Source organism: Adiantum capillus-veneris, chromosome 26 (genome assembly GCF_014529385.1).
Source record: "Adiantum capillus-veneris isolate H3 chromosome 26, ASM1452938v2, whole genome shotgun sequence".
NCBI lineage: Eukaryota > Viridiplantae > Streptophyta > Polypodiopsida > Polypodiales > Pteridaceae > Adiantum > Adiantum capillus-veneris.
Window position 1 is genome coordinate 34,661,104 of NC_140956.1, and position 62,066 is coordinate 34,723,169.

At 42.9% G+C, this 62,066-nt stretch overlaps 1 protein-coding gene and 1 pseudogene across 1 annotated transcript; both read left to right on the top strand.

Annotated features, from left to right (window-relative positions):
- Positions 1 to 4,826: 4,826 nt before the first annotated feature.
- On the top strand, positions 4,827 to 12,949 carry LOC147423239 (uncharacterized). Its single transcript, XM_086501462.1, has 3 exons — positions 4,827 to 6,344; positions 6,390 to 6,476; positions 10,945 to 12,949. The coding sequence occupies exons 1-3, from the start codon at positions 5,176 to 5,178 to the stop codon at positions 12,251 to 12,253; spliced, it is 2,565 nt and encodes an 854-aa protein (XP_086357588.1). The 5' UTR covers positions 4,827 to 5,175; the 3' UTR covers positions 12,254 to 12,949.
- A 15,982-nt stretch (positions 12,950 to 28,931) lies between these two features.
- On the top strand, positions 28,932 to 29,663 carry LOC147423240 (uncharacterized; annotated as a pseudogene).
- The last annotated feature ends 32,403 nt before the right edge of the window (positions 29,664 to 62,066 follow it).

Consider the following 62,066-nt stretch of genomic DNA (forward strand, 5'->3'; position numbering starts at 1 on the left):
TGCTATGCTGTTGGCCAAGATATTGGATCCACAGGTTCCTATTAACCTTTGTCAAATTCTCTCGCACAATGTACTCCAGCAAACTGCCAAGCTCAAATCTCAAACTGTTTTCAAAGCTTGGTATGTTTGGCAATTCCTGTATTGGGCTACTGCTACAGATGTTAATGAGAAGGTAAAGAAGGCTTGGAGTGAGAAGCCAATTTTTGAGCCGAAGAACATTGAGTTGTCCTCAGACAATGAAGAAACGGAAAGTCAAACTATTTCAATAGACCTAAAAAGGAAAGCAACTGCAGAACAGGCTGGCAATTCAAAGAAGCCAAAGACTACACTGACAAAGAGCAGTGAGTTTTTGAAGCAGATAGAAAGCCAGGTCAAGACAATAAACACTGAGGAAGCTGTAGTGTGCCAGACAGAGTAGCAATCTGCTCAGAAGACTGTGCCTAACCAGTCAGTAGCAAACAGTGCAGTTGCTACTGGTTCTGGAAAGGATCAGGCCCAGCCAGCTACTTTTGAGAAGATAGCAGACCAGTCAGGGACAAGGGCAAGATTCAACTGGACAAAGGGAAAGGTCCAAATTCCTCGACTCTGCCAGGTGGAGTTCCTACTCCAAATACTGGAAACATTCTGCAACTGGTAAAACGAGACAAGTTGCAGCAAATGCAGCCTAAACAATTGAAAGGACATCTTCTGCTAAGCAAAGCTAATTATACAACTTTACCCTACATAACTCCAGTGGCAATATATGAGCCTACTGATTCTGATCCAACCACAGTCAAAGACAGATGTTCAGTCCTCATACAGTCTTCTTGGAATACCATTGTCAGTTGTATGGGACAACTGATGGAGGCTGCTGGATCAGAAGATGAAGTCAAAAAACTTAAAGCTGACTTGATGGAGGCACAAGATCAAATTGAAGCACGGGAAGAGCAGAACATACAACACAAGGTACTGGAAGCTCATTCAGAAAAGACTAATGAGTTGAAATAATGATCATCAAGAATCAACGAAATGAAGCACTCAGAGCTGCAAAGCGAGCTGAAACAATGCTCAGGATGAAGCGGGCGGAATTCAAAAACCTGTTAATGCGCCATACAGCTCTGAAGGCCTCTCTGACTGAAAGATACATCTATAGCAGCTTGTCTAAAATTTTAAATCCATATGGCAATGCTATTTTCAATCTAGAGAATTTAAAGTCCTTGATGGAAAGTATGCAGAGTGATTTGCAGGACAAGGTGACTGAGTATAATAATGCTCTGATGAATCAAGCTATATTAGATTATATTGAGCAGAAGACTTCTCCGGATGAGGAAGAAGAAGACTAGGAAGATGAAGCTGATCAGGAGGAGGATGATCATGAAGCAGGGCATACAAAGGATGATGATGATGCCCCACCACCATCTCCACCTCCAGGACCTGGTTCTGGTGGGACAGGGCCAAATGAAGAAGGCTAGTCACAGCCAGGTCAGAATGAGGGCCAGCAAGAAGGACAGGAGGAAGGACACCAGTCGGGTAATCAGCAGACTGAAGAGCAGCAGTCCAGTCAGACTGGGAATCAACCAGCAAATCAGTCCCAACTCAGCAAGGATGCTAAAGGGAAAATGAAGGTGCAGGATGAGGGACCAGTTGTTGATCATCAACATTCACTGCAGCTCATTACCCTGAATAGGCAATTGAGACATCAACAGGCCTCCATAACCAGATAGTATCTGGAGGATGATGATCTCTTGACTGATTTGGAAAGATTTCAAAGGCTATATGTTGGAGCCAGGGAAATGGTAGAACATTGGAAATCAGCAGCTTTCCATGATAAAGAAGCTTGTTGTTTACCTGCGCATCCCAGTACAGTCCAGCTGCTGGAACGAGTTCCTGAATGGATACTCAATGCTGATGAGAGAGTGAAAAACCTGCACTTGCAAAGGCAGTCTACTGCAGATTGTCGCTCCCTTGCCCTGGAACTCGAACTTCTGCTGGGTAACAAACCAACTTACCGATGTATGAAGGATGTTAGGGTACAACTCAAGGAAGTTTTGGTGCAAATGAAAACTGCTAGAGGTGTTTTGGATCAGAGAGTCAAAGACATTCTTGAGGACCAGACAGCCACTAGCAAAGGACCTCAGACAAGAATGTCAGTCGGAGCATAGGCAACTGCTCTCCGGACATTGTTCCAGCTAGTGAGAATCACTAGAAAGATGATGCAGCAAGAGAACCAGGCTGTTCTCAATTTCTTAGAATTTGTGCCTGATTCTCCAGTTCTCTAGTATGTTGTTCCAGCAAGAGAAATAGAGCTGCCAAGATTCTTTCCAGCGTTGTATCCTCAACATCCAGAACCAGTTGATCGCCTCACATACTTCAAAATCACTGATGAGCTTCAGGATTGGTATGAGCGATCAACTGTGGAATGGAAGACTTGGCATACGTTGTTCAATGATGCTCTCCAGATCAATGATATTCAGGCACTAAAAGAGGAGATGCATAGGATCCAGCTGTGTATGGGCCAGTGGAAGATTCAAGTCAGAGGACTGACCAGGATTACTAATCAGTTGCTACAACTTACGATTGAATCTTCTAAATTGCCTGAAAAATACATTGTAGCAAAGCCGGGTCTAGCACCACACTACAGGGAGATGGCTGAGATTCTTTTCGAAGCTCGAGTCAAAACTAATCAGCCTCTTCCAGAAGGATGGATCCATACTGCTTCGCATTGTCATAAGCTGGCGAGAACCAGACTTAGCAAAGGCAGGCGTACACTCTATGATCCTGACACCAAAACCTATCATTCCCTCACGCCTTATGAAGTAGAGATGACCACCGACCGACGGGATCAGCTTGAGCAGGAGGCCATTTACCGACTGATTCAGAAGGAGAATGCTGGTACTGGGACTTCTCAGGCACCGTCCATGTCAAAGGGCAAACGGAAGATGGTCCAATGGAAGGATACTGCGTAGTTCTATTTCAGAATTCAATGGCGAATTTTCTCCTCAACAGGCAGGTGGAGATGACATCTCTACCTTGGCCTGATAACAGCTTCACCTTGGCCTTTTCAGCTGCCTCTCGTAATCCTTGGCCTTTTCAGCTGCCTACTCGCAATTTTTGTATGGCCATTCTGTCAGTGGTCAAGCCGGATTCCCAACATCAGAACCAGACGATGGATTTTTCAGTCTCACATCAGAATCAGAGAGGGGAATTTTTCAGAAATTTTGGACTCTTGCCAAAATTCAAGAAAGAAGGGAAGGATGTAGACAGCTGCATAGTTCACTATGTGGGAACGTCTTCTTAGAAGATGGACATCGAATTACTTAGTAATTACTATGGTAATTACTACAGTAAACCCGATGTGTATAAATAGGGCCCATTACATTGTAATCGGGTTGGCAATTATTATCATTTGGGTTAGCGCCTTGATTATACTTGTACTTGAGAGTCATTGGCAGTATTGTCGGTTGTACTTTCTCTCTGTAAATCATATTCGCTGTAATCTTGATCTGTAATCCCAATCATGGAATATATTTCAGTTATACTTACTTCTCGTCCAATCTTCTGAATCTGAACCTTATTTCCAGTACATAATTTTGATTCTTATTTCAGTATCCACATTCCAATCTAGTCTCTGATTCCTGTCCAGTCTGCTGTTTGAAATCTTCCTACACTAATAGCTGAAATCTTCCAACACCGGAATTAGCTCTCTCTCTCTCTCTCTCTCTCTCTCTCTCTCTCTCTCTCTCTCTCTCTCTCCACTTGATTTTCTTGATTATAAATTTCTCCAAAAGCAATGAATATAACGTTGCCAAGTGACACATTTGTTAAGCGAGCATTGAAATAAATGCTTACTGACTTGCAACTTGCAAGATTTGTTTGTGGGTCCCCTCTTAGTTTTGAAAACTTTATAGGGATTGCAACACATTGTAGGCCCCATTAAGATTGTGGTCGCACAACACAAGTTATCAATAATATATAACTATGCAAAAGTAATTGATAACGATGACCGCATGACCACTTCCTAAGTCGTAAGAATCCTCTAAGGGCTAGGTTGCCTGCAGACTACGCTCCCGCAAACTTGCATAGCAAGCTGATTACTGACTAGTGGCCTTGACGCCATGATGGCAGTCAAAATGCAGGTCAAACGCTCCAAAAACAAAGCATGAAATGGGTGCAGCGTTAAGAGCCGGGCGACTCCCATGCTTTACTTGCGAACAACAACCCAGGCACGTCTTTCAATAGTATTTGTGAGCATTTAACTCTGAAATGATAGCAAGTGCCGGTGAAGGCTACTGGGCAAAACGCAAGAGAGAGTCTACACTCGACCTAGCCCTAATCAAGTGTGACCACGACACTTTCATAACCAGTTATTTTTTCAAACTTTTACACTATTGTTCCATATTTTGGGGTGGAATTTCTCCTTTTGCGCTTGCCTTCATCCCGCATTTTTGAAATCGAAATCGAAAACGGCATGATATTTAGCTGATACACATTTTTCCCGAACACTGCCTTGGAGCCATTGAGCGGGCTGCAGGTCTCGTATGGGGTTCGAATTTTTTGCGTATGAACTTTTCAAGCGGTCCTTGAGTAAACGTAAACTCTCCATAGCAATGATAGCATAGTCATACGAATTTCAAATTTGCAAGGTCTCAAAGCGAAATGACTCATCATCTCTCTCTCTCTCTCTCTCTCTCTCTCTCTCTCGTGCTCGTTGAACTCGTTCCACTTGGTCGGATCACAGTGTGCGACCCGTCACTAGGGCGCTGATACGCAAGATCATACGTATTTTAGGTAAATTTCCTCGTGGCCTTCCAGGCTTCCAGCCTCCAGGCTTTCCTCTTTGACCGAACGGTGTATGCTGAAGTCAGCAGTGCACACTCCATGAAATCAGCATTCAGCAGAGCAGAGCACTGTTGGAACTTGGGGCGGTAAAGCGGAGCCGGCTGCTGATGATTGGGCAGGCGCAGCAGCAATTCCCGATTCCCGAATCCGATTCTCAAGTCTTTTCGCCTTTGTGTCCGAATGGCCGTCCCTCCTACACGGCGCTACAGGTACACTGGTACAGGCACTACAGGGCCGCAGCATCCTCCACGTGGAGCGATATGAAAGGATACGGAAAATCAAAGCTTGGGTCAATTTTTATGATATCGGGAAAATATAATTATAACCCCCTGCGTGGTTACTGTGTCAGTCAGCGCCATGATGACTTCCCCTGCCATCCATAGCTGGCTCCCCTGCAACCCCGTCGGCTCTGGCTCCTCTGCTCTCGTCTCCCTCGCTCTCTCCCTGCCCCTCGGCCTCCCCTTCGCCCTTATATCCCCTCTCTCCCCCTCCTCATCTCCCTCCCTCCTCCTCCTCCTCCTCCTCCTCCCCCTTTCCTCCCCTTTCATCATCCGCTGCTTCGGCGCCGACCTTGGCGCCGCCAATTACCGCACCCCCCGCCATCTCTTCCTGGAATTAATGGATGGCGGCAGCCTCTCTAGCCTCCTCAAACGCTCTGGAGGTCACCTCGAAGAGCCGCTTGTTCGCCGCTACACCCGCTCCATCGTACAGGGCCTCGAGTACTTGCATCTCAATGGGATTGTGCACTGTGACATCAAGGCACAGAACATCCTGATCGGTTCCTCCGGAGTCAAGATCGCTGACTTCGGGGCTGCCAAGCGAATAGGCTCAGATCATGAAGAAGGATCAGCCAGCGAATCAGAGTTGAAGGGCACTCCCTTATGGATGGCCCCAGAGGTAGTTCAAGGTGTTGAGCAAAGGTTTCCATCAGAGATATGGTCTCTTGGATGCACTGTGGTGGAATTGTTGCTAGGATGCCCACCTTGGGGTCACATGTCTGACATCGCCGCAGCACTCTACAAGCTCGGATGCTCAGAGGAAGACCCACCTTTACCGGAAGATACCTCTGATGGTGATTTTGTACTCCATTGCTTGCAAAGAGATCCCAAGGCTAGATGGACTGCATCAGAGCTTCTACAACATCCATTTCTCTCAGACATCGGAGCTGAGGACGACATCAAGCATGAGCAATTATCTCCCCGAAGCACCCTCGACTTCTTTCAGAGTGAAGCAAGCGATTTCGAGGATACAAGCGACTCCAGCAGTTTGTGCTTCCTGCAATATTCCGCGGAGGCTGAACGTCCGCGAGAAGTCACACCGACTTCAACCGTCCCATCAATGAAGAGGCCTTTCCTAGATGAATTCGACTGTGAGGAGCGTGAATGGATCACAGTGAAAAGGGCTGCAAGATTGCAGAGACAGAGAAAAACAATGCCTTTTATGAAGTCCGGGTATGTGCATGTGAGAAAGGGTTGTAATGTGAACTTAGACTCAGCGGAGTTTCTGAAAAACAGGAAAGCAGTGGGGTGATGAAGAACTAAGATGCTAGTGTCTTAATCATGACTGGGCAGGAGGGCTCAAGTCGTAAAACGCTGTGTGGGGGCTTTCATGCGCGAGCTGTCGGCATCGGTGGAGATGGATGTGGACAAACAATTCCAGTTTTGACTTTGCAATTGCCTGTACAAATTTGTGCATATGCAATGGGGCAGCACCCAAGCGAAGCATTCCTCACGAAGGCTGATCAGCTAAAAGGGCTATATATATGTATAATAATACCCTTTGAGCAAGAATTCCAATCCTCTAGTCCTGAGCTCGATTTTGTTTGCGTTGAGGGGGTCAGGCAAGAGCGATTCTAGTTTTGTACACACAACGGATTTTCCATTTGCAAATGCAATACAGTTTTGAACCCATTTCTTTTCCTGGTTTTTTTTTTTTTTTTTCCCGTTCTGGTAGCCGTCTTCAATTTATCGCGCAAACTCTTTCAGGAGTAACTAGTAGTAATAAGTATGTGACCCGCGCTTTGCCGCAGCAGAGACGAAGTTACACCTCAAAAAACGTAGTCCTCAATTATGGCAACTTCTTTCCACTTCATTCCACAATGACATGTAAATGCATGTGAGGCTCTTTGATACATATATCGTGGGTTAATCATTGCTCTTGTTACTTAATTGATGGCAAGCCTCAGCACAATCTAACACAGGGTCTTAATGAAGCCCGGCCGGTGGGATTGACGACAGAGCTTGTTGCACAAAAATCTCGAGACGAAAGAACGGTTTTAAAAAAGTCGACGCCACAGATAACAACCCGACATTTGAACCAACCACTTTACGGATGGAATCTTGAAGAGCTAGCCACACAAACACGTGTGGGTAGTTCCGTTCTTTTAAAAAGTCGACGCCACGGATAACAACCCAAGATTTGAACCCACCACCTCACGGATGGAAGCTTCAAGAGCTAGCCACACGAGCACGTGTGGGTAGTTGAAACCTATGTGAATGCCCTTTATAATAAAGCTAGCTTATGTCTACTCCCTCCTCATTGCCTTTGTTTACTTTTCAACATCAGACGTTCGCGCACGCATTTGGTTTTGTGCTGGCACTTCCCCATCGTCGATCCCACTGCCTTAGCTTCATTTAAGACCCCCGTGTTAGATAGTGCTGAGGGATGGGAAGGAGTAACAACTCATAAGCTGTAATGAAACCAAGTGAAAATCTATCATTTGGATTAGTACTGTGTCTCCTTTTCAGCGGCAAGGTCCAACAACCATGAGGTGTAACTACTCTCCACATGCTCGTTGATCGACCAAGAGAAAGACATCCTTTGTGGCTTCGATGGTAGATATCCGCTTTTCCATGCCAAGCTCCAATACGCTCTCCCCAATTAGAGCGCATTCGCATGGTAGAGTTTAACTCTACCAGTTGAGCTCAACAACAAGCTTGAATGAAGCTTTTGCTTTCTAATTTGGCCAAAATTGGCAAAGTTGCCTCAACGAAGCCATTCTCTCTCACTACTGCTACATGACAACCTCTCTCTCCTCGAACTGCAGTTGTTCGTGGGCATTGAGGTGGAAATCCGACGTGTACTTCAACTATGTCTTCCTCCTATGTGGAACATATTTTAGGGAATGGCCATTTGCTTCAAATGGGAGAACAAGAAAAGAAGAATTTGTAACAGTGTAAGAGTAGGCCAAGAGACTTCAAGATAAAAAAGAAACTTCTTGAATGGGGTGTATGTGCGCTCTCTATCTCACACACACAAATGCCATGAGAGCCGTGTGCCATCAGAGGGCACCATTCTCTCTCTTCGTGTGTGTGTGTGTGTGTGTGTGTGTGTGTGTGGAGCTCCCCAACATGGTGACACGTGGGAGCCTCAAGCACTCAAGCGTTTCTCAAGCTATTCAATCACTTTTTGTGATTGTGTGTGCACATCACACTTGACATAATCTCACTGTGCATGTGATCATCCTTGTTAGCTTATCGTGTAATACCCTAGGCCTTCAAGGTGCAAGCCAAGGTGCTCAAATTTGTAGAGAGGCCCTCACTTTGCATCCAACAAAAACAACCTAAAGCTTTTGCGTCCCACCCATGTTGAATATACCCATTCTTAGAACTGCACCACACTTGGTTATATACATTCTAACCAACATGTTCCCGACGTATTTGTCTCTCAGCTAACCCCTCTAGTGGTTTCAACAGGGTTTCAGTCATGCCCACTTCTTGTCTGACGCCATCTCTGATGCCAGCTCATCATGAATTTGTTTACCTATGTCATCCTCTTGCAGAATGACAACTTTCAAGATGGAAGCACATGTAAAAACTTCTTGTGCTTGCAAAAGCACAATAGAATTGGCGTACATGTTGACCAAAGCTCCATAGGCAAGAAGTCATTTCCAACCACGCTTATCATACACTTCCTCTACATGTTTCACTTGTCTAGCCAAGGCTCCATAGGCAAGAAATCATTTCCAACAACCTCATATCTCAAATGTATCTTACTACATATGTCTTAGAAGAATATTGCTCACTAAAAACAACCCAGACCTTCCTCCCCTTATGGCTGAATTTTGGGACTGCCAAGAGACTCTCTATGGCTAGAAATCAACACTGCATCCAAGCCAATCCGAGTGCATTAGAATTGTCATAATGTGCCAATTTACCTACAACCTTTATGTGGTAGCATGGAGCAGACTACTTTTACATGTGACAGTGAAGCCCAAAGTCCTTTTTCTAGCCATGTTAGACATAACCTGCAACGAGTGAGGTCCAAGAGACAACACCTTGATTGAAAATTGATGCAGGCAGGGAGTCCATGATACATTGCTGAATATCAACACGTACCTTCCTACAAACAAACCAATGCCGAGCTTGACTTCTTCTTGCAAGAGGCCTAGGTATAGCTCATCTAGCAAGCCTGAATGCTAGATGAACGCCCCCCCCCCCCCCCCCCCCTGCCCAATGTATGATGTATCCTTCGTGGATGGGAGAGATAGGTCCAAATTATAGTCCTGCATTTTTGGACCCACCAAATACCGAATAGATGGGTTACACTCACGCCTCAGAAGGTAGGCTTGAATCTTGTTGCACAATTTGGGAGGTAGATTAGGTGGTGGTCATGCGAGGCTTAATTATCAGTAACTCATGCAAATAATTCAGCTCGCAATGTGGTCACGTATATCGTATTGAGCCAGCTCAGTACTACCAAGCATACCCTTTTGCAACTATGCCGATTTTGCCATAGTTGCACTAGGGGGCGACTTTGAAAGGAATCAACATTCTCTCTTTAGATCCTCTCTCTTCTCTACCTGCTAGCGAAGGTAATACCTCCATGTAGCTTTTGTTGAGTGCCACATGCAGGTAATCATTGATAATTGGGCTCGCACGAGACTGTGACCATGGCTCACTTACACTCATTCGCTGCGTAGGAGGCTTAGTAGCCTCAATTACTCAAACGGATACCGAGTCCTCGCGTGACCGTAGCCTTACTCAGCCACAAATTCTGAACCCATCTGATGAGAATGCATCGTCAATTGTTCGTTTTTCAATATGTTGAGGCAATGTGAATGGAAGGAGGGAACATTTTGTGGACTCTAGAGACTCTATGCCATATGTAGAGTCCGAATGTACTCACATGGAGCTACGGCTCACAATTGGTTGCCAGTATTTCACGTTCCCATGAGGAGTTTCCAAGTAAAGGCGCATCTTGTTAGCAATCGGTTGTGGAGCTGCTCCAAGGCGAGGAGGTGGAGCGAGCATGAAACTGGAGTAAACGAAGGAGATTTTGGCACAACCTTTTATTTTACAGAAAAGCAAAGGTCTTAATGCTCATGCTATTCTGCCCTCTAGTGGCCTTCACGTGAACATATAGAAGCTTCGTTGTTGGTTGCACACTTGTTCTGTGTGAATTGGCTCTTAGTATGCCATTCTTGTCTACCACGGCACATCATGTTTATTAGCAGGTTGAGCTCGCATGCATGAACCCACCTGCATTGCAAAAGGCGGGGGTAGAAGACAGGATTTCCAACTCTACCAAAATCGATAGAGTTGGGGAATGGAGGCATGTTTTGGTGATGTGAGGGGGATGGGGGTTGAACGATGCTAGCGCGGATGCACCCTTAGGGCGATAGTGGACTCTCCCAAGAATGAATATAGGTTCCAACTTCAAAGTGCAACTTCCAGCAGCCCCACGGCCATGGGCTATCAAAACGTGAATGAAAACAACATTTCAAAACGCAGGTTTCAAAATTCAATTTCAAGGTTTCAAGCCTTTTTCTCCTCTCTCTCTCTCTCTCTCTCTCTCTCTCTCTCAATCAACTCAAAGTCTCAACAGTTCAATCAATCTTGAACCGCACGATGTACACGAGGTGAAATCAACCCTGAAATCAGCAGAGCGGCAGACCCCTCAATGTTGCACAGACGAGCCGGGCCAGCCGGCTGATAATTGGGCCACGCAGGGGCAGCGCCGCAGAGGCGATTCCTGATTCCTGAATCGCTTCAAAGTGTCCGGCCGTGAGCCGTTATCTGCCTGCACGTGGCGTGATACCAATACATAAGAAAAATCGAATTAACAAGGTACAATCATGGAAATATAGTTTGAGAAAATTGGATAAAAGATATAGTATTTTTACAGAGATCTAAACGTGGATGGTAGTCTCCCGACGGCTGCAGCCTCCTCTATATATACTAAGCGTCCAGCGCTGCTCTCGGCAAAGGCCGTTCAGCCTTCCTCAAAACGCACTTCATCTTTACCAGAAAGAACCAGAATGAAGATCCACAGGTGGCTCCCCTGCTGCCTCCTTGGCTCTGGCTCCTCTGCTCGTGTCTCTCTCGCCCTCTCCCTGCCCCTAGGCCTTCCCTTCGCCCTCAAAACCCCCCTCTCCCCCTCCTCTTCCCCTTCCCTCCTGCAGGAGCTCCTCCTCCTCCTTCCCCTCTCCTCCCCCTTCATCCTCCGCTGCTTCGGTGCTGACTTCGCCCCCGCCAACCCCTCCACCCCCCGCCATCTCTTCCTTGAATTCATGGACGGAGGCAGCCTCGCTAACCTCCTCAAACGCTCCGGAGGTCGCCTCAAAGAGTCACTGGTTCGCTGCTACGCCCGCTCAATTGTGCAAGGCCTTGAGTACTTGCATCTCAATGGGATTGTGCACTGTGACATCAAGGCCCAGAATATCTTGATTGGGTCTTCCGGTGTCAAGATTGCTGACTTGGGGGCCGCCAAGCGTGTAGGCTCCGATCGCGAGGGAGGATCAGACAGCAAATCAGAGTTGAAGGGCACTCCCTTATGGATGGCCCCAGAGGTAATTCAAGGTGTTGAGCAAGGGTTTGCATCAGATATATGGTCTCTTGGGTGCACCCTTGTGGAATTGTTCCAAGGGTGCCCACCGTGGGGTCACATCTCTGACATCGGTGCAGCACTCTTCAAGCTTGGATGCTCAGAAGAAGATCCACCTTTGCCAGAAGCAATCTCCGAGGATGCTAGGGATTTCTTACTTCATTGCTTGCAGAGAGATCCCAAGGCAAGATGGACAGCTTCAGAGCTTCTACAGCACCCGTTTCTCTGCGACATCATAGCAGGGGATGAGGCTAAGCATGAGGAGTTATCTCCACGGAGCACCCTCTACTTCTTACAGTACGAAGCGAGTGATTCCGAGCATGCATCGGATTCCAGCTCTTTGTCAGGTTTCTGTTTGCAATCGATGGCTAAACCGCAGCCACTCGCAACAGCAACTGCTTCTAGGGTCCCACCCATGAAGAGGCGATTTAGAGATGCATTCAACTCGAATGAGCAGGAATGGATCACTGTGAAGAGGGCTGCAATCAGCTGTAGCAGAGAGATGGAAGAAATGCCTTTTATGAAGTCTGGGGATGTGCATGTCAGAAGGGGTAGAGATGTGAGCTTAGAAGCAGCAGAGTTTCTGAGAAACAGGAAAGTTGTGGGGTGAGAGGAAAAATGTGAGATGTCAATGGCATGGAGACTTGTCGGAACGACTGAGCAAATTGCGAACCTGAGTGTGGGCATCCAGGAAGCGTCGAGGGAGCTTTCGGGGACACGATGGATGTGACCAAACAATTGGCCACAATAATTTGAGTTTATTGTGGCATCCCCAATTTTGCTTTGGGATTGCCTGTGCAAATTTCAAAGTTGGGGCTTTCAGAATGGCAGTACCAAGCTCTGTGCTGGCTCATGCAGGCCATAGGCCATATTCTCTTATTTGCTTCAGGATTAAAGTCACTCAGCTTAGCTATTCATGACCTCCATTTAATTGGTCAAACAAGTGCAAGTTTTGCACACACAGGCTGATTCTTCAGAGTCCCAAATAATGAAAAATAGTTTTTAGACTACAATCCCTTTTGCGTTTTGAAACTGGAGTGATTGGTGTAGAGTGACCGAATTGGTGTATGTGACCTTGCGAGTTCAAACCGTGGCAAACGTTTCCAAGAGCTGGTGAAAGATTATTAGCGTGTAAATTTTCTTATATCACAATATTTATGACTAACTACAATTGGGCCTTTCGGAAAAGTGCTCGAGTTTACTTTTGTACCCGAATTTTACGTTCTTCCACCCTCATATGCACGTTAAACTCAATGAAAACATCTACATTCCACAAGTGCCTTGCGCAGGGAGCAGTGCCATCCCCCGGGTTGTGGGTTCAATGCTCTGTGGTGGGAGGCTGGGCCAAGGGGGGTTAAGTAAACTCAGGAACCCCAATTTATATTTTTCCCAAGTTTACTTTTCCCAAGATCTATGATGCTCAATCATTCCACTGTAGATCGCAAAAGGAAAAATTCTTTTGCCTTCCATTGCTAGACGTCTAAACCAAGCCTAAGTTGTTAAACTAGGTTAATATGTGTGGACAAACTCTCGAGTCACGAGTGTTGTTGTTTCTAGGGTTGTTGGGTGAGCTTATCTGAAGAATGCAAGCCTAAGTTGTTAAACTAGGTCGGTAAGTGTGAACAAACTCTCGAGTCACGAGTGTTGTTTCTAGGGTTGTTGGGTGAGCAAATGCAGAATTCATGACTGTGCATGCACAAGCGTGAGCCTCTTATGATTGCAAAATTCTTGTGTAAAATTGAGGGTGGACTCTCGAGTGCCACCAGTGGAAATGTGCGTGCAATCACAAGCAAAAATTTGGTATGGAAGTTTATGACTAGCTACAATCAGGCTTCTCAAGAAAAGTGCCCACATAAATTGCAGCATACAAAAGGAGTTTCCATCTATTTTCTATACAGAAAATTCGGACCTGGGTAGGATTTTCCTAGGTTGCCATTCCTTTGACTTTTCTCGATACCTAGAGAATTGGTTTCTCCAGGTACCAAACTCCAATGCAAAGGGCGGAAATTCTCTCTCTCTCTCTCTCTCTCTCTCTCTCTCTCTCTCCAACTTTTCTTGACCTCTCTCTACCCTATCCCGTACTTGCCCTAGCTTTCTATGAGCGCTTCGTTCTTGCTGCAATGGCGTTCTTGTAATTAATGCAGCATTGTGTGTTGCATTGCCGCCAGACGCTCTTCCTCCCTCGCAAAGTACGTACGTCCTCAACTGCCGCGCGTTGTGTTTTCCTTAGCTCGAACGTCATCGTGCTTCATCTGCTGGGCGCGGGACTGTAGAAGCGGGTCAGTGCACGTGGCGCCTAGCTCTTCGACTACATTTTGCTTCAGTACGTCGGGCGCGCTCTATCAGCCAAGGCTTGTGCAGCTGGCATACTTTCTCCTCATCGAGGCTGCAGTTCGATCGTGCACTTCCAATTAATTATAAGGTTGGTGTAGATATCTGTTGTATATAGTGCTATTTGAGGCATTTGGAGAGAGAGAGAGAGAGAGAGAGAGAGAGATGAAATGAAATGTTATATTAGACGTCTTCTAAAGGCCAAAATGAGCCGTGAGACCAAATTGATATAATCCTAATGGATTTAATACAATGTTTGGGTATAAAATAATATAAAGTAAAATGAAAGCTAAAATGAACATGAGTGTCGAAGGATGTCCCACTTCGGCCGCTGCCCCATCAGTCTTGGAAGAGCATCCTCAACATTCGTTTTTGTAAATAGTTGTATTGAATGTCTCTCATGTTGTGCTAGCTAGATAGTTTTGAGTCTCTAGCTGAGCTCCATCAATGTCATGGTGGCTCTTGTAGATGTAAACGTCTAGCTCTTCCAAGCTCAATGGCTTTGTTAGTCAATACACCTTTGGTATAGGTGGATTTGAAGTTAGAGAGTGTAATATTTAATGGCCTAGTAACTTGTGTGTAGTGGAAAATAGCATGAACATAGTGAGCATTCCATTAGAATAGATTCCTAATGAGATTAACAAGAGTGCTTGGGTGGAGAGAGCAACAAAAAGCATAACACCTAGTTAGATAGCATGAAAATACTTCAAAAGAGAGAGAAATTAAGCAATTGACAACAGTTGAGGACCGGATTTGCATGGAGCCGGTCCCCCCTCCAAAAGGCTTTGTATTATGGTTTCTCCCATCAAGAGAGACATTTTACAATTTCTTGTGTTCCTTCAATACTAGCTAGTGCAATGAAGATGGAAACTTCATGCACTAAGAAAAACACTTATCAAACACAACATCAAAATCCTCACGGTCTCAGACCCAAGACCTCACACACCTTCGAAGATGGTGAGAGCTAGCGGGGTATGAGAGTAGATTGAGAGGAACAAGGAGTATTCTTACGAGAAAGATGTACATCTCCTCACATAATCACTCATATTAGCATAGCTTAGCTTAGTAATTAGCATGGTAGAGGAGATAAACATGCATTGAAGCTTGGCTCTTGGTTGGATTTGCATCACAAAGCCAAGAGTTGTTGGTGTAGGCCTTCCTTCTCACAAGCTTGGAGTAGGTGATAAGCTTTCCGTTCATGCTTGAGAAGGAGAGAGAGTCTTCTTTACTTCACACATGAGATTGTCTGAGTGTGTAGGTGATAATGCCTTCCAAAAATCAGCCCCCTCTCTCTCTTGGTCGACCCCTCTTGCTTTTTGCTCTTCCTAGCATCCTATTGGACCTCCCCACGCTTAGCCAATGGTCAATAAGCACCATAAGTGATAGCCTTCTGACATGTGTCCCCCTTTCCCCTTTGGTGAGAGCTTTAGGTAATTATTTAGTTCAACTAAACTCTCATTGGACCCCTTTGCCTCCTGGCCAATAGGAATCAGGCAAACCATTCGGCTCCTGAAACTGTCCACTAGTCTTCTAGAGAGCTTAATTCTTATTGGTTCTTTTATTAAGTGTTTTTAAGTTAATTAAATTGGATTTACTCTAGCCTAATTCTCATTGGTCCACCTCCAAGGCCATCCAATAGGAATTGGGTATACCTTGTGGGCATCTAGGCTAGAGATCTGACATGTGTCCCTCATTCCCTTTGTGTAAAGGGAGCTTGTGTGTGTGTGTGTGTGTGTGTGTGTGTGTGTGTGTGTGAGTTTTTCTCTCATCCCCTACTTGCAAAGCTCGCCCCCTCCTATGTAGGGATTGACAAAGACTTTTGGAACACACACAAAGCATCCAATTCCCCCCAAGTTTGACCTTTCGACACAACCTTTGAATTTTGGAACCTTAGCATTTTGGAAGTCTTAATGGGCTGAACCTTAGGGTCTTTTAAGCCCATTGTTGCACATGGATCTTTTACAGATGGCCCCCCCTTTGGATCCTTACTGTGACCGGTCTGCTAGCTTAACCAATATTCTAGCTTTTTCTCCCTTGGTACTTCCCTATATTAAATGATCAGTTTAACATGAGAAAATCATTTAGGAGAATTAGATATTGATTATTATGACATTACCTCTCTCTTGAAATCATGGTCGTCCTCGACTATGGAGTAGAGAAGATGAAGCATATTAATTAGTCCTTTTCTTAGCAGGTAGAGGATCCCTATACTACCCTACGACATCATTCCACAACGTATGACTAGTCCATTTGGCGCTTGAGAGCCTGAGGCTGCCGCAAGCATGTCTGCACATTAGTCCTATCATCTTCGATAGTAGAGTGACAAGCTCTACTTGGTGTTGGGGAGACTTCGTCTCCACAAACTTGATCTAAGCATGCATACTACTTCATTTTTGTGCACAATAAAAAAAAAGAGAGTCTTATAAGACTAAAACTTTGTTCATTTTTAACATTTGTACATTTTCTTACTCTAAGGTTTAGGTTATCCTTTAATTGTATGCCTCGCATCCATCTAGCATCTTCAAAAGGATAATTCTTAAACTTAATAAGATATCGTCGGATAGTCTTACTGCCTCTTAGTACCTTGTCTTCACGTCGGAGAATGGACTCGGGCTACAACACCTCTTCTTGGTCCTCGATCTCCGGTGGGTCTTCAATAGTTGATTCTGGAGGTGACTCTCCTTTGTAAGGCTTTAGTAGGCTCACATGGAAAGCATTGTGTATGAGCCAATGGTTGGTCAACTTGAGTTGATACGCCATCTCATTGATTGGCCTAAGAATCTGGAAGGGACAATAGTACCTTTTTTGCTAACTTAGCATAGTACTTTTGGTGTCCCTTAGGATTTTTGCCCGTCGTGTGCCTTAATCGAGCCTTGGGAAATTTGAGTAAGACCCAATCATTTTCTTTAAAGGCTTGGGCTCTTCTGTGCTTGTCAGCAGCAACCTTTTGCCTTTGCTGTGAGATAGAGATAGCATCCTTAATCTTTTGGAAAGATTCTTGTAGGTCTCGGCTATACTCATCTGCAGCGAAGATCTTCCCATGTACCTTAAGTAGCAAGGGACTTTTTGATCTTCCTTCTATTACCTCAAAAGGTGCTTTTCCCGTGGAAGTATGTACAGTGTTATTGTAAGCATACTCCACTAAGGGTAAGTACTTCTCCCATTGGGATCTTTGATCTACTTCTGTCACATAGGCTTTTAGTAGATTGAGAATTGTTAGGTTAGCTATTTCACTTTGGCCATCCGTTTGGGGTGATAGGCCGAAGAGAAGTTTAGCCTTGTTCCTAAATTCTCAAAGAGATCCTTCCAGAAATTACTGGTCATTCTAGGATCTCTATCCGACACTATGGACATTGGCAAGCCATGGTACTTGAAGATTTGAGAAATGAAGAAGGTTGCCATTTGATGGGCTTTGATAGTCTTTTTGATAGGTATAAAATGAGCTTGTTTATTGAATCTGTCTACTATCGTCCATATTATCGTATTCCCATGGATAGACTTAGGCAATCCAAAGATAAAATCCATGGATATGCTCTCCCATGGTGAATTAGGGATTGGCAAAGGTTGAAGCAATCCAAGTTGCTTTCCTCTATCAAACTTCTTCTTTTGGCATACCACACATTTAGAAACATACTCTTGTATGTTTGCTTTCATGGTAGGCCAATAGAAATATGTTTCAATCCCCTTTAGGGTACACTGAATCCCTCTATGTCCTGCATAAGGAGGAGCCTCGAGATTCATACATTACTTTCTCACGTAGTGAGTTAGTAATGCATAGTCTATTGCCATAGAGAAGATAACCATCTTGTAAAGTAAATGGTTCCTCTTTCTTCCCTAGTGCAAGGGCTGAAATCACATCTCTAAAATCAGGATCAATAGCATACTCATCTATCATAAAAGATATATCATTGTGAGTTGTTATGGAAACCGTATTCACTCTCGGCCATCTTGAGAGTGCATCAGCTACTTGATTATGCTTGCCAGCAATGTGAGCAATATGAAAATGAAATTGCAAAAGAAAATTTGACCACCTCATTTGTTTGTCGGAGAGCTTGGTCTTCGTCATGAAGTACTTAAGACTTTGGTGATCCGTTCGCAGAATGAAAGGAGTCCCCAATAAATAGTGCTTCCTGTTGGGGTATAAAGCCCAATGTGGTCGCCCAAGTAAGTGGGCGGGCCGCCAGGTATGTACACATATTCTTTTGTAAAAACCTAATAAGAACTCACTATGCTCTACACATTACAGTAGAGCGAGTTCACCATATCGTCGTGCTATTATTCTCGCACTCTCTCTCGCGTCGCACTTCCGCTCGTACTCCTTCAACTGGTACCAGAGCTCAGATCGAGGCTCGGGGCAGCATTTGCAGGTAGCCAGAGTCACCTGCTCAGATTGGAGTGAGATTCGACAGGCGAAGACACGGCCCAAATTCCTGAGGGAAAGCCCGAAGGGCTTGGTGTTCCAATAATTTCATTCTGAGATCATCTCGGCCACCGTTCAACTTCGACAAAGTTTTGCGCAGGCCATTTTCGACTACGTGGTCTTGGCGGATGCAGATCCGACTCTGCAAATTTGGGGTTTTCGGCCTATGACTGCAGGTGCTGAGGATATCGGCATTCCCAGAGTGTTGATTTGTGGCTGTCTACACATCGAAGGACGGCTCATAGTTCTTGGAGGCATGTCACATACGACACGGGTGCATCTACACACAGACTGTAGGCGACATCCACTAGTTCATCAGGTAGCTTGTGTTTGCTGCTTGATATTCCAGATTTCATCCTGACATTGCAGGTACTTCCACATGGCATGTATTGTCAGAGATGATGTATGTCTATTGAGGGTTTGCTGGCTGTGAGTCACGCAGCAAACAATCGCCGCATTAGTTACAACATACAGTGGGAAATTTGTGGATGTATGACTTTGTGGGAAGTTTATGTATTGTCAGATTTACTCCAGCCTTTGTTGAGGGTCAAGTGAGGTTTTATTGAGCTGGGGGATTCTCGAATGTTGATATCCTTTCGGTGATACAGGTCTTGGAGCGATCCCTCAAGCACCCTTAGATAGGCAGCTAGGATGTATTGACTGTGAGTTAGACAGTTGGGATTGCATCTTTGCTTTACTGTCGTTGAGGCATTGTCGCAGTCTATGCTTACAGGACAGTGACAGGATAGTGAGAGACAGTACATGTGCAGGACAGGTTTACCCACAGCTTACAGTGTTAGAGAGATAGTGGTTTTTTGAGCTGTTTTTGGTCTGTTTTTGAGTACACCAGAGCCATTTTACAAAGGAGACTCTGCCGAAATTTCTGCAAAATCTGAAGCTTTCTTGGTTCATTTGACAGGTTGATATTGGTTCAGAGGTTAGTTTACAGGGGAAACTCTGCAGAATTTTTCCCAGGAAAGTAAACTATTGTGAAGCGTAGCTATGGCTGGATCACACGACACTGCTCTTTACAATATCAAGAAACTGGATGGAGCCAATTTCCCATTGTGGAAGAAGCAGATTTGGCACGTGTTGGTACAAAAGAAGCAGATAAAACCTATAAAGCTCAAGGGGATAAAACCAGAAGATATGGACGAAGATGAATGGAGCGAAATGGATGAATTGGCACTTTCTACCATTATGCTGACTTTGGCAGAAAGCGTTTACTTCAATGTAGCAGACGAGATGTCGGCTTATCAAGCATGGTTAAACTTGAGTGATCTTTATGAGAAGCAGAGTGCAGCTTCACAGGTATACTGGCTTAAGAAGCTTGTTGACTTGAAGATGAAAGAAGGGACACCTATGTCCAATCATCCGAATGAATTCAACACAATCTATAGTCAGTTGTCAGCTCAAGGTGTCAAGTTTGATGAACCTGTTAGAGCTATGTTCCTGTTGATCACATTGCCGGAAAGTTGGGACACTTTTTGCACAGCTTTGAGTAATTCTGCACCTCCAGATGGTTTGAACATAGCAGGTGTAGAAGGAAGTCTGCTTACTGAAGAAACCAATAGAAAGACAATGGACAAAGGCAAAGGAACAACCTTAGTTGTCAGGGGAAGGACCAAAGAAAAGTACAAAGGTGGAAAGAGGAATCAGTCTCGTAGCAAGTCCCGCAGTGCTAAAGGCAAGAGTGACATAGAATGCTACCATTGTGGCAAGAAGGGTCACATGAAAAGAGACTGCAGAGAATGGAAAGCATAAAAAGGCAAAGAGAAAGCTGAAGACCATGGTGAGAAGAACAAGTCCTTAGTGAAGATTCAAGAAATAATTGTGACAAACACTGTGCAGAGGATGACAGTCTAGTGAAGATTCAAGAAATAATTGTGACAAACACTGTGCAGAGGATGACAGTCTAGTGTCAGGAGACATCTACTTCTTGAAGAATACAATGGACTCAGCTCTTCTTACAGCATCTGATGGAAATGCACTGAGTGACTAGATTATAGACTCAGGGGCATCACTTCATGTGTCTCCAAACAAGGAGTGGTTTACCTCTTATGTGACCACTAAAGATCATGTTCGGCTAGGCAATGGGCAGACATGTGAGATCTTAGGTGTTGGAGATGTTCAATTGAAGTTTCAGAATGGCTCTTCTTTCACGTTGAAGAATGTGAGAGGTTGATCAGCACAGGTTTACTTGATGATGTTGGCTACGTCACCACTTTTGGACAGAACATGTGGAAGATATCCAAGGGTTCTATGACAGTAGCACATGGAGTAAAGTCTGGAGGACTTTACATGATTTATGTATCAAATGTCTCTAAAAATGTAATCAATGTAACCGAGCAGCCGAACGTTTCTTTGTGGCATAGCCAGTTAGGACATATGTCCAAGAAGGGAATGGAAATCTTGTCTCATTCTGGTTATTTGCTTGGCTTTTCATTTAATGATTTTGAATTCTGTGAACATTGTCTGTATGGTAAGCAAACACAGCAGCCACATAAGCATAGAAGCAGTAGAAGAGATACACAATTGGCACTTGTTCATAGTGATTTGTGTGGACCTATGCCTAACCTATCTCTAGGGGGAGCTTCTTACTTTATGACATTTATAGATGATTACTCGAGGAAAGTATGGGTTTACTTTCTCAAGCACAAGGATGAAGCGTTTAGTGTTTTCAAAACGTTTGTGACACTTGTGGAGAATCAGAGTGGAAAGAAGCTTAAATGCTTACGCACTGACAATGGTGGAGAGTATGTTTCAAAGGCCTTTCAGGACTTTTGTGAGTCAAAAGGTATAAAACGTGAAATTACTGCTCCTTACAATCCTCCTCAAAATGGTGTTGCTGAGAGGATGAATAGGACCATACAAGAGAAGGTCAGAAGTATGTTGTCTAATGCACAGCTGCCAAATGGGTTTTGGGCCGAAGCTGTATCAACAGCTGTTCATCTTATAAATAGATCTCCTAGCAAGGTTTTGTAGAAGGATTTAGTGGCAGAGATGGTATGGTCAGGCAAGGTGCCCTCATACAAGCATCTCAGAGTCTTTGGCTGTGAGGCATATACTCATGTTTGCAAAGGAATTTAGGAACAAACTTGAGCCAAAGAGTAGAAAGTGCATCTTTCTAGGCTATGGTAATTCTGGTGAGATGGGGTACAGACTTTGGGATCCTGAATCCAGAAAGGTTATCCGCAGCAATGATGTTCACTTTAATGAAGCCAAATATCATTCTAAACCAGAGAGGGTTGAGGAGATTAGAAGAGTTGTCTTCCAAGAAGATGGACCTGCACGTGCAAGACAAAATGTCAGGGCTCAAGAGGAGCAAGGACAAGATAGAGTGGAACCACAGGTTGTGGCTGAGCATGAGCCACCTATTGTGCATAGATCTGGACATGTCACGCGACCTCCTGATAGGTTTGTTCCATCTATGAACTATGTCATGTTGACTGATTGCAATGAGCCTTCATGTTACAAGGAAGCAGTGCAAATGAAGGACTCCGGGAATTGGCAATTGGCCATGCATTCAGAGATGACAGCTCTGCATAAAAACAAGACATGGAAGCTAGTTAAATTACCATGGGGCAAAAAGGCTCTACCTTATAAATGGGTTTACAGGTATAAGATCACCGCTCATGATAGTCAGACAAAGTACAAAGCAAGGCTTGTTGACAAGGGCTTTAAGCAAGAACAAGGCATTGACTTTGATGAAGTCTTCTCTCCAGTGGTCAAGATGACTACATTGAGATGCTTTCTTGCATTGGTTGCCATATTAGATTTGGTATTGCACCAAATGGATGTCAAGACAGCGTTCTTGCATTGTGATTTAGATGTGGAAATTTACATGCAGCAGCCAGAAGGGTTTGTTGAGAAAGGAAAGGAAGATTGGGTATGCTAGTTGTTAAAGAGTCTTTATGGCTTTAAAAAATCACCGAGGGCATGGTACCATAAATTCCACAAGTTTATTCTTTCTCAAGGCTACAAACGTAGTGAGTTCGATCACTGTCTATATACAAAAAAAGCTAAGGATGATAGTTGGCTGATCCTTATTTTGTATGTGGATGACATGTTGATTGCTGGCAAGCACTTGGACGAAATTTCAGCTTTGAAGTCAAAGATGGCAAAATCGTTTGACATGAAAGACATGGGTGAGGCAAGTCATATACTTGGTATGCGCATTGAGAGAGACAGATCAAAAAAGTTGATTTGGTTATCTCAAACAGAGTATATTGACAAGGTTTTGCAACGTTTCAATATGGAGAAGGGAAAGGCATTGAGTATTCCATTGCCACCATATGTGAAACTTAGCAAACAAGATTGTCCTGTGTCTGAGGAAGAACAGGCTGAAATGGATAAGATTCCATATGCGTCTGTAGTGGGTAGTTTGATGTATGCAATGATTGCTACTCGCCCAGACATTGCATTTGCAGTGGGAGTAGTAAGTCGATACATGTCAAACCCAGGCAAGAAACATTGGGAGGCAGTGAAAGGAATATTGAGATACCTGAAAGCTACAAAGAGTATGTGCATATGCTATGGGAGTCAGGAGCTAAGTGTAAAGGGTTTTACAGACTCAGATTATGTTGGTGACTTAGACAACCGAAGGTCTACATCAGGGTATGTCTTTACATTGGCTGGTGGAGCAGTATCATGGCGTTCTAGATTACAAGATTGTGTTACTCAGTCTACTACAGAGGATGAATATGTTGCAGCATCAGAGGCATGCAAAGAATCAATTTGGCTTAATCGACTAGTAACAGATTTGGGAATCAAAGAAGAGATGCCTGTGTTATATTGTGATAGTCAGAGTGCTATACAATTGGCTCGCAATCCAGTTTATCACTCAAAGACAAAGCATGTGGATGTGAAGTATCATTTCATCAGGAAATGCTCGAGGATAAGCAAATTCAGCTTGTCAAAGTTCACACCACAGAAAATCCTGCTGATCTACTTACAAAAGGACTTCCCTCAGAGAGCTTTGCGCATTTTCGTAAGCAGTTAGGTGTAGGGTAGTACATCACTTCTCTACATCTCTTGTATATTAGCTTGTATAGTAGCTTCTCTCACACTTAAAGTACCACATTGGACTTTAAGTGGGAGGTTGTTGGGGTATAAAGCCCAATGTGGTCGCCCAAGTAAGTGGGAGGGCCGCCAGGTATGTACACATATTCTTTTGTAAAAACCTAATAAGAACTCACTATGCTCTACACATTACAGTAGAGCGAGTTCACCATATCGTCGTGCTCTTCTTCTCGCACTCTCTCTCGCGTCGCACTTCCGCTCGTACTCCTTCACTTCCATGAGTCTAAGGCATGTAGAACTGCAAGGAGTTCCTTTTCATATATGCCTAGAGCTTGCTCAACAGGGTCGAGCCTTCGACTTTCATAGCCTATAGTGTGCCCTTCTTGAAGCAAAATAGCTCCAAGGCAATCACCACAAGCATCACATTGGACCTCAAATGGCTTTGAGAGATCCGGTAGTGTAAGCACAGGTTGAGAGATAAGCTTTTCGAAAGCATTGTTCTCCTTGGCAGACCATGTATACCTAACGTTTTTCTTTGTTAGGTCATGTAATGGTCCTGCTATTAGTGAGAACTTTTCTATGAAGCGTCTATAGTATGCGCACATACCTATAAAGCTTCTTAACTCATGAAGATTCCTTGGTTTAGGCCATCCTTTTATTACCTCTAACTTTGATGGATCCATTTGGATGCCATCTTGAGAGATAATGTGACCTAAATACTGAATCTCTTGTAAGATTTCGATTAACTTAAAGTTTATTCTCTCTTAGAACTTGAAATATTACCTGGATGTGTCGCTTGTGTTCATCTAATGAATTAGAGTAGATGATGATATCATCAAAGAACACTCCAATAAAGGTTCGGTGAGGCCTTAATAGCTTCTCCATCAAGCGGTTGAATGTGGCTGGTGCATTGGTCAAGCCAAAAGGCATGACAATGTATTCATAAAGACCAAATGTAGTGCGAAATGCGGTCTTTACAATGTCTTGATCAACTATCATTATTTGATGATAGCCACTTTTTAGGTCAATGGTGGACCCTTGTAGCTTATCAAATAGGTCTTCTACCCTTGGAATGGGAAACCTATTGTTGATAGTGATCCTATTTAGTGCTCTATAGTCAACACACATACGATATGTGCCGTCTTTCTTTTGCACTAGTAGCACAGAAGAACAAAATGGAGATGAGCTAGGCCTAACAACTAACTCATGCACTTGCCACATAATCTCCTCTTGTTGAGCTTGAGAAACTCTATAAGGAGGTTTGTTAGGCGGTGAACTTCCTTGGAAAAGTTCAATTGCATGGTCATCATTACCTCGTTTAGGAGGTAGCTCACAAGGGATGTCGTCAATAAAGACATCTTGAAACCCCTTAAGAAAATTGGATAACTCTAATTCCTTTTGGTTGTGTATATTTTTTTTTGCTAAAACATTAGGTTTATTTTGAGAATCTTTAACAAAAATCATGTACACTGAAAGTAGCACCGAAAGTGCCATTGTAGATAAGGAGAGAGATGCTCTTCCCTCCCTCTTTGAACTTCTTGAGCTTGGATGACCTCTTCCACACGGCATAGGATTTCCTATGGCCTCTTCTTTTTGATGGTTCAAAGTTTGCACCATCACTTTCTTCAGAAGATGGAGAAGAGGGTGACCTCTTTCTCGCCTTTTTCTTGCCTTGATCTTCGTTGTCTTGACCATCACTTTCATAAGAGGAAGAGGATGAAGAAGATGGAGAAGAGGGTGTTGTCTTTCTCGCCTTTTTCTTCTCTTGCTTTTTGTCATCCCTCTTTATAGTATGGTGTGGATAAGTATGCGATGGTCTTCTCCATTTTGGAGGTGATGGAGAGCGTTTAGCCCACCGTCTTCGTGGAGCCATCTCCGTCGAGGTGGCGGGAGACTCACTTCTTTCTCGTTCCTTCGGTGGAGGCTCTTGAATTCTCCTTTGAGAAGGAGATGCATCATCAAGGAGAAAATTTCTGAGCCCTTCATAGGGATTCTCTTCTTCTTCCCGAATCGGAGAGAGACCTCTTTTGGAAGTCTCGCAAGGAGGCTTCCTAGGTGTTCTCTTTTCATGGTGGGGATCTTGGAGAATCCCATGAGCACGAAGCTGCCGTTGCACTTCACTTTGGAGGGATGGATTGCCCATAGCTTGTTGAAGCCTAGAAACAAGATAGTTAACAAGCATCGGGGCATCATTAGTAGCTTGCTCATTAGCAAAATCAAAGTTATCAACATTAATTTCACTCTCTTTACTATTGTCAGCCTTTCTAACAAATTTTAGGTGTACTTTGGCACTTCAAGCCCTAGTTGCTACTCCTCTTTACCCCTTTAGAAAAAGCACTCAAGCTATTGTACCCATGGCTCGAATACCATTAATTGCAAGGAATAGAAGAGAGGATCATTCAACACCAAAATAGCACAGGCTACTATCAAGCTTCTAATAGCTCAATAGTGGTTAAGCTGTAAGTAAGCCCCGTAGGACTCCACTATTAAGACCATAGCTCTCGACAGTGATGCTCCGTTAACTTCACAAAGGCTGACACACTGCAAGGCTGAAAAATCCCTACTCTACTTACTCACATGCAATTAATAGTACCAACCATTTATAGCTAGCTTGAGGACCTCCCTTCTTGAGCAAGAAAAGAGAAACCTTGTGCTCTGATACCAATGTAACATTTAATGGCCTAGTAACTTGTGTGTAGCGAAAAATAGCATGAACATAGTGAGCATTTCATTAGAATAGATTCCTAATGAGATTAACAAGAGTTCTTGGGTGGAGAGAGCAACAAAAAGCATAACACCTAGTTAGATAGCATGAACAATACTTCAAAAGAGAGAAAAATTAAGCAATTGACAACAGTTAAGAACCAGATTTGCATGGAGCCAGTCCCCCCTCCAAAAGGCTTTGTATTATGGTTTCTCTCATCAAGAGAGACATTTTACAATACAATTTCTTGTGTTCCTTCAATACTAGCTAGTGCAATGAAGATGGAAACTTCATGCACTAAGCAAAACACTTATCAAACACAACATCAATTCCCTCACGGTCTCAGACCCAAGATCTCATACACCTTCGAAGATGGTGACAGCTAGCGGGGTATGAGAGTAGATTGAGAGGAAGGAGGAGTATTCTTACAAGAAAGATGTACATCTCCTCACATAATCACTCATATTAGCATATCTTATCTTAGTAATTAGCATGGTAGAGGAGACGAGCATGCATTGAAGCTTGGCTCTTGGTTGGATTTGCATCACAAAGCCAAGAAATGTTGGTGTAGGCCTTCCTTCTCACAAGCTTGGAGTAGCCGATAAGCTTTCCATTCATGCTTGAAAAGGAGAGAGAGTCTTCTTTACTTCACACATGAGATTGTGTGAGTGTGTAGGTGATAATGCCTTCCAAAAATCAGCCCCCTCTCTCTCTTGGTCGACCCCTCTTGTTTTTTGCTCTTGCTAGCATCCTATTCGACCTCCCCAGGCTTAGCCAATGGTAAATAAGCACCATAAGTGATTATAGCCTTCTGACATGTGTCCCCTTTTCCGCTTTTGTGAGAGCTTTAGGTAATTATTTAGTTCAACTAAACTCTCATTGGACCCCTTTGCCTCCTGGCCAATAGGAATCAGGCAAGCCATTCGGCTCCTGAAACTGTCCAATAGTCTTTTAGAGAGCTTACTTCTTATTGGTTCTTTTATTAAGTGTTTTTAAATTAATTAAACTAGATTTACTCTAGCCTAATTCTCATTGGTCCACCTCCAAGGCAATCCATTAGGAATTGGGTACACCTTGTGGGCATCTGGGCTAGGGAGCTGACACGTGTCCCTCATTCCCTTTGTGTAAAGGGAGCTTGTGTGTGTGTGTGTGTGTGAGTTTCTCTCTCATCCCCTACTTGCAAGGCTCGCCCCCTCCTATGTAGGGATTGAGAAAGACTTTTGGAACACACACAAAGCGTCCAATTCCCCCCAAGTTTGACCTTTGGACGCAACCTTTGAATTTTGGAACCTTAGCATTTTGGAAGTCTTAATGGGCTGAACCTTAGGGTCTTTTAAGCCCATTGTTGCACATGGCTCTTTTACAGATGGCCCCCCCTTTGGATCCCTATTTTCCCTCCTTTGGATCCCTACTGTGGCCGGTCTGCTAGCTTAACCAATATTCTAGTTTTTTCTCCCCTGGTACTTCCCCATATTAAATGATCAGTTTAACATGAGAAAATCATTTAGGAGAATTAGATATTGATTATTATGTTACACACACACACACACACACACAGAGAGAGAGAGAGAGAGAGAGAGAGAGAGAGAGAGAGAGAGAGAGAGAGAGAGAGAGAGAGCTCACCCAAGTCTTCATACAAAAAACATGCTAAAGAGAGAGACAAAAACTTGTTTCATTGATCTGTAGGGTCCTTCACCATAGCTGTACAACCCACAATATCGTTAAAAGAAACACTAAGTGATTCTTTTAGGGGACATGCACATGGCTCGGCCTATTGAGTCTTTAAAATTCTAAAAACCAAAAAAAATTATTCTACTCATGAAAACTTTGAGTCAAACCTAATTGGATTTCCCCGTTATGGGCAAAGCCTTTCCTCCCTTATACGGTCCCTGTGGTCGGTAAATACTTTGTCCCTGTGGTCGGTAAATACTTTGTCCCTCCTACTGTAGAAATCGGCACTTTTTGCATCATCTGTTAGTACATGCATTTGCTCCCTTATACGGTCCCTGTGGTCGGTAAATACTTTGTCCCTCCTACTGTAGAAATCGGCACTTTTTGCATCATCTGTTAGTACATGCATTTGCTTCCTTGCAATAAACATTACGAACATTATTTAGTCTTATCTATATCTAATGCTACATTGTAGCGATTTTTGCATTACACATGAAACCCAAAAGTTACTTGAGTGATCTTTTAAAAAACTAAGATGATGGTAGATAGCAAATCTTTCATCATTTGGGATAGTGTTGACCTTAGAAAAATAGTTTGGCCTTGCAAGTACATCTTCTAATTTGCGGGCTTGTTCGATGATGGAGTTGGGCGAGGAATTTGTCCTTGAGCTAACTAATTTTTTAATGGCAACCCAAGAAATAGAGAAGTTGTGGGAGGAGAGTTCTTATTATTTGTTTGGTCAATCTAAGCCAAAAACCACCCTTTTACATATATGGATTGATGATCATGTTGGGTGGGATGGGAATCTAGAGCTCCTTCTTTTGAAAGAGAGTTTGAGTCTTGTTAATTACTACATGTCTATTGGCGCAGGTCCAGTTTGGTAAATGTAGATGTTATCTTACAAAGAATGGAGGAACTTTCATCTATTATTCCTTCTAGAAAACTATTTCTGAGTGACTCCTATTATTCTCTTTTGAGGAGATGAGAAATGGATGTCACAACTTTCATGTAATTTGAAAGATTTGATGTAATGTCTCAATTATAAAGACTATTGTTTTTTAATTTGATGAAAGATGGTTTTAAGTGAAGAAATATCAGAAATTTGAAATATACTCTATGTTCCACTTTTGTGTCAAATAGATGGAGCCTAGAGACACAAGGCTACATAGGTGCCAATGTAATTATAAGTTCAAGCATAGCTCTCTTGGGTATGAGCTTGTTAGTAGGAGGACATATTACAAGCACCTTTGCCATGATCGCAATGGGGATCTTCATCCAAGCATAAGTATTTGAAATTTTGAGCATCCCACCTCCAACTCTCTACCTACTACTGCGGTCGAGACTGCTCAAACATCATCACATCAAGCACCTAGAAAAGAATGGTGTTCATTCAAAGCATATTGCTATGGTGGAAGGTTGGTAGCTCCATCAACCTATAAAAGATATCAAGATGCTGAGACTAGATATCAAGAAATGAACTCGGTATTTGGCATTCAAAGTATACATGATTCACAGTGTCAAGAGACCATTGTACCTACAAGCACAAACGAACGTCAATCGGATTTGAATTTTCAAATCCTTGAATATAGTACTTTTGAAGCTATCGTAGATGAAAATCACGATCATGGATTTGAAGAGAATGAGCCTGCTATCTTCCATAGCTATGAAGCTCCTGCGATTGGTGAAGGTGGTCAAAACCTTTAAGAGCATGAGAATGCAAGGACACTTGACAATGAAGATCTACTAAACAACGAGCAAGAAGAACAACAGGAGGAAGATGTGGCCAATACAGATGATAATATTCTTAAAAAAATAGTTCAAATGCAAGCCCTAGGGGATGAACATCAGGTCTCTATTGATTTTCAAGATTAGATGCTAAAGCTTTTGTTTAGAAAAAGCACAGAGAATGGTGCGTGTAGAGAGTTTGAGTTCTCTCTTGGTAAAGCTTCTAGACAGTTGGGAAGGCAACCTTGGTGGCATCAATGCTCCATCATGTTGGCCAGAGTTGAACACAATGTAGAGAAGCCTCATTATGGTAGACATTGAGAGATATCTCATTTGTATGGGTTTAAAGGGTAATACTCATCATCCTATTTTGTACGACCCAATAAATCAGGATAAGTATGTGGGAAATGCTGTGTTGTGCTTATGTCAACAACCTGAAGGATGCAAGGGTAGGAAATTGAAAAAGGATTGTCCACATCATTGTGAAAGATGCACTAAGTGTGCTTTGCCACAAAAACAAATGATTTTCTTTGACTATCTTCCTATTCAAAAGCAGTTAGAGCTTATATATTCTTCTCGTACAGTGTGCCATGATATCTTGTGTATGTGGCGTCACAAGGATAGAGGTTGAATCGCTAGACCACAGATCTATCTATAGTTATTGATGAATTTTGGGATGGTGCCAAGTGTAAGGATACTCAAGACTTTTGGAACCCAACTTCAACCTTTGAGCTTTCTATCATTTGTGAAAGATGTGGACACTCTTACAAGGCATGGCCACCAACATATGCTGTTGATGAGTTATCCTTGAATTGGACCAAGGATCAATAAATGTATGCTTTTTACATACAAGTCATGTCGTAGATTGATCATCAAAAGCCCAAAGAAGATCGTCAAGATATCTCGCTTCTCTCAAAGCCTTAGCTTCTTGCTCATTTTTGAAAATTTTATTTATACTTTTGTATTTTGATTGGATCCTTTACTATATTATGATTGTTAGGGAGATCCTCAAAACTTTGCACTATTGCTCCATTGGGATGATTTTCAATCATAAAAAACGACACAAAAAAATTGCGGGGTTGTGGAAATTAGAGTTTTGATTTCTGGAAAGAACTCTATCTTACAGCCTATACCCATTCTCTTTATCCCTTTCAGTTGTAGGAAGATTATTGGAGCATCTGGAGATCTTTTTCATGTATTTTTGGAGCCACTAGTGAGGGAGTTAGAGGAATTATATGTAGATGTATTTCAAGTTAATAACAATTATCCTTCTCACTTGATTGATGCGACATTGGCCTCCTCAACGGACATCAGGTTGCATGCAATGGTAATGATGGTCACTGGAGACCACCCTGCTCAATGCAAGATTGGGCTATTTAAGGATGGTGGACAACACTTTTGTCGTAGGGACAAGGCATCTTCCACTTTGAATTCATCAAGCTCAAGGTTTCAAGGGAGATATCTCTATGACACAAATCGCTTCCAATATTGTTATCCACCTCCCAAGAGAAGTATAGTTGAAATGCATGCTGCCTTGTCGCGATCCATTAGAGTAACTTCTCAAACTCAATGCAAAGGGATACTAAAGAGTGTGGGGTTGAGTGGAAAATCAAGCTTATGGAGATTATATGAGCTTTATGGCTTTGACTTGTCATTGGATCTTGTCTATGACACAATGCACATTCTCTTATTGAATGTTAAAGTATTTATCATTGCTTATGAAGAACTCAACCAATGACATGAAGCGCAGGATTGATGATATATCAGCAAGGGCCCTAAGTTGTGATCCATCAACAATACACCATGGACATTGGCCTAGAAACCCAAGCAAGTATCATGAAAGCTACAAGGCATAAGAGAACCATAAATTTATACAATGGTGTCTTCCATTTGTCTTGCTTGAGGTAGAGGGTTTTCCAAAAATAGTGGAAGACTTGGGACTGTTGTTGATTGATGTTGCCCACATCTTTTTTAACTATACCAGAGACCATGGGTGGTCTAAGGAGGCTATAAAAGTAGCACAAACCCTTCTTGCATCTTGGAGAGTCAGGAGTAAAGAGTCGTTGGGTGCAAACTCTTCACCACTCGAGCATGTGGCAGGTATGACTTCTTTGTGGTCTCTACAACCCACCTTCTCTAAGCCATATGCTCTTTGATGTAATTCTAACTTAGGATGTATTTTATTGTAAAGGTAGTGGAGAGATTCTAGGTGATGTCATTCACCATGGAAATCATGATGTTGTTTGGTGCTTTATATATGAATGCCTTGTCTCTACCTATGTCAACATCAAGTCGAACAACAAAGAGAGTCACAAATCTCATTTACGAACTTCCATAAGAGAAAGCTTCTTACATGGGTCTTGTCCCAAATTCAAAATGATAAGGATAGAATTTTTACTTATCAAAGATTATATGGAGAGATCCACTCTGTAATCATGGCACCCCAAGGACATAGGATAGATGAGGGCAATATTCTTCATTGTCAACAATAGCACAAAAATGGAATCTTGAGAGTATCATCCATGATAAAGGCAAAGGAGTTGTGGAATGGTCACTTAGCATACGGATGTGACTATCCATGTGGAAGATTCATTCATGAGAAAGGCATCATCATCGGTCCACGAAGGAAAATCTGGAGACTGCCATCAAGTGAGGAGCAACAATTTATGAGTTAGTATGGGTTCAATGCTCCTAAAGTGTTACAGCACAAGAAGATTCTATTCAAAGGAGAAGTATTTAGTGTAGGAGATACATTTGTGGTGAGATCTGATAATTATCAAGAGAATGCAGCTTCTATAGGTGAGTGGAAAGCACGTATTAGATCCTTCTTTACTTTGCAATCCCATGAAGAAATTATACTATTTTTTGGTGCAGATTATTATAGACAGTCAATCCTGGTTGAAGAAGATGTTGAAAAGTTGAATGTGGATCCGATTACAGAATGAGCGTACTTCAAATCACCCCTATGCCTTTCTCTTGGGACTGTATAAGAAAAGTCAATTCACTACTACACAAGTTCATACCGTGGAGGTTTCAAAATTGTATTATTGCCTATGAGACTAAAGATAAAGGCATTTGTAGGCCCTTATTGAGTGTTGGATGTGTTGGATCTGTACCTCCATGGCTTGAGGAGAAGGACATAGTCCAAGTCAAAGAGTTTGTTGATGAAGAATCTTTCGCTTTTCAACTAGCATATGTTGTTGTTTGAGAGGTAGACTCTACTTTAAAGTGAGTACGACTAACAAAACTTCAAGCAATGCAGCTATTCCCAATGGAGAACGACTACCGAATGAGGATTGGAAGCTTATATCAACTTGCTCATCTGTAGTCCAAGGATGGAAAGTTTTAAAGCAAAGAAGAGTTATAGATCAGGATGGAAAAGTGAAGTTCCTACCATGCATGTGGCAACAGGCATGACATGCATCAAAATGGATATTATTTATCTCTTGCTCTATGTAGAAGCTATGCTTGTATGTTCTTTTTTGTTTCAATTTTCATGAATGATTTTAGAGACATGTTAATTTATTAAAATTTTATAGTGGTGTCAATTTTTTAATTTGTATTCATATTGTATTTTTATTTATCACAAAGCTTAGATGTCTTTTTAATAGCATTTAAGTGGTCAAATTTTTCTTGAATTTATAGCTTAGATGGTTGAGAATGATGTCCCTATCCCTTCATACGACGACATCTTTTGCCCACCCGAACCAAAGTTAAGAGAGCCAAATAGAATGTATGAAAAGAAGCTTTTGGAGATTTACTTCGACGAGCAACATAGAGTACTCTTAGACAACTATAAGATGGTTAGAAGATTGTTTAAGAACTATCCTTTTGTGGACGATTTGCACCACAATTGTCTTGAGCAACAGAAATTCACGATCTTATTTCAACTAAGATCGATGAATTAGCACCTTTGAAGTTTGGATTCGGCAAGGAAACCTATAAATGGGAGGAGACACACATTTATCAGTTTGTGCTGACCTATGGACAATCGCAACGAAAATATGATAAGAAGAAGATTAAAAATATAAAACATATATGAGAATCTTTATGTGTATATATTTTGTAAGAATAAAGATATTTGGCTTCATAGGGGCCTTATGAAAGAAATTAACTAAACTCGTCTTACTTTTCAAGGCACATGGCACTGTAAAAAAAGAAAATGGTGGTGTTGTACGTTGATTTGAAAGCTGCAACCGTAGAGACGGTACTTATATTTTGACATTTCTTTCTTATGTTAGATGTATATGCCATGTGTTTACTTACTTATGTGTTTCTATAGCTGTATAGCATTGAGCTAGTAGACGTAAACCCTAAATTATGTGATGATGTGGGAGAGAAGACTCATGTGGATTATATGCCATTGGTGACACCGCTTGCTGATTAAGGTGTTTGAGGTGCTTGTTGTGCTTGTTGACTAAGGTGCTTGAGGTGCTTAATGACTAAGGTGCTAAGGTGCTCCATGAATAAGGTGCTTGAGGGGCTTAATTAAAGTGTTCCAAAAGTCAACAAGGATCCCTACACATGGGGGGCGGGTGTGTAGGGGGGCGGGGTGGAGGGGGGGAGGGAGCCCTACTTGTAGGAGCATGAGAGAGAACAAAGACAGCCTCACACAAGGCAAGCCTCGTCTAAAGAGGCAACAAGGACACATGTCAAGCTCCTCTCCATGTTTCCATTATAAGGTGCCTAAAGCCTATTGGTTGGCCTCTAAAGGGGTCAAATAATCTTTTAGCTAATTAAATTAATTGTTTATGCATTTATCAAGTCCTCTCTCTCAAAGGGAAAAGGGGGACACTTGTCCTAAGGCTAGCATGGTTGCTTGATATGCACTTTGCATGTGATTGGCTAAGCTTGTAGGGGTCCAATCAATTTGAATCTTGAGCTACAATGAGGGGTCGACCAAGGAAACTAGGGGCTTGCTTGTAGGATATACTCTCTCTCTCTCTCTCTCTCTCTCTCTCTCTCTCTCTCTCTCATTGTGTAAAGTGCAAAGTGCAAGAGCTCCATCTCCTTCTCCAAGCTTGTTGAGAAGTTGAGAGCATACACCAACACTCTTGGATATGGAATGCAAAGCCAACCAAAAGTCATTCTCTCTCTCTCTCTCTCTCTCTCTCTCTCTCTCTCTCTCTCACACACACACACACACACACACACACACACACACACACACACACACACACACATTATGTAAAGTGCAAAGTGCAAGAGCTCCATCTCCTTCTCCAAGCTTGTTGAGAAGTTGAGAGCATACACCAACACTCTTGGCTATGGAATGCAAAACCAACCAAGATTCATGCTTCAATGCTTAAGATTGCCATCTTCTACATATTTATTTTACTATGCTATTATGCTATGCTAAGCAAGAAGAGTGATGATAAGTGAGGAACTATTTATTTCTCATATGGATGTTTCTTCTTCCTCTTCCCTACCCTCATCCCCTACTAGCTCTGTCCACCTTCAAAGGTGTTTGAGGCCTTGGGACTGAGGCCGGGGATGGTTAATGCTTTTACATAGTTTTATGTTATGCCCGTGATGCAGGAAGATTTCCATCTTCATTGCATCACCTAGGTCACAAGGAACACAAATATTGTTTTGTGCCAAGTCTCTCTTTATGGGAGAATCTATAATACAAAAGCCTATTGAGCCTATTGGAGGGGGGACCGGCTCCACATAAATCCGGTCCTCAATATCTTTCAAGTTCTCTAACTCTCTCTTGCAAAAGTATTGTTCATGCCAAGTTAGTTAAGCCTAATGGCTATGTTGCTGCTGCTAATTAAGTTCACCCTCTATGTTCTCAAAGTAGTCTCATAAGATTGTTCACTCTATTTCTCCTATAATTAAGGCAGAAAAGGGTTGGTTGCATTCATGATAGTGAGAGTTTCATAAGAATTATGAGAAAAACAAATTAGAGAGAGAGCACTCAATGAAATAAGACTCGCTTGATTGATTTGGATGAAAAGAGCAAATACAAGCTAAGCATTAAATGGTCTTATATAAGCTCAGAGTGGAAAGGTGGCATTTAATGCTAGAAAGTGATTTCCATCACATGTGGGAGAAGGGTCAACTATCATGTGGCCATAGTGAATATCATGCGACTATAAATAAGCATATGCTAAGGGAACTCTATGAAGTGGGATGCATATATGCACATAATGGTGCATGGTTGGCATGCTTGGATTTAAGGGTTGGTCCCGTATCGAGTGTAAGCTTACGCCTTATCCCAACAGTGTTGACTCTCAACTCACTGCCTGGTAGGCTCTTGATCTAACCGCAGACTCACATTGATGCCGACTATTTTGTGCACGCTTCAAAGTTGCTACTTATTATCTTGACGCCACATGTCAGGCCTTTGGGTCCACCTTGAGGAGATAGCATGAGGGAAATATAAGGAATAATGCCCGGCAAGGAGCACTACACTTGCATGGTTGGTGATTTCGGGCAGACTAGGTATTTCAATAAAATTGTGGGAAAGAGGTCTTAGAGGACCTTTCCACAAGTCTTTGTAATTGTTAAAAATGGACCCTGCAGTCAACTAAAAAGACTTGGAATAGCATGGAAGTAAGCCCAAATTTGAAGGATAGGGGATCTTCAGTAGTATTGGGAAAGGGAAGTTGATTGGGGAAATGACACAGAGGCCATGCTACACACATGAAGGATCTAGCCGCTAGTAGCTAGTGGGAGGTCGAGCAAGGCAAGACAAGGAAAGTTCTTTGGACACATCGTCGGGCAGAAGGGGCTAGATGATGGGACATTCTCAACAAGCTCGTCAGAGCACAAGAAGGATCCCTCTCTCCTTCCCTCTTCAATCTCTCTCTCTCTCCCTCTCCCTCTCTCCCTCTCTCAAGCTGAGATGGGCACTTAGGGCCCATCTCAGCTTGAGAGAGAGAGAGAGAGAGAGAGAGAGAGAGAGAGAGAGAGAGAGGAAGTTGAGTTATTCGGCAGAATGTTGATGTGTGTGCTCTTCACCAACATGGCGAGAAATATTCTTCTAAAGCATTTTTAAGGTATTCAAGCTAGGGAACTTTTGCATTGGACAAAAAAAAAAAAAAACACACACACACACACACAAAGAAAACGCTAAAGGAAAAATAAAGGAGAAGTCAAATACAAAATAGGTGTAGAAATACACCTTTTTACTCCTTTGCTTATTTTCTCACTTTAGGGCTTTCACACAATGAAAACATTTGTAAATCTTGGAACGGATAACCTCACTGGGGCACACATGCAATGAGGAGCTCTTTGTTGCCTCTCATACGAACGTATATGTCGTTTATACCTCAATTGGAGTTTTTTTCTAAAGGATGAGTATGATCAACTAGCCTTGGCAGAATTGTGGTATGCAATAACGTCATCAATCAAGGACGTGCGCAAGAAAGCTCCCTCTCAACCAACATTTTTGGAGAAGTAGAGAAAGGTGTGTTTGTGCCTTGATCAGATAGTTTTCTAAGGGACTTTAGAGCATACAAACAAAGATTGCATTCGATGATTGACTCGGCTCAAACTCCTTGCTGATTGATGACTGCTCCAAGGAAATTGTGGATTGAGGGCGGAGACCCTTTAAACAGATGCAAGTTAAAAAGACTTGCAAAACCTTTGAAATTTACAAACTTTAGAAAACATTTTTTTGGCCTGCCCACACCAAGCCTGAGAGAGAGAGAGAGAGAGAGAGAGAGAGAGAGAGAGATTTTAATATCGTCCTTGGAGTTCAAATATGAAATATGGGACCAAAGTTACATGTGATGTAGCATGTGTGTGGCTGATGAGTGCCTCTCGACGTTCCAAAATTGTGGTGTCGAGAGTCGCAATGGAGAGCCCACACTATGGATGAGAGAGGAAAGTGTGTAGGTCTAAGTCATGGCTAAAAATGTGAGGGAACAAAGTCCATATTTGACCAAAAGATGACCACTTTTGTAGTGTGTGGTACTCAGACTCTCGAACTTGCATTGTGCATAATGTGCACAATCGATTTGACTCTTCTCCATTGCCCCAACACCCTGTCTTGCATCGAAGGGAGTGGAAGCCAAGCCAAATGGTTGCGATAGTGCATATCGCTGATAAATTTGAAGGGTTTTGACCCATCTTTATTATGTACTCCACAACCCTTTCCATGCTCATAACCTCAATTGGAAGAGATCTCGACTCAAGAAGTAGGAGCATGTATGGTGTTTGTGTCTAAGCTTGGATAAAGTTTGTAAGAAAACACTTGCATCCATTGAAAATAGCATAGAGTTTCTTGGCCTTGCCCCCATTTGGCATATCCTGCAATCAATGAATTTTAAGAGATAACATCCTAGAAAGGTAGCTTAAGCACTTTCTGTGCATTCTAAAGGACATGACATTTGGCATACATATGGACGAAGGCATTGCCAAGCATGATGTTTTCTTTCAACAACCCCTAACTAACAATATCATCATGAATTCTTTTGCCAATATCAACATCTCGAGTGGTGGCACATGCCTTCAAGATGCAAGCATAATTTATTGCATTTGGAGGAGGGATGCCTTTGCTTTGCATCTACTAAAAACAACCTAGACCTTTGTGGCCTTTCCCCTGCTTGGCATATCATGTAATCTAGGAAGTTCAAGATACAATATCAAGGATAGGTAGCTCCTCAAGGTCTTTGTGTGCTTATGGAAGTACACACCATTTGGCGCACAAGTTGACCAAGACATTGTCAAGCACGACGTTTTCTTTCAAGAGGAGGACATTGGATTCAAAATCAATTGCCGCTGGCTTTGGATTCCTCGAGAACCTCTCAACATCTAGCTCCATCCGTAATACTGTTATTTGATTCCTTGAATTCAAAACATCGTGCAAGAAGCTATCGAGGTGCTCCAAGGGGTCTGCCAACAGCTAGAACATGTTTAGAAGAAGATGTAGCTGACAAAGAAGAGAACGTCACAGGTGTAACTTCACCATCATTGTTGTAGATTTGAAGTACGGATCTTGCATAGAGCCACATGCCTTCAAGATGCATGTGTAGGTGATTGCAGCTTGAGAGAGGCCCTCACTTCGCATACACACCAACCAAGACAGTGCCAAGCATGACATCTCTTTTCAAGAGCCTCTGACTAACAATATAATTGTGAATTTTTGTGCCCATATAAGCGTCTTGCGTAGAGACACATGTGTTGAAGATGCATGCTAGGTGATTGCATCTCAACATCTTGCATAGAGCCACATCCTCTAAGTATTCTCCCAATCCCCCTGTTGTTGGCATTGCAGCGTTTTTCATGTCCCTGAGTGGAGTAGAGAACCCTGGTGGTGGATGATTTGTCATTGTTAATGCCCACTCAAGATTCTCAAGATAGTCTCTTACAAGCCCAACTTGGCTTAGTGCAACTTATCCCTTTTTCTCCTGGTAAGGTCTCTCAAATGTCACGAATTTGTGACTTTTTGGTCTCTGGAAACTAGTTTTGGGGTACCCTAAAAGTTTGGATTTAGGAAACCTAGAAAAATACAGCTCTAAAATTCAGGTCTAGGTGTGTGCTATGTCCGCAAGATTTCTTCCTAGCTATACCTGATTCAATTTAGAGTTGTCTATCAATTGTTAGAACACTTTTAGTGAACTGCACAATATTGTTGTGAATTCTTTTGCACATATCAGTGTCTTGCATAGTGCCAGATGCCTTCAAAATACAAGCATAGGTAATTGTATCTGGGGAGACACCCTCACTTTGCATCTTGGAAAACAATCTAGAGCTTCTTGCCCTGTCAAAATCAGAACATTCGAAGAGAGGGCATCTTGGACAGGTAGCTCCTCGAGCACTTTTTGTGCTTTTCGAAAGTAGATGACATTTGTTGTACATGTCGGCCAAGCCATTGCACTCCCTCTTTGTCACTCGCATCGCCATGCCTATTACCCTTGTTGTTCAGACTACGAGTAGGACTCTTTCACCAATTCAAATATCGAAGAACATTTTCTTGAGAGAATACTTCACACACTCGTACTTGTGAAAACCTCATAAAGGTCCATTCCATTAAATTGTTTTATTATTTAGGACTCTTTCGCCAATTCAAATATTAAAGAACATTTTATTGAATTAATACTTCACATCATGGGATCAAACTCCTATGAATGCACTTCTTCATCCCTTGTTCTCTAAGGATTTTTTGAGCAGGCCAAAAAATTATTATAAATGGAATAGCACTAAAAAGGCTAAGAAACACTATGGCCTTGCTCAGCCAAAAAAAACCAACCGAGCAAATGATTTGGTTGAGAATGATTGGCTTTTAAAACATTTTAAAACATGCCCGGAGGAGATAGGTTTGTGGAGGGTTGTGAGGGGCCTCTATTTGCGTGGATCTTGCTCAGCTTGTGAGCACTGTGTGGCAGGGAGGCTCGAAGGAAGGGGCTACGGCAAGGAGCAGACGAGGTGTGACAAGCTTCACTCTACGTGGTGGCTTCGGCCGATCATTGCTCAGAAGGAATTTTTTTTTGGTTTGATTAATACATTATCGAGTTCAAGAAAAAAGAAGAAGAGAATGACTGATTTTTTGACATATGAGATTTTGAGATTTTGAGAGAAAATGTTTTGCTGGTTCTTTCACTTCTTTGTTACAAAAAAAGTTCTCCACTGCCACCAATGTTTTTCTTACTAGTATGGCCGGCCACCTTCGATGGCCTCTCTCTCTCCCCCTCTCTCGCTCTTTATCGCGTGCAAAGGGACTTTTTTTAGTTTTGAACTTTAGCCTTCAAGTCGCAGATGACGACATGTGTTAAGGGCTCTCCCTTCCGCCATATTATGTTAGTAGATTCAAACATATGAAGTTTTTTAAGAAGACTCTAGTCTAGCCATGTTTTCATTGCTTTTTTTTTCTCAATGTCATTTCTAAGCACCTCATGTCATATGTCACTAGCTAGGTACAAGCCACAAAACACTCTCTCTCTCTCTCTCTCTCTCTCTCTCTCTATATATATATATATATACACACACACACACATATAAAAGCACGTGTGCCTAGCAAATGGTGTATATATTTCTTCGTCAACAGACACAAAAGAGGTATAAATTGTTCTAGATACATGATACATCATTGCTTACACCGATTTCATTTCATAACCTCACTAAACGTGATGCATAGATTGAGAAGACGACTCTTTCATGTAACAAGAAGTTTTGGACAAATTCTTACAATATTTCCCACATTGTGACTTACTCAACATCATGAGCTTCTATTCGGGAGGCGCCACATACCTAGCTAGGTACGATTGGGGCAGGGGATCGCCGGCTTGGTGGGGGGGCCGGTGGTCCTGTGCCCCCAATCGTACCTAGCTAGGTATGCGGTGCCTCTCGAGCAGAAGCTCATGATGCCTAGTTAGGTACGATTGGGGCAGGGGACCGTTGGCTCGATGGGCGGACAGGTGGTCTTGTGTCCCCAATCGTACCTAGCTAGGTATGCAGTGCCTCTCGAGTAGAAGCTCATGATGTTATGCATTGTATGAAAACACTGTGAAAGACTCCGTTTTCCTACACGAGAAAATTTTTGAATCTTCTTGTGTGTGGGCCTGCTATAATATCATGACTGAAACCTTGTAACACTACCTATGCCCTTTTAACAATTAAAATGTGGCACAACGGTTGGCAAAATTGCTAATAACAGTAAATACCCAAAACGGAAGTTTTATTGGCTTTTGTTTTTGAGGATTTATACTCAAATCTACTTTTTGACTTGAAAACTAAGGTCAATAAAATAGTGCCATTATAAATTTCCACGACAAACTTTTTCTTTTCAAAGCTTATTGAAATTTTGTGTAGCCGCCATATAGCAAGTCAATCTTTGAATTTTGGGTAGACGTTTGATCCATTTGTGACATGAAACATGTAAAGTACACTGGATTCATTCTCCTCTTTTTGATGCTTCTTAATTTCAGAATGCAAACATGCATGTTTGAAAATTAGAACACCTTGGAATGGTGTGGTGGCCTCAATCACAAATTCACAAGATACATTACCTTGTGTGTGTGCCTATGTATGTATGTACATACATACATGCATGTATACATATACTAATGTGTCGGTCGCCTTTCTCTCTCTCTCTCTCTCTCTCTCTCTCTCTCTCTCTCTCTCTCTCTCTCTCTTCGCGTACTGGTGGCCTCTCTCTTTACATCCTTTGTGACGCCAACGCTACAGGCCACACTAATCCGATCAAAGTGCTACCGACACGTGTCTGCGAGGAGGGGTTGAAACTTCCCTTTCCCCATTATAATAGTTAGTGTGTGTGTGTGTGTGTGTGTGTGTGTGTGTGTATGTATGTATGTATGTATGTAAAAGGTACCACCAAAACAGTCAAAAAGTAGCACCGTCAACATATATATATATATATATATATATTGATGGTGCTACTTTTTGCACGTTTTGGTGGTACCTTGTAAAAAAATGTGAGCCTCATTAAAACTTTTACTAGGGTAGAGGAGCCAGTTTAGAGACGCCCAAGATGAGCGACCAATTCCTGGCGATCTGCTGAATCAAATCTGGAGTGGAGGACGGCATTCAAACGGCCTGCGCACCAGGCATCTTCAATAGTGGCGCCATCGCGTTCTAGGGTCGGGAGACGAAGATCGACGGCAAACAAAAATTTGCATGTACAAAAAGTGGGTGTGAAAGGGAAGACTACCGGGGGCCATATTAGGGAAAACACAAAAGCAAGGCTTGAACATAGGATCCGACGGCGTGGAACTCATCCCAACTATGCTAGCCACACAATCTCTCGTGTAATCACGATCCTTTACTCGTCACTAAAAGTGTTAAAAGATGGGGGTCGATTGGTTCCTGAACTGGTACCCGTATTTTTACTGGCTCCTCTACCCTACCATTCTCAAAATTCGTCACCTTATATTGTCTACTTTCTCATTCCCTTAGATAGATTCTTGCAAGATTCCATTAGCCTCATGGTTTTGAGTGGCATTTTGCCTTCTAAAGAGAGGACTTGGGCAGAGAAATTGAACTCAGGTCACTGTGCACCCACAATTTTAGAATTGCCGGTGTAAGCCATGCGAGCAAATGCCCTCATATTGATAAGAGCATTTATTAATAATAACAAAAACAAGCTGATAATACCCCCTCCTCGGGCATGGAGTTGCAGCCTCCGCTCCTTCCATCATTGACTGTGTTTCTTACTCCTCCTTGCTTCCTTGTGGAAGTTTCATCGCCCTGGCAACTGGCAATGATGCTCCCCTTTCCTTCGATTCATTTCTCTTGGGGCAAGGACGATAACCATGGCCTTGCTTCTCACACTTAAACATTTGTGGTCCTTACGAAAAGCTTCTAGCTCTTTAGGAGAGAGTTTATATTTACCTTTGTAAACTCCCTTCTCCTTGGACCGATTGTTGTTGTTGTTGTTGTTGGAATGGCCTTGGGAAGAATTTTGGGCATTGGATTTTCCCTTCGGATCACTTTTGTCTTTATTTTCCATGGGCTTGACATTCCATCTAGCCACTTGTTGGAAATTGATGCGTGAAGCAACCATGGTGTGGTGGATTACCTTGGTGATATGACCAGGCCCTTGAGAGTTGACATACTTGGCCATCTCTTTGGGTAATCCCGCACATGTTTGTTTCTTTTGCACGGCAAACTCTATCTTTTAAAGTTAGTAGTCTTGAGATGTAAATCCCAAAACTTGTCCACATATTTATAGACAGACTCATGAAAGAGAAGCTTTAAACTTCATTATTTGGTAAGCACTTTGTCCTTTGCATCACTTGCAAGGAATTGCTTCATGATGGAAACTCATAGAGTTTTCCACGTCTTTGGGGCTTCGTCGTTGCCATGAAGGCTAGCTCACCATTGACGAGCTGATTTTTGGAAGTGCATAGCTACATGGTGTAGCTTGGAGGGCTCCGTGAATACCTCGTCCTCCAAAGGCCGCATTAAATTGTTGGATGAAGGCCAATACTTTGTCGGTAGCACCAAAGGTGCCATCATAGGTGAGAAAAGAGATACTCTTTCCTCCCTCTTTGAACTTATCTAGATTTTGTGACCTTCACCATGCAGGGTAAGATTTGCGATGTCCTCCCCTCTTGTATTCTTAGGAGAATAGCCATAGCTTTCATCTGTAGAGGAGGAAGAAGAAGAAGAAGGAGAAGAGGGTGACATCTTTCTTGCCCTTTTCTTCCTTTGTTTCCTCTCTTTCCTTTTGGAGTGACGAGGAGAAGGACTATGGGTTAACCATTTCCTCTTGGGAGGAGTTGGCGATTGTTTAGACCGCCATCTTCATGGAGCCACATCTTTTGAGGAACTTAGGGAGTCATTACTTTCTCGTTCTTTGGATTCCTCCTCTCGTATGGGAGAGAGTCTTCTTTTGGGGATCTCACCAAGAGGCCTGCTCAGCTTTCTTTGCTTTTTGAGAGGAAAGGAAATCCCATAAGCACAAAGTTGCTGAGTAACTTCGGCCTGCAAAGAGGGGTTTCCCATAGCTTGTTGCAACCTAGTAACAAGATAATTAACAAACATGGGGGCATCATCATTAACACCTTCATGTGCAAAATCAAAGTTATCAATGTTCATTCTACTCTCTTGGTTATTGTCAGCCATGTTAATTAAACTTAGGTGTTTACTTAGTGTATGCTTTGGCAATTCAAAACCTTAGTTTCTACTCCTCCTAGCCTTTGAAAAATAGGCACTTAAGTATCTACACCCATGGCTCGATTTGGTTAAGTATAGAGAGTAGTGGAGTGGGTCTAACATAGCAGAGTTGCCGAGGGATAGCTCCTTTCGGACTTCTTATGGCTCAATAATGGTAAAGCCATAGGCAAGTTTAAAAAGACTCCATTATTAAGAACAAAGCTCCCGAGGTGTGCACCATATCCCACATAGTGAGTTCAACAAAACTGATAATAGATCCCAGTCCCACTTACCCTAATATAATTAACAAAATCAACCATTAATAGGATACTTAAGGACCCCTCTTCTTAAGCAAGAAAAGAGAAACCAAATGCGCTGATACCAATGTAATGGAAGTGGCCTATGAATTTTGAGAGTAGCGGAATTAGGAAATTAAATGAAGCACTTTTGTGAGGTTACTTTGTGAGCATAGTGGGTGAACTTAATTGATGGTAGCAACATAAACATGGTACTTAGTTAACTTGGCGTGAACAATACTTTTGCAAGAGAGAGAGTTTAGAGAACATGACAATAGTTGAGGACCGGATTCATACGGAGCCGGTCCGCCCTCCAATAGGAATTTGTATTATAGTTTCTCCCATCAAGAGAGATTTGGTACAATACAATCTTTGTGTTCCTTGTGACCTAGGTGATGCAATGAAGATGAAAAGCTTCATACATCACAAGCATAACATAAACTTTGTAGAAAGCATTAACTATCCCAAGCCTCAGTCACAAGGCCTCAAACACCTTCGCAAAGGTGGAGAGAGCTAGCGGGGAATGAGGGTAGGGAAGAGGAAGAAGAAACAATCTATAGGAGAAAGAAGTAGTTCCTCACTTATCATCACTCTTCTTGCTTGCATACATAATAGCATAGTAATGAAGATGGGGAAGATGGTAAGCTTAAGCATTGAAGCATGGCTCTTGGTTGGATTTGCATTCCATATGGCAAGAGTGTTGGTGTAGGCTCTTACTTCTCACAAGCTTGGAGAAGGAGGTGGAGTTCCTCTACTTTCACCAAGTGAGAATGATCCACAAAATGAGTGTATGTGTGGTGTATATCCCCCCAGCACCCCCCTTGCTTGCTTGGGGCGAGTTGTAGCTTTTACACATGTTTCAAGCTCATTGGACCCCTCTCCCCCCAGCCAATCACATGCAGCATGCATTCAAGTACATGGGTAGTCTTTGGACAAGTGTCCTCCTTACCCCTTAGAGAGAGAGAGCGTGAAAATATCTAGACATTTGTTGGATGAAACTAGAAGCTCATTGGACCCCTCTTTACCCCAACCAATAGCATTCAAGCACACCATGTAGCTAAGCATAGAGAGAGTCTGACATGTGTCCCTTGTGCCCTTTGGGTGAGTGGGAGGTTTAGTCAAAGATTCCCCTAACTTTGAGACTTTCATGCATGGGAAGCTTCTCAAGCACCTTCCTTATTAAGTTTGTAGGGTCTCTTTTTGACTCAAGCACCTTACCCCCCATGCATAGGGAGCTTCTCAAGCACCTTCCTCATTAAGTATGACAAGCACCTCAAGTACCTTAGTCATCAAGCATGACAAACACCTCAAGCACCTTAGTCATCAATCACCTCAAGAACCTTAGTCATCAAGCACGACAAGCACAACAAGCACCTCAAGAACCTTAGTCATCAAGCACGACAAGCACAACAAGCACCTCAATCTTAGATCGGGTTCCCACCTCAAGCTTAGCCCTAGCTTGCCTAAGGTCAAAGGACTTTTAACACTAACCATTGGAGGTCTTTAATGAAGCTAACCCTAAGGTCTTTTAAGCTCCATGAGAGCACGCTGGTCTTTGATAGACTACCTCCTTTTGGAGTCCTATTGAGATGTAACCATCTCTCCTCTTGGTCCCCTGTTGCACTTATTGCACATTGCTCTTTGATAGACCATCTCCTTTTGGACCCCTATTGCGATGCAACCATCTCTCCTTTTGGTCTCATGTTAAGATAGGTTTAGAAGCACATGTCTCTATTCTAACTCTTGTTCATGTTTATTCTCCCACATTAAATGATCAGTTTAATATGAGAACATTATTTGGTATAGTTAGATATTATGTTTTATGACATGCCTTGGCATCTTCAACGAGGCATCTTCAAGCCGTCTCCCTCCGACCACTCAGCAACAATGCACACAACACAGGTTTGCAAGTAGACCCCGTTGAAGTGTGCGACTTAGAGAGAGAGAGAGAGAGAGAGAGAGAGAGAGAGAGAGAGAGAGGCCCTTGCAGCACTCCGCTCGGACACAAAGATGTGTGTGTGTGTGGGTATGTGTGTGTGTGTGAGAGAGAGAAAGAGAGAGATCAGTGACATCCGTCTTGACTCTCCTGCCTCTCCCCTCAGTCGATTGCACCCAAATCTTCTTTGTGATGCCATCACGAGCGAGAGAGAGAGAGAGAGAGAGAGAGAGAGAACGGTCCCACATTCCCAAATTGGGAAGGGAGGAGCATGGCCTCCACATAGCCTCCTTCCCCTTCTCGGCATCTCTTGTGATTCTCTGTTATATTAGAATAAGCTCCACTTGGTACCCCCTACTAGCTACATTTTTTGGTTATTTGAATCCATTTTAGCCAAATACAAAATAGGTGTATAAATACACCTTGTTACTCCTTTGCTTATTTTCTCACTTTAGGGCTTTAACACAATGAAAATTTGTAAATCTTGGAACGGATAACCTCACTAGGGCACACAATGAGGAGCTTTTTGTTGCCTCTCATATGAACGTATATGTTGTTTATACCTCAATTGGAGTGGTTTCTATATTAGTGGTTGCCTAAAGGATGAGTATGATCAACTAGCCTTGGCATAATTGTGGTATGCAACAACGTCATCAATCAAGGACGCGCGCAAGAAAGCTCCCTCTCAACCAACATTTTTGGAGAAGTATAGAAAGGTGTGTTTGTGCCTTGATGAGATAGTTTTCTAAGGGACTTTAGAGCATACAAACAAAGATTGCATTCGATGATTGACTCGGCTCAAACCCCTTGCTGATTGATGACTGCTCCAAGAAAATTGTGGATTGAGGGCGAAGACCCTTTAAACAGATGCAAGTTAAAAAGACTTGCAAAACCTTTGAAATTTACGAACTTTAGAAAATATTTTTTTGGCCTGCCCACACAAAGCCTGAGAGAGAGAGAGAGAGAGAGAGAGAGAGAGAGAGAGAGAGAGAGAGAGAGAGAGAGAGAGAGAGAAGGAGATCGATAGATAGAGAGAGATTTTAGAGAGAGAGAGAGAGAGAGAGAGAGAGAGAGAGAGAGAGAGAGAGAGTGTAAAAGAGAAGGAGATCGATAGATAGAGAGAGATTTGAGAGAGAGAGAGAGAGAGAGAGAGAGAGAGAGAGAGAGAGAGAGAGAGAGATTTTAATATCGTCCTTGGAGTCCAAATATGAAATATGGGACCAAAGTTACATGTGATGTAGTATGTGTGTGGCTGATGAGTGACTCTCGATGCTCCAAAATTGTGGTGATGAGAGTCGCAATGGAGAGTCCACACTATGGATGGGAGAGGAAAGTGTGTAGGTCTAAGTCATGGCTAAAAATGTGAGGGAAGCAAGTCAATATTTGACCAAAATATGACCACTTTAGTAGTGTGTGGTACCCAGACTCTCGAACTTGTAGTGTGCATAATGTGCACAATCGATTTGACTCTTCTCCATTGCCCCAACGCCCTGTCTTGCATCGAAGGGAGTGGAAGCTAAGACAAATGGCTATGATAGTGCATATTGCTGATAACTTTGAGGGGTTTTGACCCATCTTTATCATGTACTCCACAACCCTTTCCATGCCCATAACCTCAATTGGAAGAGATATCTACTCAAGAAGTAGGAGCATATATGGTGTTTGTGTCTTAGCTTGGATAAAGTTTGTAAGAAAACACTTGCATCCATTGAAAATAGCATAGAGTTTCTTGGCCTTGCCCCCATTGGCATATCCTGCAATCAAGGAAGTCTAAGAGATAACATCTGTGCGCTCCTTGCCGCACTGTCGAAGCAAGGGACTTGCCGATACACCGTGTGCGAGCCACAAATGGCTCCAAGCACACAACAAGACTAATCTAGCAAGCTCAAGAGAGCAAAGGGTGTGTCACTCACCGCTCTACGCTCGCCTTCGTGGTGGATTCCTCGTCGCGATGAAGAAGAAGCTGCAGTTGTGCCGCGCTCAATCGCTTCGCCGCCGTCGTGCCTTTGTGATGCTCGATCCCACACACACTCTCCCTCTCTCTCTCTCTCACATACACACACACACGAGGAGGTGAAGAAGAAGAAGATGGAGATGGAGATGGAGCAAGAGCACTCTTCTATTGCACAAATGAGAGAATGAGTGAATTTTAGGTTTAGTTGGCTTTTATATGAGGTCACCCCATTCACACTTGGGCGCCCATGCTTAGCCAACTAATCCCTTGAATGTCCCAGTTAGAGTGTGCCTCTCATCGGCGATCACTCTTACCCTTTTTCTATTGGTCCGACAAGCCCGTTACCTGACTCTACCAAATACATTATACACGTCCGTCGTAGGTGATGGGGTGTCCGTGAGCCGTGAGGGTTAACATGCCCCCCTTCCTGATGTAGATTCCGTCCTCGGAAGCTATTGAGTTGAAGCTCGTTCATCGAGGTGGAAGAGCATTTGAGATGAATGTACTTAGCCTTCTTCAGTCACTGCAAAATCAAACAACATTGGCACAGTAATTGCATTTTCATAAGTGATTAAAAAGCATATGCAGTTTTAGGTAGACAAATTGATTGGTAAAAGAATTTCAAACAATTTGTCAGCAATGAACATTAAATTGCAATGTAATCAAATGCATAAACAGATGTTAAGGTAAAAAAATTAAACAAGTGTGGGGTCGCTAATTTGACGGTCGAAAGGCACTAGAGATCGAATATTAATACCATGGGTAAGCTTCTTAATTTTCTGTGGTCAATTAAGTTGTTTAATCGCAAGAGCTAAGTATTCATGTTCGAGGGCTGACTAGAAGCTATATCTAGAATACCTTGTAGTTAAGCTACCATAAAAGGAATTTCTCATGAAATCATCGCCTGACTGATTACTTTTTCTTTGACCCCCCAAAGTCTTTTCACAGTGATTCAATTTTGATGTGTGTGCTTATTTTGTATGCCTTGGGTTTTTTGCTTTTCAAGTAAAAGCGCCCATACTGGGAACCTCTAGGGCTCTAGTACCATAGGAAATACATGTGAGTGAAGTACCAAATCAAGCTGAGATTTCTCTTCCAGCTTAAGATTTTACAGTGTGGCACTTTGATTTTTTGTTTGTTCATTTTCAGCATTTTAATTTTGTAGCTTTGGGGGGTCATATAACACTGATACACCTCCCCAGGCTCATCACACTAGTAAACTCCCTTTATAATACTTAAGCTAAAGGTCAATAGGGTCAAGCCCACTAGAAAGCCCTAGTACATTTCACACAATGCTGCCTAAATCGGATTAAGAACCTAAGTATCCATTAATTATTAGGAAGGCATTCCCCATGGTATTAAGAGAAGATTTCTAACACCTAACTTGGTCAAACTAGTTTGTCGGACTGCTTGATTTTTAAACCTAGACAAGTGATTATGACAAAAAATTACATTGAATTAAATGTTTGATACTAAGCAAATGCGGTGAATATTAGGCTACCAATCACAATTAAAGCTGACAATCATAGATGCAAAAAACATAAGGGGCAATGCTAATGGACAAGAAACACCTGTTTGTGTCGATGCTCGCGCTTGATTTGAAGAGTGAGTCGAGATAAAGATTCCATGAAGGTCCAAATCCTACCAATAGCAACACGCTCCTGTACACACTAGGAAACAAAAGGAATACCTCTAGGAGGCACATTAGTGGAAAAAGGTACCAACACTTATTGAACACAACAAAAAACATAAGGAACCCTAACCTAATTATTTGCACTCCCCCTATAGAGTCAAGGGAATAGGATATTGTAGAGGTTGGGGGGAAACCCTAAGGCTAAACCCCTATCTTCATCGTCAAGATAAACAAAGTCATCATCTATGAGACCATATGTCCCATCCGTGTAGTCGTGTAAATTTTCTTCTTCATCATAGGTGCCCATGTTTACTAAGAAGGTCACTAGATGCCTATAGTCATCTTGGTCAAAAGGGTAGGCTTGTGCAATGGGAGAAACGCTCTCTACTAAGTATGGATCAGACGTGGTCAAGAGACGTATCAGCCATTCTAACTCCTCAAAATTCCTCTCACATGCTAACGTACCTATCAAATCCCATTCACATGCAAGCACTGGAAAGACCATGTGAAATATTTGTGAAAAGTAACGAGGGTACCTCTCACCCAAGACAGGAGTGGATGACTCTAGCGTACTAGCCATATCTGTACACGCAAATAGATGATGGTTAGAGTGCAAATATTACAAGGGTCGTGTTCTTGTGCATAATTTGTTTTTATGATTTGTGTTATGGCTCTTGCTCTTTTACTTTTTTATCTTGTTTTTGTGAGTATAAGGCTTTATATATACATTCCCTAAGATCGGAGATTAAGAGGTCAGGGAGAAAGGTTGAGAGGGAAGCAAGTGAATGATGGATGTCCGCAAACACTCCCCCCTTCCTTGGGTAGATCATACCGTTTGAAATGATGTCGTCACCCTTTGAAACCAATTGTTCTAGTTGGTAATAGGTGAGGATTTTTGCTAGTAGTTTTCTATTACCGTAGGTGCCTCGTCAAGTTGCAAGGGTGGTAAGGTACTCTCCCAGGATCGAACTTGAAGTGGTTCATCAGGTGATTCTTGAACACTGGGAGGTGTGGATTCTTTTGTAGCTTCATGGAGGTCCACTACTATAGATGGAGGCTGTGTAGAAGCTTTTACCTCTATGGATGTATTACATGAGGAGCTAGAAGCTTCATGGAACTCCCTCCTTCCTGAGCTAGGTGGAATAAATTGGTTTTGCCTTGGAGCCCAAACTAGCTCTGGACTAGGTGTGTAGCATTCTGTGATCTTTCCCTTCCCACGGTCTACCATTGGCTTTAGTGTTACACTGTTTGACTCATATGGGTTTGTTGTCGATAGGGAAGGACACATTTTACGTTTAGGTACCCAAATTTGCTCATTTCCATCATATTAGCCTTGGGCTTCTAATAGTTGTTTTGGAATCCATCGTGATTTGGTCTTGACTCTCCTAGGGCGCGCTCTTGGTTTTCCCGGGAAATTTTTTCTTGGAATGGATGGGAGGGTTGAGGTAGTTGGAAGTAAGGCCTTGGGGACCCATTGATATGTACTCTTAGGTCATGCAGGTTGAGTACTTGCAATATTACTGCTTGCTGCAACTACAAGTGTTGAAGTGCTAGATTCATGGGTAGCTGGCAAAGACGAGTTAACCACCTTGGCTTGTGAATGTTGGCTATCCTTCAACTTTGCTAGAGTTTGCAACGTAGGTGACTTTGCTTGAATGATAGGGGTAAGAGTCGGTGGTCGCGTCTTGACACTACCAGTATCCCAATCAATAGTGCATTTGGTTGCCAACATCCACGTGCGTCCCAGGTTTACGTTGCCTTCCATAGCTCCTGCGGGCATGACTAGAAACCTCTGCACTATGATTCCATTGTCATAGACAACAGGGGTCTGAAGGACTCAAGGAATAGCAATTTTCTTTTTATTAATGCCCTTGACTTGCATCGTACTCGAGGATAGGGTCGGTTTCCCTAATTGACACCAAACTCCATAGGATAACAAATTGTGTTTAGCTCCCGTATCTAATAAGGCATTGTATAGCACTTTTCCATAGGGGCTATTTAGCTCAATTGGGTATCGTAGGGGTGGCTCAGATTCTAATGAGTCGTCATCTGTGTCCTCAAAAAATGCTTGCGTGATTCCCAGATTAGCCTCTCGTTGGCGTCTAAGACGTTGTTGTCGTTCTCGAGCCTCAACTCTTGTTGGATTTTTTAAAGCTCTGCTTGTTCCTTGGCAGCCTTCTTTTGATGGATGGCTTGCAACTCTTCCTGGCTTAGAGGATCATAATATCTTTTGAATTTACTCCCATTAAGGAATCCAATGGTTTCAACTCCATCTAGAGTCTCCACACGAATGGTACCTTGCGGGGTAATTTCACACACTCGATATGGTCCCTTACCAGCGTATTTCAATTTCTTCTTTTCATTACGTACCCCGTACATAAGAACTTTATCACCAACCTTGATGTCTTTATCCTTTAAATGGCTATCAAACCACTTCTTTCTCCTATCCTTCTCCACTAGGGCATTTCGCACAGCTAATTGCCTTTCTTCATCTAGCCTTTCCAGGATATATAATCGCTCCACTAAGGGGTTACCATCCCAACCTTCTTGAGAAGCTACTCGAAGACTAGGAATGACAAACTCCCATGGCATAACTGCTTCTTGGCCATACACCATCTTAAACGGTGTGCAATTAATAGCAACTTTATACGCACTACGATAAGCCCATAAAGCTGATGTAAGCTTTAGGTCCCAATCAGTGTGCTGAGCCTCGACTGTCTTTGTCAAAATGGAGATGAGAGTTTTGTTGGTACTCTTAGCTTGGCCATTTGCTTGGGGATAATAGGGTGTAGAATTGTGGTGAGATATCATGAAGTTTGATGTGAGTTCTTTTATTACTTCATTTATAAAATGAGTTCCATTGTCACTCACAAGTTCAAAGGGGCATCCAAAACGTGTGATAATGTTCTCAAAGAGGAACTTAGCTGTTTTTTTTGCATCCGCCTTTCGTGTTGCTCTTGCTTCAGCCCATTTGGTTACATAGTCTGTAGCCACAATGATATATCGTGATTGCGTGTTACGTGCAACCGGACTAATCGGTCCTACAAAGTCTAAGCCCCACCTTTCAAATGGTTGGGTTACCTTGATGGGATGTAGAGGCATCCTATCACTTCTTTGTGGCTTCTTGAAGCGTTGGCATTCATCACATCCCTTTGCAAAAAGTGATGCATCCTTAAACAGAGTGGGCCACCAATAGCCTGACTGTAAGATCTTTCGGGCAGTCAAGTTTCTTGAAAAGTGACCACCAGCTACGCCCATGTGTGCCTCTTGTAGAATATATAAATACTCATCCTCGCGGGCACAGCGTCTAAGAACATCATCTTTTCCTCTCTTATAGAGAGTTCCAGCCAGTAAGCAATAGGGTTCGCATTCCTTGATTAATTTTTGAGCTATATCTTTTCGCAGTTCTTTGGGTGGAAAACCATTAACTAAGAAGTTAACAATCTTTTCACTCCATTCAGGCATTGTCTCAACAATGAACAAAGGAGTATCAGGCAATTCATCATCAACCCCCGTAGGAGCTTCGCTATTAGGGATACGAGATAAATGATCCGCCATGACATGTTTCCTCCCAGGCCTCACAACAACGGTGAAGTCAAACTCAAGAAGAATTAACAACCATCGTGTAATTCGACCTGTGGAACACGGCTTGTTTACCAAATATAGCAATGCTTGATGATCAACATAAAACACAAACTTGGTAGCAAGAAGGTAATAGCGAAATTTCTTTACTGCGTAAATCATAGCTAGAACTTCGCGCTCTGTAGTAGTGTAGTTCATCTTGGCATCATTTAATTGGCGGCTTGCAAAGCTAATAGGGTAGTCCAATTTATGTTCTCCTGGTTGAGTTAGAACACACCCAATAGCAAAATTTGATGCATCAATATGCACATGAAATGTACATTCCAATCAGGTGTTCGCAGGATTGGAGCACTTGTTAGGGCCTTCTTTAATAACTCATAAGATTGATCACATTCTTCCGTCCAGTGAAACTCGATAAGAAGCTTGTACAATGGACGCGCTATCTCGGCAAAGTTTAAAATAAATCTTCGATAATAACCAACATGGCCCGTAAATCTTTGAACTCCTTTATAGTTCGTAGGTGGTGGCAAATCGGCAATGGCTTTAATCTTACTCTCATCTGTGGATATCCCGTTCTTGGACACTATATGCCCTAGAATGACTCCATGCTTAACCCAAAATTGGCATTTGAAAGGGTTCAATGAGATGCGATAAAATCTGCACCTTTCAAATATTTTTCATAGATATAACAAATGCTTCTCCCAAGAAGAATAAACACAAAGGTCGTCTAGGAAAGCTTCACAAAACTCTCTTATAAATTCTTTAAACGCAGTGTTTATTAATCGTTGGAATGTAGCAGGGGCATTTGTTAAGCCAAAAGCCATAACACGAAATGCAAACACTCCAAACTCTGTGATAAAAGCAGTTTTAGCTTGGTCCTCTAATGCAATTGTGATTTGATTGTAACCAGAGTACCCATCTAAAAAGCTATAAGCTTCCTTGCCCGCAACTCTTTCAAGCACATGTTCTGAATATGGCAAGGGATAACAATCTCTCCTAGTGGCTGCATTACCTTTCTTGAGGTCCACGCACACTCTTAGTTTCCCATTATTTTTTGGTACAATGACTATTGGAGAAACCCATTCCGAGTGCTCAATAGGGTATATGAATCCACATGGGATAAGTTTTTCAATCTCCTCTTGTACAATTTTGGCGTACTTAGGATTCATTGGATAGGGTCGTTGCTGGACGGGTTTAGCAGTGTTGATCATGGGAATTGTATGTTGCACCACAGAAGGTGGAACGCCCTTCATGTCATGATATGTCCAAGCAAAGATATCCTTGTATTCCTTGAGGAGCTCCTTAAGTACAGCCTCTTCAGTTTCGGTAAGGTCTTGAGCAATAAAGACTGGTTTAGACTCCTCACCTGGTTCTGCTAATTCTATCTCTTTAACTACCGCTGGACCATCATAGACTCCACTGCTTCCATTGGTAGGTATTCGTTGGGCTTTGGCATACACAACCTTTCGCTCCCCCGTGGTATAAGATTTAAAATGTTCAGGAGCCATATGTAAGTCAGCAGGCTCTTGTCGTGACGGAGACCTTTCTTTTAGTTCTGCCTCCTTTTGTTGTTGTGCTAACTCTCGGTTTTGACGTCTTCTTATAGTTCGACTCAATTTCGGCTCTGTAACCTCCAATTGAGCGAGGTCAATGGGTCGCGGGCTGCACCACATGACACTCTGGAGATGTTCACCCCAATTGTCTACTAGCTTTCGATGAGCATCACATGCCCCTAGATAGCTAAGCCATTCTGGAGTAGATCTTTCCTTGTTTATTCTAGCTCTCACATTTGCTCGATATCGTCGTCTCTTATATGACCTTTGTTTCTTGTTAAGGTTTTGATTTTGGTAAATGTTTGAACTCGACTCTCTTGATAGGTCTTCGCTTGTATCTTCTTCACTCTCATATAAATTACCATAGATGGTTGTACTAGACCTTGAGTGTTCAGTTTCTATACTTGGCTCACTCGATGTTTCCTTAGGTTCTGAATCCATTTCTCCTTGAGATTCCGTTTCTGATGTGTATTGGCTTGAAGCCTTTGAGGAATCATCGGTTTCACTCTCAGGTAGGTGTGCCTCTTTCTTATCATCAGATGTCACATGCGCTACACCTAACATGTTTATTGGTGCAATGTGTGGTATCTCTTCCCCATCTAGTGTTACCCAGGTTGTTCCTCTAGCTCCCCATGTATCTATAGTTGCCGCTAGGTGTACCCAATCGACATTGTCTGACTCAACCATTCCGGGTAGGATATCCATATAAGGAGAGTTCTCCCCAATATCCGTGTCTTTGTTACACGTGTAACAATACTGTAATGGAGCTGAGTGAATTGTTTTGTCTGATCGATTATCAATGATGAATTTATTTCCTAGAGGATGCGTTCGACCACTTAAAAGATCAACTCGAATGACAGAGTCTTGGAACTATAAGTAGACGTGGTTTTTGGACCAGTCATGCACCATTTTTGCTTCCCTCATGAATGGACGCCCTAAGATCATCTCAAATGACATAGGATGCTTGGAAAAATCCATAACAATGAAAGTCTGCCTTACCTTTTGTCCCAAGACCTTGATCCTGAGATCCTTAAGCATTCCAATAGGCGTAACAATAGATCCATTAGCCATTTTTACCACTATGCTTGTGGCTTCAAGGTGAGGTCGCCCCATAGACTCCCAACAACTCTTTGTCACCATGCTGACTCCCGCACCACCGTCAAGGACTCCCTTTACAGTTAATCCTTTAGTAGTGATTGGCAGAGTAGCATTAGATTCATCACCTTCAAAGTATTGCCCCAACTTGTTAACGGGTACTTCAATTACAGATTCATGTCCCGCTAGGTCAGATGGTGGTGCTAAATGTTCCTCATCATTCATTACCGAGTCAGGTTTGTTCATATGTGCAAACTGTGGTAATCCGGCCTGTAATTCTCCATTAAGGAAGGCTCGAAGAGCTGAGACTAGCTCGGGGTCTTTATATAGTTTGGACATGATGGTGGTTCTAACTTCTGAAGACATGAAATCCATCAATTTGGCAACATTTAATGGCATCTTGTGGGACGTAGGACCCTGACAAGAGAACGGTGAAGATGGAATCTCCACTTCCTCAAGGGGGTCGGGCATTCCCTCACCAAACATTCTCTCTAGTAGGAAAGGTGTGTGTCCACTTTCAGATGTCCTACCCTCACTCTCTTCCCGAATGATACTGGGTATAGCTAACGGTCTGTAGTTCTTGTGAGGTTGAACTTGTGTGGGAAACACTGTGTCCGACATCTGGATATGTTTGGGTTCAGGTTCTAATGTTCGTTGAGTTTCTTCCACCAAACCCCTCATTTGTTGGACTCGTTCAATTTCCACTGTTGGGTTTGGATAGGTTCCAATCTTTCTCTTGCAATCCTCATTTTTTGCCTCTCGTGGCTTATCTTGGGGGTTCGCAACTGGGTGGTTTAACTTTGAATACTCTTTTGGTGTTCGTCGTAAGTCCCTCTCGTGATCCTTCTCACTGGCTTTTTCCTTTGTAGTAATAGTTTTGGTCTCCGTGGTCTCTATCGAATCTGAGTCATCCTCAGGGTCATTCATATACACGGGATCCTCTCCTGTCCCTATGTTAGTCTTTGAACTAGGTTTTGAGCTAGAAGCATTAAGGGATTTCTTTCTTCGTGTTTTCTTCTTTCTCGCTCGGCCAATGGATGCAGCATCTCTCTCTTCGAGGATGTAATTTTGCTTTTGGAGCATCGACCGTGTGAGTGCATTCACTGGTGCTATGTTTATAGTTGGTGGTGTCCCATCAACAATCTCTATTAAGTTCAATGGTGTGATTTTCGGTGCGTTTGGATTGTTAGGACACTGTGCGATCAAATGATCTATGCCACAACGATTACAAATGAGTATTGGCATTGCCAATGCACTCCCTTGACTTGTTTGCATTAGTGCAGCATTCTTTTGCATTCTAATGGGGCACTCAGCTACTCGATGTGGTCCACCACATTCGTAGCACTGAAGAGGTGGTCTCCTGGCAAAACTAGTAATGTTTTGGCCTCTTGCTGCTAGCGCAGTAGCTTGATATACCCGTTTGATTTGTCCCCAATGGTCTTCCATATAGTACATGGGACACTCCTCAAGCATGTCGACTCCATAGGTGATACTAGGGTCTATGTCCCCTTCGCAATCTACATAAGTACTAGATGACTCGCAACCTATTTGGTTCATAGGTGTAACTCTTGGATGAGGGGGTTGCGGTCCTAGCATTGGAGGTGGCAACGGTGTGGTTTGGACCACATTTTGGGTTCTAGGGACCATGTGCTGTAATGGCAACTGTTGCTCCATGGGTGGGGTAGGCATCAATGCAGGAACTCAAGGTGAGTCTGCCCAAGCTATAGGCGGTCTATTTTCCATGATGCGTTTAAGCATTAGGCAATCCTTCGCTTGATGGCCATACCTACCACACGCATTACAAGTCCCATTAAACTTTACTCTGAAAGTAGGGCATTCACTCGTAGTATGTGGGCCCAAGAAAATTGAGCACCATTGTTGCTCCCTTCTTGGATACATATGAGTGTTTTGTGGAGCACGATTACCCCTAAGGCTTTCTTGGATGGCCTTGGTGAGATCTGCCAAAGTCATCTCAGATATCGTTTGCTCTTTCACGATTGGCTTTATCTTCATTGGCTCATGTCCTGATGCTTGCGAGCTACTTGACTTCGGCTCGGCAGACACTCTTTCTCCTGCAATCATTAAATTATCCTCCAATTGGATTGCATTCATGGTGACTGCTTCCCAAGTAGTGATACCTCTAATGACTAGGCCATTATAGATACTTTCATGTCGTAGTCCCCTAATGAATCTATCGAGCAATTGGTCGTTGTTGAATCGCTCGTTTGGATTGCATCGAGAATTCAAATTCTTTAGGCGACTAATGAAGTCTCTCACGGATTCACCTTCTTCTCGTTGGGCTTTCTGGAGCTGAGAGGCTACACCCCAAAGTACTCCCTCTCGTATGTATTCTTTTAAGAATAGTCTCCTAAGAGTAGAGTAGATCGTTTTCTCTTCTACTCTTAAGGTTCTATACCAATCTCCAGCCTTTCTGCTTAGGGTCAAACTCAAAGCCTATACTTATGTAGCTCATTGTGCTCTTCCAAGGAATCACACACATGTTCAAAGACTTCCATATGATTTCTAGCATCTCCGTCTCCACTGAATTTCTGTGTGAGCTTAGCTACTTGAACTGCCTTGCTCCTAGGCTCTCTATCAGGTGCACTACGCATGTTTTCTGCAATAGAGAGACCGATAGTTTGAGCAAATGCTGCCAAATCTCCTATTTGAGCAGGTATAATGGGTGTATGTGCTCCTGGAACCACCTGTGAGATGGGAGTTGGTCTTGGCCTTGGCATACGCGCAGCTCTTGGGTCCCAAATTTTGTATGGTGGTGTACCAGACGGTGGTCCAAAGTTTACAGGCGTGGCCCTAGGCATAGGGGGTGCCTGATATGGCATGTTATTATTAAATGGAATGGCTCCACTTGTATAAGAGCTTGGATAATTCCATTGTGGATTGTAAGCTCTTGGAATAATCGGAGGTGTAGGAGCTACATGAGGCTGAGGTACGACAGGTGCACATGATTGATACATACATGTAGGTATAGTTGGGGGCACTGTGCTACTAGGCATCGGCGCAGTGTTAACAAATGAACTCTATGGTGTACTTCTTGTCATGCTCACCATTGGGATATGCATGGTAGCCGTAGTGTCATTAAGAGAAAGATGAGCTAGATTTGGGAAGGTAAAGTTGCCACTTGTGGGCTCAGATTGTACTGAGGCTCCTGGAGAAACAACATATGGAGGATCAATGGGGCTCACTGAGGGAGTCTCCATTTGTGACAGGGTTGGTTGGTTGGCCTTTCCCGTATCCAAGAATCTCATTAGGCCTATTGAAGGCATGTTGATCCCTGCGTTCTGTCTTTCTAACTCGACAATCCTATGGAGGACATCACGGACTTTCTGTTGTTGCTCATCTATGCTAGTAGCACCCGATGTGGATTGTAGAACATCTAACCAACCCACATGATAGGTGTGTCCTGTGTACTGATCAGTTAAAGCTTCTGCTTGTAGGTCATACTCCCAATTTTCATTTAGGAATATCCCATCTAGGCCTGGCGTGCTGGAGGTTTCCCTTGAAGTGGAAGCATTATTGCTCCCCATAGCTTGCCCCTCCGTGACTGCTACCTCGGGAGCACTCGGTTGCTCGGCTGGCATGATTGTTGTCATAGGAGCCTTTGCTTTCAGGGCTCGACTTTGTTCTAGCCTTCGTAGGTTCTCAATTTCCCTCTCCCTTGTTTTTGCATATAGCGTTCGATCTCTTGTACTTCGGCAAGACTCCTACCATCGGGTAGTAAAACCTCAGACGGAGATAGTCCTAAAGGATCAGGGGGTGCAGTGGATGGAACATTCACATGCACACTCTCAAGAAGCATAGGGTCCATTTTAGGCATGAATGACGAATTTACTTCCCCACTCCCTTCATTTATTTCATTAACCGCATGTTCGGAGCGAGTAGCTCTACTAAGGGTCTCTTTTAAGAGGCTAAACACGCTGGACCTAGGCCGTGGGCCCATGGCATGCATGTTTTGACTTGAACTATCAGGGTTTGGTGTAAGATACCCCTCCATGACTTCGTAGTCAGAGGAAGAATCACTAGACACGATATGAGGATCTTGGGTCGCGCTACCTTGAGTCCCGGCCGAAGGTCCAGAACTTAGGGTGTAGGAATAATGGGTGACCGCGTAAATGGAGGCACTACCAATATGCTCGTGCTCTAACACTTGTCCAGAGCGTAGGTTCATATGACTTGGATCCCCTAGAAGTGTCAGTGAGGGCCCGTGAAGGCTGCTCACCTAGTAATTTTGGGTGTTTTGCAACCCAAGTCTTTTCTTATTTATTTATTTTTTGATTTTTTGGTCTTTTTTTTTTGACCCAGCTATAGAATAGAACGTATGATAGCTCAAAACGAGCGTCTTGATCAGAGGGACATGCTGTGCTTTACAGCCCTCCGTTTGGTCACTTTATGCCCTCGGAATCCCTAAAACCGTCAATTTCTAGTAGGGAACTAGGCCCAAATTAGAAAGTCTAAGGGTGCAAATGGGAAGAGAAGGGAGGAGAGTGGAGGGCTTGCCCCACATGCTCTCATTCCCTCTTGAAGGGGTAGGGTATATATATAAGAGTGAGTCTAGTATATATCATAAGACTGAGGACTGAGGCCTGGGCCTAGGCTTGGGCTAGTGTAGCCCCCCCAGTCACTCACGCTTAAATATTTTCGTTTTTTTTTTTAATAAAAATTTTTAAATTTATTTTTTATTTTTTTGGGCCGACAAACCCGCGCGCGGTTTTGGTGACCCTTTCTTGGCCACACACACTGTCACCTACCTATCCTCCCAGTCAACAGCTCACAGCTCACAGACAACTCACTACCTTATCTACTTACTAACAGTGCTGCTAACCACTAACTAATCTACTAACTAATCTGTTAACTGCTTACTGACAGTGAGCTAACTGTCCACCTACTTCCTCTCTCACTACCTTACTGTGCAAAGACTATATGCAGGCAAACCTTGACAGAAAACTGTGTGCAGACATTGTGCAAGCAAAAATTGCTAACTGCCTTCCTACTTATTCATTCACTGCAAACAAGCTAACGACTACTAATTGTGCAAAGACTGTGTGCAAACAGAAAACACAACATTATGCAGAAATCACAGAACTTGCAGGCAATACAGAAATTAACAACTTGCAGAAAAACAACTCATTCCTCTTCCTCTTCCTCTTCTTTCCTACTACAAACAACTCATAGGAGAAGCACAAAGTGCCTCTTGGGCTTAGTGCAGGGCGATTCCCCGGCAACGGCGCCAAAAATGTGCGCTCCTTGCCGCACTGTCGAAGCAAGGGACTTGCCGATACACCGTGTGCGAGCCACAAATGGCTCCAAGCACACAACAAGACTAATCTAGCAAGCTCAAGAGAGCAAAGGGTGTGTCACTCACCGCTCTACGCTCGCCTTCGTGGTGGATTCCTCGCCGCGATGAAGAAGAAGCTGCAGTTGTGCCGCGCTCAATCGCTTCGCCGTCGTCGTGCCTTTGTGATGCTCGATCGCACACACACTCTCCCTCTCTCTCTCTCTCTCTCACATACACACACACACGAGGAGGTGAAGAAGAAGAAGATGGAGATGGAGATGGAGCAAGAGCACTCTTCTATTGCACAAATGAGAGAATGAGTGAATTTTAGGTTTAGTTGGCTTTTATATGAGCTTACCCCATTCACACTTGAGCGCCCATGCTTAGCCAACTAATCCCTTGAATGTCCCAGTTAGAGTGCGCCTCTCATCGGCGATCACTCTTACCCTTTTCCTATTGGTCCGACAAGCCCGGTACCTGACTCTACCAAATACATAATACACGTCCGTCGTAGGTGATGGGGTGTCCGTGAGCCGTGAGGGTTAACAACATCCTAGAAAGGTAGCTTAAGAACTTTCTATGCATTCTAAAGGTAGCTTAAGCACTTTCTATGCATTCTAAAGGACACGTTATTTGGCATACA

Coding starts and splice junctions, on each gene's coding strand:
- LOC147423239 (XM_086501462.1), top strand. CDS start 5,176: ATGATGACTTCCCCTGCCATCCATAGCTGGCTCCCCTGCAACCCCGTC. Junction 6,345..6,389: donor AAAAACAGGAAAGCAGTGGG/GTGATGAAGAAC, acceptor ATGACTGGGCAG/GAGGGCTCAAGTCGTAAAAC. Junction 6,477..10,944: donor GATGTGGACAAACAATTCCA/GTTTTGACTTTG, acceptor GTATTTTTACAG/AGATCTAAACGTGGATGGTA.